The sequence below is a fragment of the Bubalus bubalis genome, chromosome X (genome assembly GCF_019923935.1).
Source record: "Bubalus bubalis isolate 160015118507 breed Murrah chromosome X, NDDB_SH_1, whole genome shotgun sequence".
Classification (NCBI taxonomy): Eukaryota; Metazoa; Chordata; class Mammalia; order Artiodactyla; family Bovidae; genus Bubalus; species Bubalus bubalis.
This window is the reverse complement of record NC_059181.1, coordinates 56189722-56250669: the sequence shown is the minus strand read 5'-3', so window position 1 is coordinate 56250669 and position 60948 is coordinate 56189722. Positions and strand designations below refer to the sequence as shown.

The 60948-nt window shown below is 43.4% G+C and overlaps 2 protein-coding genes and 1 pseudogene across 2 annotated transcripts; 2 read left to right on the top strand and 1 right to left on the bottom strand.

Moving 5' to 3' along the window:
- The first annotated feature begins 4793 nt into the window (after nucleotides 1-4793).
- Nucleotides 4794-21039, top strand: LOC112582328. The gene is made up of 6 exons (XM_025277185.3): nucleotides 4794-5223; nucleotides 14484-14598; nucleotides 16523-16572; nucleotides 18825-18963; nucleotides 19842-20399; nucleotides 20859-21039. Exons 2-5 carry the CDS (start codon nucleotides 14514-14516, stop codon nucleotides 20393-20395), a joined length of 828 nt encoding a protein of 275 aa, XP_025132970.1. The 5' UTR covers nucleotides 4794-5223; nucleotides 14484-14513; the 3' UTR covers nucleotides 20396-20399; nucleotides 20859-21039.
- Nucleotides 21040-29145: 8106 nt separating this feature from the next.
- LOC102400673 lies at nucleotides 29146-31866 on the bottom strand (annotated as a pseudogene).
- A 15399-nt stretch (nucleotides 31867-47265) lies between these two features.
- Nucleotides 47266-57289, top strand: LOC102408220 (protein SSX1-like). Its single transcript, XM_025276637.3, has 8 exons — nucleotides 47266-47706; nucleotides 51010-51131; nucleotides 51581-51695; nucleotides 52048-52143; nucleotides 53610-53659; nucleotides 55345-55483; nucleotides 56362-56649; nucleotides 57109-57289. Exons 2-7 carry the CDS (start codon nucleotides 51066-51068, stop codon nucleotides 56643-56645), a joined length of 750 nt encoding a protein of 249 aa, XP_025132422.1. The 5' UTR covers nucleotides 47266-47706; nucleotides 51010-51065; the 3' UTR covers nucleotides 56646-56649; nucleotides 57109-57289.
- The last annotated feature ends 3659 nt before the right edge of the window (nucleotides 57290-60948 follow it).

Below are 60948 nucleotides of genomic sequence, written 5' to 3'. Positions count from 1 at the left end.
AAAGCCTTTGACTGTGTGGATCACAATAAACTGTGGGAAATTCTTAAAGAGATACCAGACCAGCTTACCTGTCTCCAGAGAAATCTGTATGCAGGTCAAGAAGCAACAGTTAGAACTGGACATGGACAACAGAGTGGTTCCAAACTGGGAAAGGAGTACGTCAAGGTTGTATATTGTCACCCTGCTTATTTAACTTATATGCAGAGTACATTATGCAAAATGCCGGGCTAGATGAAGCACAAGCTAGAATCAAGATTGCTGGGAGAAATACCAATAACCTCATATATGCAGATGACACCACCCTCATGGTAGAAAGTGAAGAGGAACTAAAGATCCTCTTGATGAGGGTGAAAGAGGAGAGTGAAAAAGCTGGCTGAAAACTCAACATTCAAAAAACTAAGATCATGGCATCCAGTCCCATCACTTCACAGCAAACAATTTGGGGGGAAAATGGAAACAGTGACAGACTATGTTTTCTTGGGGTCCAAAATCACTGTGGACCGTGACTGTAGCCATGAAACTAAAAGACACTTAACTCCTTGGAAGAAAAGCTATGACAAACCTAGATAACATTTTAAGAAGCAGAGACATCACTTTGCCAACAACGGTCCATCTAGTCAAAGCTATTGTTTTCCCAGTAGTCATATGTGGATGTGAGATTTGGACCATAAAGAAAGCTGAATGCCAAAGCATTGATGCTTTTAAACTGTGGTGTGGGAGAAGACTCTTAGAGTCCCTTGGACAGCAAGGAGATCAAACCAGTCAATCCTAAAGGAAATCAACTCTGAATATTCACTGGAAAGAATACTTTGGCCACCTGATACGAAGAGTTGACTCTCTGGAAAAGATCCTGATGCTGGGAAAGATTGAAGACAGGAGGAGAAGGGGAAGACAGAGGATGAGATGGTTGGATGGCGTCACAGACTCAAACATTAGTTTGAGTGCACTCAGGGAGATGGTGAGGGACAGGGAAGCCTGGCTCGCTGCAGTCCATGGGGTCACAAAGAGTCGGACACTGTTGATTGAGGGACTGAACAACAGAACAGTAAGTAAAAGCACAGGCTTTGGGCTCAATTCAACTTGGGGTGAACTCCAGCCCTGCTACCTACTGATTATGTAACCAAGTTGCTTAACTCTCTGCATCTCAGTCTTAGCATCTGCACAAAAGGAATGATAACAGTAATCAACTCAAGGGGATGAAAATTAAATGGGATGATGCACATAAATGGCTTTGTGCTTAGCACATGGGTTACTGCCCTGTTCTCCTTGCCCTAAGAAGGAGGAGGCACTTAGATCAGAGATGTAATGGAAAGCCCAAGGGGTATTGGTGACCTATGGGGGGGAGGGGTGTGTAGGAAAGACTTTCTAGAAAAAGTGACTTCTGAGCCCCCTGAGGGACACAGCGAGCCCTAATTACATGGATATTCTTTTTAACACTACTGTTGCAAATATTAGTATTCTGAAAGACATGGGAATACCAGACCACCTGATTTGCCTCTTGAGAAATTTGTATGCAGGTCAGGAAGCAACAGTTAGAACTGGACATGGAACAACAGAATGGTTCCAAATAGGAAAGGGAGTTCGTCAAGGCTGTATATTGTCACCCTGTTTATTTAACTTATATGCAGAGTACATCATGAGAAACGCTGGACTGGAAGAAACACAAACTGGAATCAAGATTGCAGGGAGAAATATCAATAACCTCAGATATGCAGATGACACCACCCTTATGGCAGAAAGTGAAGAGGAACTAAAAAGCCTCTTGATGAAAGTGAAAGAGGAGAGTGAAAAAGTTGGCTTAAAGCTCAACATTCAGAAAACGAAGATCATGGCATCTGGTCCCATCACTTCATGGGAAATAGATGGGGAAACAGTGGAAACAGTGTCAGACTTTATTTTTTTGGGCTCCAAAATCACTGCAGATGGTGACTGCAGCCATGAAATTAAAAGATGCTTACTCCTTGGAAGGAAAGTTATGACCAACCTAGATAGCATATTTGAAAGCAGAGGCATTACTTTGCCAACAAAGGTCCATCTAGTCAAGGCTATGGTTTTTCCTGTGGTCATGTATGGATGTGAGAGTAGGACTGTGAAGAAGGCTGAGCGCCAAAGAATTGATGCTTTTGAACTGTGGTGTTGGAGAAGACTCTTGAGAGTCCCTTGGACTGCAAGGAGATCCAACCAGTCCATTCTTTTTTTTTTTTTTTTTTTTTTGCATTTGAATTTTATTTTATTTTTAAACTTTACATAACTGTATTAGTTTTGCCAAATATCAAAATGAATCCGCCACAGGTCCATTCTGAAGGAGATCAGCCCTGGGATTTCTTTGGAAGGAATGATGCTGAAGCTGAGACTCCAGTACTTTGGCCACCTCATGCGAAGAGTTGACTCATTGGAAAAGACTCTGATGCTGGGAGGGATTGGGGGCAGGAGGAGAAGGGGACTACAGAGGATGAAATGGCTGGATGGCATCACTGACTTGATGGACGTGAGTCTGAGTGAACTCCGGGAGTTGGTGATGGACAGGGAGGCATGGCGTGCTGCGATTCATGGGGTCACAAAGAGTTGGACACGACTGAGCGACTCAGCTGAATTGAAAGCATGTTTCTGGTTATTGGATCTTCCAGAAAAAGCACATATTTAAAAGTTTTTTTTTTTTTTTTAAGTTTAAAATTCTTGAGTTATTAGAAAGGCCATATGATGCCCTAAGAAAGACCCCATATCTGAGGAAGTTGGAGACTGATGGGAAGGATTTGAGATGGCAGCCTGCCTCGGATATACCATTTGAAAATGAAAGTGTTAGTCACTCAGTCGTGTCTGACTCTTTGTGACCCCATGGTCGGTCCATGGGATTCTCTAGGCAAGAATACTGGAGTGGGTTGCCATTCCCTTCTGCAGGGGAGCTTCCCGACCCAGGGATCAAACCCAGGTCTCCTGCGTTGCAGCCAGATTCTTTACCATATGAGCTACCAGAGAAGCTAGATGTACCATTTATTAAAACCAAACAAACACACAGCAGAGTGTAGAAAGAGGTAAGCTGAATGGAAAGGTAACATCTGAGCATGCGTGCTAATGGACCTATGGAAGCTGCAGTGGCCAACATCTGAGCATGCGTGCTAATGGACCTACGTAACTGGGAGTGGCCAGTTTTGGCGGGAGGCAATCCTGCTTGAAGCAGGAAACTTCAAGTTTCCACCCACTTTGAAAAGGCACTCCTGTCCCTGGAGAGTGGACTGTTTCTGCTGCTTCTACTGCTGCTAAGTCGCTTCAGTTGTGTCCGACTCTATGCGACCCCATAGACGGCAGCCCACCAGGCTCCCCTGTCCCTGGGATTCTCCAGGCAAGAACACTGGAGTGGGTTGCCATTTCCTTCTCCAATGCATGCAAGTGAAAAGTGAAAGTGAAGTCACTTAGTCGTGTCCAACTCTTCGCAACCCCATGGACTGCAGCCCACCAGGCTCCTCCGCCCATGGGATTTTCCAGGCAAGAGTACCGGAGTGGGGTGCCATTGTTAGGTGACCCCATTCCTGCCTCTCTTGCCCCGCCTACTCTCCTGATCTCCGATTGGCCAGATCAAGTTTGCTAACTGTTCTGATTTGTTGATTGTCCTTGGTCGGTTGAACTGTGGGATTTCGTCCCGACGTCTCATGGGATTTCGTCCCAATGTCGCATGGGATATCATCCCGACATCTTGTGGGATTTCATCCTGACGTTGAGCGGCAATTCGGCACCGCTTCACGTCTGAGGTAAGCTCTCTCCTGAGGGTCTCTCTAGACAGGTTAAGGGGAGCAAGTAAAAAAACTGGGACCTACTGTTGATAATTCAAACAACTGAATATTTTCTGGACCTCCTAACATCCTCAAAATCGTTACGACTGAGAGACGACTTAAAGCCTTTTGGGGTGATACCCCATCAGGCAGACATAAAACTAAAGTTATCTTCGGTCTGTGAGACTCCCTAATTTCTCTCCCTGAGGGAAGTAAAACTCCCCTCAGTCCGAGAAACCCACAAATGAGCCAGAAGCCCCTATATTTCCTCAACCAGAGAGGTTGCCTAAGGGACTCTTTTATTGCCTCCTCTGGTATAAAGACAGAGAAGGCAATGGCACCCCACTCCAGCACTCTTGCCTGGAAAAATCCCATGGACGGAGGAGCCTGGTGGGCTGCAGTCCATGGGGTCGCTAAGAGTCGGACACGACTGAGCGACTTCACTTTCACTTTCACTTTTCACGAATTGGAGAAGGAAATGGCAACCCACTCCAGTGTTCTTGCCTGGAGAATCCCAGGGACGGGGGAGCCAGGTGGGCTGCCGTCTATGGGGTCGCACAGAGTCGGACACGACTGAAGCGACTTAGCAGCAGCAGCAGCAACAGCTGGTATAAAGAATCAATGTTCTTGGCCTCAAACTCTCCCTTCCCTGAGAGAAACTCCCAAAGCTCTCCCCTCCTGAGAGAAACTCCCAATGCCGTATTCTCAGCCTGAGTGATGGGTGATCCTGTAGTGTCAGAGATTCCAGCTCTCTTCACTTTAATAATTTTCAAAAAGGTAGTAATAGCCTTTTTAAAATCAAGATATAGTTGATTTACAATACATTAATTTCACACATACAACAAATTGATTCCATGTATTTATAGATTAAGTGAGTGAAGTTGCTCAGTCGTGTCCGACTCTTTGCGACCCCATGGTCAGTCCATGGGATTCTCCAGGCAAGAATACTGGAGTGGGTTGCCATTCCCTTCTGCAGGGGAGCTTCCCGACCCAGGGATCAAACCCAGGTCTCCTGCGTTGCAGCCAGATTCTTTACCATATGAGCTACCAGAGAAGCTAGATGTACCATTTATTAAAACCAAACAAACACACAGCAGAGGGTAGAAAGAGGTAAGCTGAATGGAAAGGTAACATCTGAGCATGCGTGCTAATGGACCTACGTAACTGGGCGTGGCCAGTTTTGGCGGGAGGCAATCCTGCTTCAAGCAGGAAACTTCAAGTTTCCACCCACTTTGAAAAGGCACTCCTGTCCCCGGAGAGTGAACCGTTAGGTGACCCCATTCCTGCCTCTCTTGCCCCGCCTACTCTCCTGATCTCCGATTGGCCAGATCAAGTTGGCTAACTGTTCTGATTGGTTGATTGTCCTTGGTCGGTTGAACTGTGGGATTTCGTCCCGACATCTCGTGGGATTTCGTCCTGACGTCCAGCGGCACTTCGGCACCGCTTCACGTCTGAGGTAAGCTCTCTTTGAGGGTCTCTCTAGACAGGTTAAGGGGAGCAAGTAAAAAAACTGGGACCTACTGTTGTTGATAATTCAAGCAACTGAATATTTTCTGGACCTCCTAACATCCTCAGACGGAGAAGGGAATGGCACCCCACTCCAGTACTCTTGCCTGGAAAATCCCATGGACGGAGGAGCCTGGTAGGCCGCGGACCATGGGGTCGCGAAGAGTCAGACATGACTGGGCGACTTCACTTTAACTTTTCACTTTCATACATTGGAGAAGGAAATGGCAACTCACTTCAGTGTTCTTGCCTTGAGAATCCCAGGGACGGGGGAGCCTCGTGGGCTACCGCCTCTGGGGTCACACAGAGTCAGACACGACTGAAGCGACTTAGCAGCAGCAGCAGCAGCAGCTGGTATAAAGAATCAATGTTCTTGGCCTCAGACTCTCCCTTCCCTGAGAGAAACTCCCAAAGCTCTCCCCTCCTGAGAGAAACTCCCAATGCCGTCTTCTCAGCCTGAGTGATGGGTGATCCTATAGTGTCAGAGGTGCTAGCTCTCTTCGCTTTAATAATTTTCAAAAAGATAGTAATAGCCTTTTTAAAATCAAGATATATTGATTTACAATACATTAATTTCACACATACAACAAATTGATTCCATGTATTTATAGATTAAGTGAGTGAAGTCGCTCAGTCGTGTCCGACTCTCTGCGACCCCATGGACTGTAGCCCACCAGGCTTTTCTGTCCATGGGATTCTCCAGGCACGAATCCTGGAGTGGGTTGCCATTTCCTTCTCCAGGGGTTCTTCCCGACCCAGGGATCGAACGCGGGTCTCCTGTATTGCAGGCAGACACTTTAACCTCTGAGCCACCAGGGAAGCCCATTTATAGACTATACTTCCTTTAATGTTATTACAAAATAATGACTATGTTTTTTGTATTGTACAATATGTCCTTATTGCTTATTTATTTTATACATAGCAGTTTGTATCTCTTAATCTCCTATCCCTATCTTTCCCCTCCTGTCTTCTCTCCTCACTGATAAGCACTAATTTGTTCTGTTTATCTGTGAATCTGTTTTTTTTGTTGTTATGCTCATTTCTTTGTTGTTTTCTTTAAGATTCTGTGAATAAGTGATAACATATGGTATGTGTCTTCTTCTGTCTGATTTATTTCACTAACATAATACACTCCAAGCCCATTCATGTTGCAAATGACAAGATTTTATTCTTTTTATGACTGAGTAGTATTCCCTTGTGTGTCACTCACACACATGCACATATATATATATACCACAGCTTCATCCATTATCTGTTTATAGATACTTAAGTTGCTGTTTCTATCTTGGCTAGTATAAATAATGGTGCCATGCATATTAGGCTGTGTGTATCTTTTCAAATTAATGCTTTTGTTTTGTTTTGGATATATACCCAGGAATGGAATTTCTGGGTCTATTGTCGTTCTGTTTTTACTTTTTTGATGTACCTTCACACTGTTTTCCACAGTGACTATACCAATTTACATTCCCACCAACAGAATACAAAAGGACCCTTTTTTCCACATCCTCCCCCAATGTTTATGGTTTGTGGTCTTTTTGATGATAGCCATTCTGGGAGGTGTGAGGTGATATCTCATAGTGTTGGGTTTTTTAAATATTTATTTATTTGGCTGCACTGGATCTTAGTTGTGGTACCTGGGATCTTCAGTCTTCATTGCTACATGCAGAATCTTTCGTTAAGGCATGCAAAATCTTTTAGTTGCCGTATGTGTACTCTTAGTTGTGGCATGTGAACTCTTAATTGAGGCACGTGAACTCTTAGTTGCAGCATGTGGGATCTAGTTCCCTGACTAGGAACTGAACCCAGGCCCCCTGCATTGGGCGCATGGAGTCTTAGCTGCTGGACCACCAGGGAAGTCCCTCTCATTGTGGTTTTGATTTGCATTTCTATGATGATTAGCAATATTGGGCATCTTTTCATTGACTTGGCTGTTTGCATGTCTTCTTCAGAAAAATGCCTTTTCAGTTATTCTGCCCATTTTTAAATCGGGTTGTTTGGATTTTTAATATTTTTATAAGCTATTTGTATAATTTAGAAATTAACCCTTTATCACTCATATCATTTGCGAATATTTCTCTCTTTCAGTAGGTTGTCTTTTTGTTTTGTCAGTGGTTTCCTTTGCTGTGCAAAAGCTTTTAAGTTTAATGAGGTACCATTTTTTGTTTTTGTTTAGTTTGCTGTAAGAGACAGGTCCAAAACACATTGCTACAATATATGTCAAAGAGTGTTCTGTCTGTGTTTTCTTCTAGGAGTTTTATGGTCTTATATTTAGGTCTTTAATCCATTTTGAGTTTATTTTTTATATGGTGTAAGAAAATGTTCTAATTTCATTATTTACATGCAGCTGTCCAATATTCCTAGCACCACTTATTGAAGGGAATTGTCTTTTCTCCCTTGTATATTTTTGTCTCCTTTGTCACAGGTTAATTGACCATATGTGCATGGGTTTGTTTCTGGACTTTATAATCCGTTCCATCTATCTATGTGTCTGGTTTTGTGCCAGTACCATATTGTTTGGATTACTGTAGCTTTGTAGTATAGTCTGAAGACACCTTCAGCTACTAGTTTGTGAGTGTGATACCCCCAGCTCTGTTCTTGTTTCTCAAGATTATTTTGGCTCTTTGGGGTCTTTTGGGTTTCCACAGAAAATTTAAAATTATTCTAGTTCTGTGAAAAATGCCGTCTCTAGGTAATCTCTTATGATCTTTTGTATTTATGTGGTGTTGGTTGTAACTTCTCCTTCTTCATTTCTGATTTTATTGATTTGGGCCTAGTAATACACTTTATTTTTTTATTTAAATTTATTTATTTTAATTGGAGGCTAATTACTTTACAATATTCTATTGGTTTTCCCATACATCAACATAAATCCACCACAGGTGTACACGTGTTCCCAATCCTGAACCCCCCTCCCACCTCCCTCCCCGTAGCATCCCTCTGGGTCATCGCGGTGCACCAGCCCCAAGCATCCTGTATCCTGCATCAAACCTGGACTGGTAATTCGTTTCTTATATGATATTATACATGTTTCAATGCCATTCTCCCAAATCATCCCACCCTCCCCCTCTCCCACAGAGTCCAAAAGACTGTTTTATACATCTGTGTCTCATTTGCTGTCTCGCATACAGGGTTATTGTTACCATCTTTCTAAATTCCATATATATGCATTAGTATACTGTATTGGTGTTTTTCTTTCTGGCTTACTTCACTCTGTATAATAGGCTCCAGTTTCATCCACCTTATTAGAACTGATTCAAATGTATTCTTTTTAATGGCTGAGTAATACTCCATTGTGTATATGTACCACAGCTTTCTTATCCATTCATCTGCTGATGGACATCTAGGTTGCTTCCATGTCCTGGCTATTATAAACAGTGCTGCGATGAACATTGGGGTACACGTGTCTCTTTCATTTCTGGTTTCCTTGGTGTATATGCCCAGCAGTGGGATTGCTGGGTCATAAGGCAGTTCTAGTTCCAGTTTTTTAAGGAATCTACACACTGTTCTCCATAGTGGCTGTACTAGTTTGCACTCCCACCAACAGTGTAAGAGCGTTCCCTTTTCTCCACATCCTCTCCAGCATTTATTGCTTGTAGACTTTTGGATTGCAGCCATTCTGACTGGCATGAAATGGTACCTCATAGTGGTTTTGATTTGCATTTCTCTGATAATGAGTGATGTTGAGCATCTTTTCATGTGTTTGTTAGCCATCTGTATGTCTTCTTTGGAGAAATGTCTATTTAGTTCTTTGGCCCATTTTTTGATTGGGTTGTTTATTTTTCTGAAAGTGAGCTGCAGAAGTTGCTTATATATTTTTGAGATAAGTTGTTTGTCAGTTACTTCATTTGCTATTATTTCTCCCATTCTGAAGGCTGTCTTTTCACCTTGCTTATAGTTTTCTTTGTTGTGCAGAAGCTTTTAAGTTTAATTAGGTCCCATTTGTTTATTTTTGCTTTTATTTCCAATATTCTGGGAAGTGGGTCATAGAGGATCCTGCTGTGATTTATGTCGGAGAGTGTTTTGCCTATGTTCTCCTCTAGGAGTTTTATAGTTTCTGGTCTTACATTTAGATCTTTAATCCATTTTGAGTTTATTTTTGTGTATGGTGTTAGAAAGTGCTCTAGTTTCATTCTTTTACAAGTGGTTGACCAGTTTTCCCAGCACCACTCATTAAAGAGATTGTCTTTTCTCCATCATATATTCTTGTCTCCTTTGTCAAAGATAAGGTGTCCATAGGTGCGTGGGTTTATCTCTGGGCTTTCTATTTTGTTCCATTGATCTATATTTCTGTCTTTGTGCCAGTACCATACTGTCTTGATGACTGTGGCTTTGTAGTAGAGCCTGAAGTCAGGCAGGTTGATTCCTCCAGTTCCATTCTTCTTTCTCAAGATTGCTTTGGCTATTCAAGGTTTTTTGTATTTCCATACAAATTGTGAAATTATTTGTTCTACTTCTCTGAAAAATACCGTTGGTAGGTTGATAGGGATTACACTGAATCTATAGATTGCTTTGGGTAGTATACTCGTTTTCACTATATTGATTCTTCCGATCCATGAACATGGTATATTTCTCCATCTGTTAGTGTCCTCTTTGATTTCTTTCACCAGTGTTTTATAGTTTTCTATATATAGGTCTTTAGTTTCTTCAGGTAGATATATTCCTAAGTATTTTATTCTTTTCGTTGCAATGGTGAATGGAATTGTTTCCTTAATTTCTCTTTCTGTTTTCTCATGATTAGTGTATAGGAATGCAAGGGATTTCTGTGTGTTGATTTTATATCCTGCAACTTTACTATATTCATTGATTAGCTCTAGTAATTTTCTGGTGGAGTCTTTAGGGTTTTCTATGTAGAGGATCATGTCATCTGTAAACAGTGAGAGTTTTACTTCTTCTTTTCCAATTTGGATTCCTTTTATTTATTTTTCTTCTTTGATTGCTGTGGCCAAAACATCCAAAACTATGTTGAATAGTAGTGGTGAAAGTGGGCACCCTTGTCTTGTTCCTGACTTTAGGGGAAATGCTTTCAATTTTTCACCATTGAGGATAATGTTTGCTCAGGGTTTGTCATATATAGCTTTTATTATGTTGAGGTATGTTCCTTCTATTCCTGCTTTCTGGAGAGTTTTTTATCATAAATGGATGTTGAATTTTGTCAAAGGCTTTCTCTGCATCTATTGAGATAATCATATGGCTTTTATTTTTCAATTTGTTAATGTGGTGTATTACATTGATTGATTTGTGGATATTGAAGAATCCTTGCATCCCTGGGATAAAGCCCACTTGGTCATGGTGTATGATCTTTTTAATGTGTTGTTGGATTCTGATTGCTAGAATTTTGTTAAGGATTTTTGCATCTATGTTCATCAGTGATATTGGCCTGTAGTTTTCTTTTTTTGTGGCGTCTTTGTCAGGTTTTGGTATTAGGGTGATGGTGGCCTCCTAGAATGAGTTTGGAAGTTTACCTTCCTCTGCAATTTTCTGGAAGAGTTTGAGTAGGATAAGCATTAGCTCTTCTCTAAATTTTTGGTAGAATTCAGCTGTGAAGCTGTCTGGACCTGGGCTTTTGTTTGCTGAAAGATTTCTGATTACAATTTCAATTTCCGTGCTTGTGATGGGTCTGTTAAGATTTTCTATTTCGTCCTGGTTCAGTTTTGAAAAGCACTTTTCTAAGCATTTGTCCATTTCTTCCATGTTGTCCATTTTATTGGCATATAATTGCCGATAGTAGTCTCTTATGATCCTTTGTATTTCTGTGTTGTCTGCTGTGATCTCTCCAGTTTCATTTCTAATTTTCTTGATTTGATTTTTCTCCCTTTGTTTCTTGATGAGTCTGGCTAATGGTTTGTCAATTTTATTTATCCTTTCAAAGAACCAGCTTTTGGCTTTGTTGATGTTTGCTATGGTCTCTTTTGTTTCTTTTGCATTTATTTCTGCCCTAATTTTTAAGATCTTTCCTTCTACTAACCCTGGGGTTCCTCATTTCTTCCTTTTCTAGTTGCTTTAGGTGTAGAATTAGGTTATTTGACTTTTTTCTTGTTTTCTTGAGGTATGCCTGTATTGCTATGAACTTTCCCCTTAGCACTGCTTTTACAGTATCCCACAGGCTTTGGGTTGTTGTGTTTTCATTTTCATTCATTTCTATGCAAATTTTGATTTCTTTTTGATTTCTTCTGTGATTTGTTGGTTATTCAGCAGCGTGTTGTTCAGCCTCCATATGTTGGAATTTTTAATAGTTTTTCTCCTGTAATTGAGATCTAATCTTACTGCATTGTAGTCAGAAAAGATGCTTGGAATGATTTCAGTTTTTTTCGAACTTACCAAGGCTAGATTTATGGCCCAGGATGTGATCTATCGTGGAGAAGGTTCCATGTGTGCTTGAGAAAAAGGTGAAATTCATTGTTTTGGGATGAAATGTCCTATAGATATCAATTAGGTCTAACTGGTCTATTGTTTCATTTAAAGTTTGTGTTTCCTTGTTAATTTTCTGTTTAGTTGATCTATCCATAGGTGTGAGTGGAGTATTAAAGTCTCCCACTATTATTGTGTTATTGTTAATTTCCCCTTTCATACTTGTTAGCATTTGTCTTACATATTGTGGTGCTCCTATGTTAGGTGCATATATATTTATAATTGTTATATCTTCTTCGTGGATTGATCCTTTGATCATTATGTAGTGTCCTTCTTTGTCTCTTTTCACAGCCTTTGCTTCAAAGCCTATTTTATCTGATATGAGTATTGCTACTCCTGCTTTCTTTTGGTCTCTATTTGCGAGAATATCTTTTTCCAGCCCTTCACTTTCAGTCTGTATGTGTCCCCTGTTTTGCGGTGGGTCTCTTGTAGACAACATATGTAGGGGTCTTGTTTTTGTATCCATTCAGCCAGTCTTTGTCTTTTGGTTGGGGCATTCAACCCATTTACATTTAATTATTGACAAGTATGATCCCGTTGCCATTTACTTTATTGTTTTGGGTTCGAGTTTATACACCCTTTCTGTGTTTCCTGTCTAGAGAATATCCATTAGCATTTGTTGGAGACCTGGTTTGGTGGTGCTGAATTCTCTCAGCTTTTGCTTGTCTGTAAAGCTTTTGATTTCTCCTTCATATTTGAATGAGATCCTTGCTGGGTACAGTAATCTGGGCTGTAGGTTATTTTCTTTCATCACTTTCAGTATATCTTGCCATTCCCTCCTGGCCTGAAGAGTTTCTATTGAAAGATCAGCTGTTATCCTTATGGGAATCCCCTTGTGTGTTATTTGTTGTTTTTCCCTTGCTGCTTTTAATATTTGTTCTTTGTGTTTGATCTGTGTTAATTTGATTAATATGTGTCTTGGGGTGTTTTGCCTTGGGTTTATCCTGTTTGGGACTCTCTGCGTTTCTTGGACTTGGGTGATTATTTCCTTCCCCATTTTAGGGAAGTTTTCAACTATTATCTCCACAAGTATTTTCTCATGGTCTTTCTTTTTGTCTTCTTCTTCTGGGACTCCTATGATTCAAATGTTGGGGCGTTTAATATTGTCCTGGAGGCCTCTGAGATTGTCCTCATTTCTTTTAATTCATTTTTCTTTTTTCCTCTCTGATTCATTTATTTCTACCATTCTATCTTCTACTTCACAAATACTATCTTTTGCCTCTGTTATTCTACTATGTGTTGCCTCCAGAGTGTTTTTGATCTCATTTATTGCATTATTCATTATATATTGACTCTTTTTTATTTCTTCTAGGTCCTTGTTAAACCTTTCTTGCATCTTCTCAATCCTTGTCTCCAGGCTATTTATCTCTGATTCCATTTTGATTTCAAGATTTTGGATCATTTTCACTATCATTATTTGGAATTCTTTATCAGGTAGATTCCCTATCTCTTCCTCTTTTGTTTGGTTTGGTTGGCATTTATCCTGTTCATTTACCTGCTGTGTATTCCTCTGTCTCTTCATCTTGTTTATATTGCTGAGTTTCAGGTGGCCTTTCTGTATTCTGGCAGTTTGTGGAGTTCTCTTTATTGTGGAGTTTTCTCGCTGTGGGTGGGGTTGTAATTCACTCATATTAGTGATCTTCATTTTTTTTCAACAGAGCAAAATCCCACATCCCTCTGCCTGAAAACTGAAACCTTTCAATCAGAGACACCATATGACCTCTGGGACTTACCCCCCCTCCCCTCCTTTGCCTCAAAACAGCCCCCCTCAATAATACTATGCATTCACTTCACTACTTCCCCAACAAGTGTCTGATATCTTTCCTTCAAAATAAGCCAAACCAGGCAAGCTACTAACAACAGTAACCAACCTCTCTCAAAGACTCAATGCTACTTTGATCATGACAGAAAACATGTCATCCCTAATCACTACTTCTCTCAGAGACCTCCAGCTTCCTGTTCTCATCTGATTTCCCCACCCTCATGTCCTTGCTCAAGGACAGATAAGCCAAGGATGGAGAAAGTGAAGTGAAGTGAAGTGGCTCAGTCGTGTCCAACTCTTTGTGACCCCGTGGACTGTAGCCCACCAGGCTCCTCCGTCCGTGGGATTCTCCAGGCAAGAATACTGGAGTGGGTTGCCATTTCCTTCCCCAGGGAGAAAAGTAGAACCTTAATACAGGTGACTGAGTGTGGACTTCCTTCAACACTTTATCCCCTGACAGAACCTTTGGCCTTGTGACTGGAGAGACCCAGGCTGTGTTCCTTCTAGATAAGCGCCATGAACAAAGGCAGCTTCTGGGAAAACCCCAGGGAAGATAGGAAGAAATTAGAGAAGAAATCCAAGTTGGGATTTCTGAGTTGATCTGGAGAGGGCAGAGGGGTGGCCCAGGGGACAATGTATGGTGACTAGATTTATGGGCATTGGGGGTTGGGGGAGGGTCAGAGGCACTGGGGACAAGGAGCAGCATGTCAAGGGGAGATCCAGAGCTTATGGCCCTCATTCTGTGCTTGCCGGGTATCCTTGGGTAAAAGATCTGTGATCTTGCACTGGATTGGATGGTTCTCAGTCTATTCTGGAAGGTGAGAGAAGAGCATGCCATCAGCATTAAACACCTACTACATGCCAGACAAGAGCCTAGACGATGTTACCCATTTTCTCTGTTAGCCATGACTAGAGAGGGATTATTAGCTCTACTTTATGGATCTAACATGGAGGCCCTGCAGCCAAGGAAGAGTTCCTGGCTGAAAGTCAGACATGTTTAGCTGAGTCATTGCTGGGATTTATTTTTCTTTCTTTTTTAGACTTTCAAGAATATTTCCAAATACTTCTCTATGAAAGAGGGGGCACGTCTGGGATACTCGGAGAAAACCACCTATGTGAATATGAAGAGCAACTATGAAACCATGACTAGACTAGGTAATAGGAAGTTCTGGGTTCAGACAAGGCTGGGAATAAATGATGATTCCTCTTTACAAGCCATGGTTTATTCTTCTTAGGCTATGCCAAGTGTCCCACATTTGTCCTTTTCTGTGCGAAGAAATCCCAGGGCAGTCTTCAACCCTTCTGCTCTTTTAAATCCTGTGCAGGGCTGTGGGCTGAGAGTGGCCACAGAGATGCTCAGACCTGGATTCTATGCATTTCTCTCTCACTGGCTGTGGTTCAGATTCCCCCTGCCCAGCTGATGAGCTTTACTGTTGGTGCTGTGTCCCAGCATTTCCCCCTCCTCTCAGGTTGTCTGTTAAGAAACAAATATTTTGCATCTTCCTGGGTCTCAAGGGTACCCCACCAGCTTTCACATGTCCTAACAATGGAGCCACATGATCCAAACGTTGTGATTCTAAAACTGAGAACCCCAGGAAAAAGGGTAAGTGACAGGAAATGAGTCTCCTGAAGCCCATTTATGCTGGGTTCCAGATGGGGAAAGATTCTCAGGACTTTGTTCCCTCAAAAGCATCATGGTTAAATGAAAAAAAATTGAATGCAGAGGGTTAAGCACAGTCAGAGGCCATTCATATATAATCCTAAAACATGCAAAACGAGAATATATATATTTTTATGGATAGAAAGTATTTGGTAAATGTATAAAAACGTGAATGAGAATAAAACCCATCAAACTCTGGAGTGAAGAAGCGGAAAAGGAAGGAGGGTAGGGATCAGTGAGGGCCACACAGATGGCTTCAGCTGTGACTTGTTCATAGTGTTTTGTTATATTTTGAATAAAGAGCTCAGAGCGATCTGAAGTAGTTGTGAGATAATGTTGAAATCCAACTAGACCCAATGGTAGATGCACGTTTCAAATATTATTGTCCATCATTTTATGCATGTTTGAAACATTTCTTTTTTAAAGGAGTTAGTTCTTGCTAAGCACCATTATGAATCACAGGATGATTAAGAAAAATTTAAAGTGTAAATCCACCCAAAACTTGCAAAATAATAGTGCATAGGTATTGGATAACTATCTTAAGAAAGTGATTAACGTATTATGTAATGACATATGGCTGTTTGCTTGTGTTTTATCAAAACCAAATAGTTGTCTCACTCCTAATCGAACCTGGTTCTGTGTGTTGAGTTTGGAAGAGAGTTTAAGAGAGTAATCTTCCACACATTGACCTTTCCTACTGGTCAATGAGCAGAGGCAATGTAAGGTTTTAAAAAAGTGACAGATTCTAGAAATCTTTTGCATCTGAGCAGTGTATGTACTCACTTAAAAAGGGAATGGGATGTGTTCATTTGCTCTTTTGCTCTGACAGCACAGTTGTGAGAAGACAGGGTGAGAATGTTCAAAATGTCTCCAGTAGCCCTTTGACTCTCTAGTTTAACAGGCCAGATTCCACAAGCTCCAAAATTACTGTAAGAGGGCTAAAAAGCCCGTGCTTGAGTATCTACAAGATCTTTGATATTAAAGAAGTATCTTTATACTGGAAACATTCCATAACCACTGGAGTAAATCATCCATGGTTCATTTCACACTTAAAAGTTTCAGTAAGGTGTAATTGACATATTATGAAATTCACCATTTTAAGTATAGAGTGATTTTTGTCTAAAGACCAATCAATTTACTTCTTTGGGGAAAAACGTAAGAAATACATAATAGGATAGAATAAGGCAGTGATGGGGTTTAGTTTACATTTTATAAACCATAGAAGAAAAATTCTGAATTGATGCTGCAAATAAATACCAAAATCATTGTTATTCAGAGGCTGGTCTCAGAGTAACTCTTTGATAATAAGTGGACTCGTCACCCTCTGCTGCAGAAATCCCTGATACTACAGGAGTCTCTGCAGTTTGAGAATATTTACCAACAACAAAAACAAATTTCTGACTTGTCACCTCCTTTTAGATGAACCTCCTCAAGGGACTTCCAACATGCAAGGGAGAAAACTCCAGAAGGTGAGTGCCTCCCAAATCCAAAGGACCAGAGACTGTTTATCTCTCTGTAGATGTGAATATTGGGATAAAAGTGGGAAAATAGCCTGGCCCTCACTGCCTCCCTTTCCTAATGTCTTTATCACAGTTCCTGATGTAGTTCAGTTCAGTCACTCAGTTGTGTCCGACTCTTTGCGACCCCATGAATCGCAGCACGCCAGGCCTCCCTGTCCATCACCGTCTCCTGGAGTTCACTCAAACATCCATCGAGTCGGTTATGCCATCCAGCCATCTCATCCTCTGTCGTCCCCTTTTCTTCCTGCCCCGGATCCCTCCCAGCATCAGAGTCTTTTCCAATGAGTCAACTCTTCGCATGAGGTGGCCAAAGTACTGGAGTTTCAGCTTTAGCATCTTTCCTTCCAAATAACACCCCAGGGCTGATCTCCTTTAGAATGGACTGGTTGGATCTCCTTGCAGTCCAAGGGATTCTCAAGACTCATCTCCAACACCACAGTTCAAAAGCATCAATTCCTCAGCACTCAGCTTTCTTCACAGTCCAACTCTCGCATCCATACATGACCACTGGAAAAACCATAGCCTTGACTAGACGGACTTTGTTGGCAAAGTAATGTCTCTGATTTTCGATATGCTATCTAGGTTGGTCATAACTTTTCTTCCAAGGAGTAAGCGTGTTTAAATTTCATGGCTGCAGTCCTGATGTAGTACCAAGAGCTAAATAATAATTAACAAGAATTGTAATAGCTGTTACTTCTTTTGATTTCATAGTGATGACAGATACTATTTTAGGCAATTCACATGGATTAGTGTATTTAGCCCTTAAAACCTCTATGATGTTACTGCCATTATTATCCCCAAATAATAATGAAGTTATTATTAGTATTATTAAATACTACTACTCATAATAATGCAGATACTGTCGTACAGCGATGTTAAATAATCTGCTTGAGACCACAATGGCTGTTCTCTTCTCCAGAGGATCTTACTGACCCAGGGATCAAACCTGGATCTCTTGCATTGCAGGAAGATTCTTCACATCTGAGCCACCAGGGAAGCCCAACAGTGGCAGTGGTAGTAGTCTAATCCAAAGCCCCAAGCCATTTCCAAACCTATAAGCTTTTCCACATGTTTCTGAAGCTCAGGCGTTTCCCCTAAACTTTGCAGATGCTGCTGACACTTCTGTTTAGACACCACTCTCACAACAGGGCCCCTTTCGTGTTGCTTGGGAATCACTTGAACTGTCAGCCTCTCTCTTCTGTGAGCTCCTTAGGGACCTTGTCTGCCCCTGAGGCATCTCTGAAGCCCCAGTTCCAGCCCAGGAAGACCCTTAGGGGTTTATTGAATGAGTTCTTCTGCAATTGCAGATTAAACTATAGTTTAGAGGGTAAAGGGATCTGGTGGTTGGGTTACCAGTAGCAGTGTGGACACGGTTGAAGAGAGAATTCAAAGAGGGATCATAAAAGTGTTTGTTTTTATTATTATCACATTTAAACAGCATTTATAGCCTTAGAAAGTTCTTTCACTTAGCTTGTTTTACAGTTATTGTTCACTGATGCATAAATAAGGGAGCTGATTATATAGTTATCGTTCACAGTTTTTTAAACAAGAGCTGAATGAAGGTTAGCTTTAAGATCGTTGGTCAGTGACACACCCTGACACAAGTAGAATTGGTACAGGAACCACCTCACCTAATTCCACATGAAATGTTCTTGCCGAGGTAGGACAGGATGCCACATCTGACACCACTTTCTTGGCTGTCTGCGTGAATTTATGTGAACCATTCTCTCTTCCCTTTCCCTATATTCATCTCTCCCACACCATTTGCCAGCAGCGTTTTGTCCCCTCTGCACATTGTTCCATTTGCTCTCCCCGCAGCTGTCAACTATCTTATCTTCAATCCCTTAGATTTTATAGAAGCCCCTCCTCATTTTCACAGACCTCATGGATCGTTAGAATGCTCTACTTTCCCAAATCTTCCGTGTACCACGCTCCTGCTCACTTGGAGATGTCTCTTGGTGAGGGTGTTCGGTGTGGAAAAAGCATGAAAACAAGTGTTCTAATCCTGGAAACGGCCTTCATTGAGACCATTCCATTTCCCTCTAACTTCCTAGATTCTTCGTAATTTAGGTACAGGTAATATAATGATCCCCCAGACTTGTTGAGGACATTAATTAAAGTACTGCACAAGAAAACACTTTGTAAGCTCTAAAGCACTTGAGAAATGGATACTGATTGTCTGTGACTTTCATGTTAAAAAGGTGACGCCCAAGAAGCCTGTAAAGGGAAAAAAACGTTCGAAGATAGTACCAGGAACATCAGGCCCAGAGCAGGCTCAGAGACAGCTGGGCTCCCGGGCAAAAGCAAGTATCTCTGCTCAGCAGAGTAAGAAAACATCAGGTAAGAGAAACAACTTTTCTTACTTGTTTGGGAACAACTCCTCTGTCTTCCCTGGCCATGTTCAAGTGAATGGGTTAGCCATGGGAGATGGATCCTGGACAGGCCTAGGGCCAGGCTGGGCTGAGAGCTTGCTCAGCTCCAGCTGAAACATTTGAGCTGACTTCCAGGGTCCTCATTGCTGGGGCCTGGGTTTGATCCCTGATCAAGGAACTAAGATCCCACAAACCACTTGGCATGGCCAAATTTTTTTTAAAAAACGTGTAACTTACAGAATCACAGATCTGAGTTGTCATCCATATGAAAGCCACGTAACTGGGGGCAAGCCTTTCAAATTCTCTGAGCTCCAGATTCCTAGTCCATAAAATGGAAATAAAGAATCCAAGTTCACAGGCTGTTCAAAGGTGTTCAATTCAAGGGACTTGCCTGGCAGTCCAGTGGTTAAGACTGCACCTACTCTGCAGGGAGCATGGGTTCAATCCCTGGTGGGGGAACTCAGGTCATTCCATCTGTGATAACTTGGGAACACATCTTACTCAGAGTTTTATCCCCACCCTCAGCTCAGTGCCTGACACACGATATGCCCTTAATATATCTGCTGAGTGAAAGAAGGTCGGAATAAATGTGGTAAGTAATCTGAATTACTTACTGGGAATCTAAACCTGACGATGAAAGGAGCCAGAAGCTAAAACTCTAACTGCTGTTTGGTGTGTGTTGGTGTGGGTTTAACCTCTCAGCCTCTTTGAGCCAGAAAGTGTGCAAAACAGACTGTGTAGAAGTCCTGTGGACACCTGGGGAGGGAGGAGGCATCTCCTTATCTCACAAAACAGGACCCGACACTCCCTAACCCACCCAACCCCCATGTACCAACTCTTCTCCAGGATCCAAGAGAAAGAAGGTTTGGGCTAACAGACTGCGCAAAAGAAAACCGGTTGCCTGTGAAGAAATCAGTGATTCTGAGGAAGAATCCAATGGAAACACGGTTGATGTTTGGGCCAACCGACTGCGAAAAAGAGAACCGGTTGCCCAAGAAGAGATCAGTGATTCTGAGGAAGAATCCAATGGAAACACGGTTGATGTTTGGGCCAACCGACTGCGAGAAAGAAAACCAGTGGTCTATGAAGAGATCAGGGAGCCCGAGGAAGAATCCAATGGAAACACGGTTGATGTTTGGGCCAACCGACTGCGAGAAAGAGAACCGGTTGCCCAAGAAGAGATCAGTGATTCTGAGGAAGAATCCAATGGAAACACGGTTGATGTTTGGGCCAACCGACTGCGAGAAAGAGAACCGGTTGCCCAAGAAGAGATCAGTGATTCTGAGGAAGAATCCAATGGAAACACGGTTAATGTTTGGGCCAACCGACTGCGAAAAAGAAAACCAGTGGCCTATGAAGAGATCAGGGATCCCGAGGAAGAGGAAGATGAAGATGACTAACTCTGTAAGTAACCTTTCTCTCCATCCCCACATCCCCGCAAAAGGCACTGTTCTCTTATGTTAGTTGTATCCCGTCTTGTCACTTGTTCCTTTCTCCCAGTCCCTTGGGGGTGCAGCTCTGAGGCTAAATGAGAAGGATTCCCATGCTTTTTCTACTTCCTGCTCTGTATATCCAGAGATCTTCCCTCCCCAGGATGCTGTGGGCTCCCAAACCCCAGGTCAGCTTCTAGCATGTAGGCGACACGTTCCTCTAGCCGAAAACCTCACTGGACAGTTGACAGAGTCGCTGCAGCCTGAACACAAGGTTGGTCTTCAGGAGCAGTGAGAGGTGCACATAGACCACAAGGCAGGATGGAATGGGAGTGCACAGGGGCCATGCAGTTCAAAATGAGGAGCTGAATAGTAATTTATCAGTCAGTGGGAGCTCGTTGTCACTTATTTTCCTTCTCTTTCCTTGCCTCAGCCTCACGGATGTGACAAGTGCCCAAGATAAGAAGCAGAACTTGGTGGCTGTTCATGAACATGGCACGGCTATGAATTCCTAGCACATGAGATAAACAGTTCACAACAGTTAAACATGATTTTCCTTACTGTGTGCCAAGCATTATTAGTTATTAAAGTTGTGTTAATGAGCAAGACATATACCTGCCGTGTGTTTCTGTCTGTGTATCCATGCCTCTAGGGCTTCCCAGGTGGTGCTAGTGGTAAAGAACCTGCCTGCCAATGCAGGAGGCAAGAGACACAGGTTTGATCCCTGGGTCAGGGCAATCCCCTGGAGGAGGGCATTGGCAACCCACTCCAGTATTCTTGCCTAGAAAATCTTAGGGACAGAGGAGTCTGGCAGGCTACAGTTCATAGGATCGCACAAAGTTGGACACGACTGAAGTGACTTAGCATGCACACACATCCATGCCGCTGCCTTAAAAATAAACAAATATTGTCAGATATTCTTTGTACAGAACAGCACTAACCTCCCCCTCTCCAGATGTAACTACTGAGGGCAGTTCTGTGTGTTTTATTGTGAACGTTTTTCTCTGTATTTACACACATCCACAGGGTACCAATATGAGCATCTCTCACCTGCTTTTCCTCATTAGCAGCATGTCCTGAACAAGTCTGTCTCACTCTGTTTCCTGTTCCGCACATGCTCCAAACCTCCATTATTCATTCACTCAGCGTCGGTCACTGACAATAAACATTTACAAGTTTTTCCCAGTTGTTTGCTCTTCCCACTCTTGTGCACACAGCCCTGTGCACCTGTATCAGTGTTTCTTTAGCACATGTTCCTAGAAATGGAATTGTTGTGTCAAAGTGTTCATTCATCCAACACCTAATGGGTCTGTACTGCGTACTGAGCGCCATTCTAGGTCGTGGAGAGACATCAGGGACAAGATAAACAACAGTCCCTGCCCACGTGGAGGTGCCAGTCTAGTGGGGGCTGTTGCTAGTTTTTATTTTGATGGATGTTGTACCTGCCCTGTACCGGAGTGGGATTCTGCAGGTGGTTGGACACCTTGGCTGTTGCTCTCTCTAAGATCTTCGGGGTCATGGGGCTGGGACAGTCCATTTGAAAGTGTGTGGGAGGAGACAGAGATGAAACCGTCAATTGGGGAACATGGAAGAATAGGGAAGAAGAGGTCCAGTGTAGGGCCCATCGTGAACAGGAAGGGAAGAGTTCACTTAGTCATGATTCAAGGGAGCAAAAGATGGAAAAGTCCACTGGACAGAGGCAGGAAATTGCCCATGTCAGGTCCAACGGCTTGGGAGCCAGGATGGGGGTCAAGTGTTAAGAATGGGACAGTCCTCCCCCAGATGGACCATGGCAGCCCACAGAGCTGGAACAGTCAGTTCTGGGGAAGGGAAGAGAAGAGTCTATTTTAGAGCAAATCATTGTGTGTGTTGGGGGACATTAAAGCTACCAACAGAAATCCAAGGTGACTTGCATGGGACATCAAACACCAGCCCCAGATGGCGGCAGTGTTGCACCATTTTGACCATCCACTGTCCATCGCCTTGGCCTCCTGGCTCTTATCCAGCCTTGGAAGGTCTCCACTCTCCTGCTGAAGCTGCCATCTCCCCTACCCCTGCCTTCATCCCACCTCTGGGCTCGTCCCCTCACCCCAACAGATTTGGATCAAAGATGGGAGAAACCATAAATCAGCAGAGGATGGGCTCCTGGACTCTGACTGGTCCCTGTAACTCCAGGTTGGAGCCATGGTTGCTGGGCCAGAATTGGGTCTACCCTCTCCTACAAACACTCTATGACAGCTTCAGGGTCACAGGATTGCTGTCCACACAGCAGCCCTGGGGCTAGGCCTGGGTCTGGTCTCCTAAAGACCTTGGGGGTGGGGGACCCTGCGTAAAAGGAGCTTGTCCTAGGAGACTGAGGATCTCTAGACCTGAGAGGTGGCGTAGACCATGACAGACAGGTGGGAAAGGAAGCATGGCTGGGGTATGGACAGATGTGGACACCCACATAAACCCTCTCTGACCAGCATGTTCTGAGAGACACTCTTCCTCACAGGGATGACCCTCCCAGCAGTGGCTGCATGGCGAGGGCCTCCCAGTTTACCTGAGTCCGCACCTACTCCTCCAAGAATAACAATGTCTTGTCGTTCAAGGTCATACCTTTGTGTGAGACAAGTCCCAGGCCCAGGAGTCTGCATCCCAGGCCAGGAACAATGTCTGCAAGAAGGAAAGAGGTGTGGTCCCTTGGGGTCTCCCCCTCTCAGCCCACCTTCCATAATACCCATAGGAAGTACAATTAACATTCATCTTATGCTTGCAAAGTGCCTGGGGTGATACTAAGCATCTTGTATGGATTTCCCCACTTACCTCCACAATCAACCTCTGTGCACAGACAGACACTATCATATAGCTAGAGAGAGGTAATGAGAGACAGAGACACCAACAGACCTGCAGCTTCATGCCAGAGTTCCTCCAGCTGGCACATGCAGGGAGAGCTGAGCGTGGAGCTCACTGTGACTTCAGAGACACTAAGGAAGATAGCTACAAATTTGGGGGGGTGGAGAGACTTGAATGAGCTCTGAGTTCTGCCTCAAATCTCGGGAAGAGGATGTGGACAAGGAACCCTAGAGACAGAGTATGCCCAGAGGGAGAGGCAGATCTGGTCCTATTGGGGGCAAGGAAGGACAGAGATACACAGGGTGGGTGGAAGTGGGTCTGGCAGGGAGGCAAGGGAGACCCAGGGCCAAGTGGGGGTTATCACAGCCTTGAGGGGTCAGGTGGTTAGGGGCAGAGGTCCCCTAGAACTGTCAGCACACCCTTCCTGATGCTGCAGGGAGACGTGGGTGCTGCCCAGGTCAGTGAGGTCACTCTACCTGTGCCTCAGGCCAACTTGCTAGCTTTTCTTTTGACAAATGCTGTACCCCAGCCCCCAGTCCTGGAGCAGGATTCTGCAGGTGGTTGGATACCTTGGCCTTTGCTGTAAGAAGAAATAAATTCTATTTTACCCCAGTTTCATTCTTCATTACTCAGATTTAATAATCTGCTAATGAACATCGTGTACCTTATTGTCCATGCAAATACAGAAGAGGACGTCCAAAAGAGATACAGAAAGATTTGATTTTCCTTTCTCCTGAAGAAGATTGGATGAACCAGCTGAATTTCCCAGCAGAGGAGACAGGTGCAGGGAAGGGTGGCTTGAAAGCACTCTGGGGTCATGACGAGCATTTTCCCTTAGGTTCCCTGGGTAGATACAGCTCCTTCCCTCCCTCCTTTTCCTCCTTCTCTTCCTCCTCCCCCCTCCTCCTCCTATGACAAATCCAGTTTTTGAGATGCAGGGAGACTATGGCTTTGCCTGATGCCAGAAGTCAGCCTGTATGTGGCCCCAGGTGCGCCCCGAATCAAGCCTGGGGTCCAATGTGGATGCATGTGCTCTCCTGATGAGCGTCCAAAATGACTTTCTTTCTTTCTTTCTGTTTTTACTTCCTGGCTTTCTTGTTTCTCTTTCAGTAATTTTTAGGATTCGTTATAAAGCAAAATTCTGGGAATTCCGTGGCAGTCCAGTGGTTAGGACTCTGTGCTTTCACTGCCAGGGTCCTGAGTTCAATCCCTGGTCAGGGAACTAAGATCCCACAAGTCACAGAGTAGGCAAAAACAATGAATCCTATTCCTAGTAAAGACTTGGGAAAATGCAAGGACGTGTGAAAGAGCAGTACATCCATCACAAGAAAACACTTCTGAGCTTTATTCACCAAGACCCACAGTAAAGAACACATTTTACAAGTGATTCTAAAGCAAATGCTTCACAGAACAATACTGACCCTTATATATGTGATATTCACCAATATTGTCTATTCTGTTTGTGATGTGCTATGTTATTTCATTCTAATTCATTTAAAATGCACAATTCTTTTCAGAATCCTTAAAATATTCTATTGGCCATGAATCACAACCTGCAGTTTGGAAAGTCCTTCTCCAGGGTCCCAGTGTGTGTCCAACAGGTGACTTGCTGCTTTGAGTCCTGCAGGGAAGGTTCAAGGAAACCTCATGATGCCCCTCTGAGCCAGGGTCCCCTGGAAGGTGTAACCTAGAGGCTTCCTGCTCCCAGGCTTGGCCCAGGCTTGACCTGGGTAGGGGTGGGCCATCCCAGATGTCTGGGGAAAACACTCTCATGTCTCTCTTTCACTCTCATGCTACTACCACACTCACAGCGCTTCTGGGATGTGTGGGTTTTTTACTCACACCAAAGAAATTCTCGGCGTCATCAGTTGGGTGTCCTACAGTTCCATTCAGTCTTGACACTAACAGGAGTTTGTGCAGACAAGTTAAGAGCTCAGTCCCACAAGACTGTCCCTTCCACCTCAGATGCCAGTTCATAGCCCCAGGTTGTCACCTGTACTTCTGACCAACCAGCTGTAAATCAGAGGTTCCCATGACCCCCTTCTCATATTCAGTCCTTTGCTATAATAGGTCACAGATCTCAGGGAAGCACTTACCTACATTGACTGGTTTATTATATAATAAAAGAACATGATAAAGGATACAGATGAACAGCCAGATGTAGAGAAACCTGGGGTAAGTTCTGGAAGGATTCAGGGCACAACAGCTTGTGTCTCTGTGGCATTGGGGTGCCCACTCTCTCAGCATGGATGTGTTCACCCACACGGAAGCTCCTGGAACTCCACGCTAATGGGATTTTATGGAGGCTTCCTCATGTAGGCATGATCAAATATTAACTCGTTTTCCAGCCCTCTCCCTTCTCTGGAGGATGGGGGTTGGGGCTGAAAATTCCAAGCTTGTAATCATAACTTGGTCTTTCTGGTGACAAGGACCCTACTCAGAGTTGCCTCATTAGAACAAAAGATGCTGTTAGTGCTCTTACCACGTAGGAAATTACACTGGTTTTGGAGCTCTGTTCCAGGAACCAAGGGCAGAGGCCAATATACATTTTTTCTATTTCACAACAGGTGGAGAGACATGCCAGCTCAGGCTCTCTCCTTGGTGGAGAGAGATGCCAGCTCAGGGTAGATTGGGTTATAAACAAATGACAGACAACCAGAGTTTATTTCTCACTGATGCTGCACGCCCACTGCAGGTAGACTGGGGCTCTTCTGCACATTATCAACACACTCATGGCAGATCTCAAGGACACAGAGTAGCCCCATGGGTGGCCCAGCAGAGAGAAAAGAGAGTAACTAAGCATGAACCGGCTCGTCAAATGGCCAATGGCCAACTCTGACCCTCAAAGGGGTGAAAGTGTGCAGTCCTATGGAAGCATAGGATATTTGTGAACATTCTAAAGTCAACTACAAGGAGGGTATGACATCACAAAAGAGAGTATGGTGAGGGAGAACTGCCTAATCCAGTGGTTCTCAATGGGAGAGGGCAGGTGTGGATCTTGTCCCCCTAGGGGACACTCAACAATGTCTGGAAACATTTTTGGCTGTCATGACTTGATAGGGGGATAGGCTACTGGCATCTAGTGGATAGAGATCAAGGATGCTGCTAAACAACTTACAATGCAGAGAACAGTGCCCCCCCCCAAGAAAAATAATCCAACCCCCTCTCAAATGTCAATGGTGCCAAGGTTGAAACCCCTAGCTAAAGGAATGTTGTTTAAATGGAGAGATTTCAGGCATTAGACAGAGGCCATCTCTCAGCGAGGGTAGGCAAATAGTACAATTTTTCTCACTCAATTTATCATCAGGCTCCTATTAAGCCTTGACTGTGTACAAAGCTCCATGAGAAAGGCTGACAAGGTGAGAGATGGGTTCCTGTCATCCTCTTAAGGGAGAAAGTTGATGATGAATGAGTCTTCTTGTTCCCACTGCTCTGAGGGCCACCTCAGCTTAATGTCAAGGGTATTCGTGTGTGGTTCTGTTTCTCAGCTTTCTTTTCTGTCCCAGGATCAATCTGCCAATCCCTGTGCCAGCACCATCCCATGTCAGAGACAATAGCTCCACAATAGGATTGACTGTTCAGAAGGCAAGTGCTTCCTCTTTGTACTTCTTTAGGTCCTTTGAACTCCTGGGTACATTTTAGAATCTACTGGTCAAGTTCCATGATTGGAAAAAAAAAAAGGGGGTCCCTGTTGGGATTCTGACTGGAATTTCAGTTAATTCATAGATCAATTTGGGGGTTAATGACATCTTTATGTAGTTGAGCCTTCCTATCCGAGAACCTGAGCTTTGTCTCCATTTTTAAGGTCTTTCTTAAGTCTTCTATAAAGTTTTATAATTTATTGTATCCACATCTTGTCCATTTTTGTTAGCTTTATTTTCTATTATAGTCTCTCTCAAAAGAGCCTACATGGTTGGTAGGGGGCCTGAGACTCAGGGGAGTGGCCAGACCCTGCTATCCAGTTCACATCTGAAGGAACTGCTAAAGGGGACAGATTTACCCTTCCATTAGAGACAGAGGGCTTGGGGTGCACTGCTAGGGGCAGACACCTTTTGCATTGAAAATCAGCCAACCAACTACACTGTAGAAGAAATTATATGGGAACCATGGTAAACATATTTCTCCTTTCGATGAAACACTAGACTTTAGAAATCAGGAAGGTATTGGATGGGGGACAAAGGCAGAAAGGAGACTGGGAGACAATGAGAAAACTATACTGTCTTCATAATATTGCTGTGGATTGAGTCCAGTTCACTTTATTCTCTTGGTTTAGTAAATTGATTTATTCTCCTTTAGGGAGACACATGTTCTTGTAGGGACAGTTTTTCAATGCTTGGCATAGGATAATGTTGCTTTGAACAACGTTTCATGTGTTTTACAGTTTTATCTGCATGTGGTATTCACAAAATGCATGGATTGAGGTATCACCCATTCAGACTCTCCTTAAGTGGGTAGGACACCTGAGGATCCTGTTTGCTTTGGGGTGATTGGCCATGGAGCACACAGACTGGAAGTGATCCCCTCTCTACAAATGTGTTTCTGTCTTTCATTATTACTGTGGAGGCTGAAGGTGCCTCAGGCTCTAATTTGCTTCCTTCTCAGAATTCCCCACACCTAACCTCAGGCCCTTCCCAGGTAGCAAGTAGGGAGTTCACCATTATTAGAAGTCAGTAGAGTGCTGTCTACCCATGTAAGGGTGTTGATGACCCAACTAGCCCTGTAGTTCTGGGGGCAGTTCTTGCTCTTTCTATGTATTTACCCTCCACCTGGGGTTTCTCTGGACATACTCTTCCTTTCTTAGTTGCTTCCACCTGCTCCTCTGGGCTTCTGGTTCTCTTCACCCTTGTAAACCTTATCTGCACTGCTTTCTTTTTTTAGAAATCCTTCACAATTCCTGGTTCCTGGATGGCACCCTTTTTTCTTTTCCAGGAATTAATGAAACCTTTCCATCATTTCAGTGGTGCAGTGGGGAGGTAGACAAGTTTGTTCAAACAGCCATCTTCAGACAGTCTTTAAGGGTGTTTTTTAAAGTTCCTAGAGAAAAAGTTGTTTTCATTTTATTATATTGTGTTCAGAGAATGTCCCTTGGATTCTACATTTTGCCAGGGGTGATGGCAGTGGAGGTAGACTGTATCAAGATTGTATCTGTGGCCTGTTGTGAGTATTATGGGCTTCCCAAGTGGCACTCGTGGTAAAGAACCTGCCTGCCAATGCAGGAGACATAAGAGACTCGGGTTCGATCCCTGAGTCGGGAAGATCCCCTGGAGGAGGGCATGGCAACCCACTCCAGTATTCTTGCCTGGAGAATCCCATGGACAGAGGAGCCTGGTGGGCTACAGTCCATGGGGTCACAAAGAGTCGGACATGACTGAAGCGACTTAGCACGCATGGATGCATGGGTATTATAAGAAAGTTGGGCAGATTTTTCACTTTCTTTAATAAGCAATTCTTAGAGTTTCACCTGATCGGCAAAAGTGATTGATACCAGTCAATCTGTGAGGTGTTGGAGCGGAGTGTACAGTTCAGTTCAGTCGCTCAGTCATGTCCGACTCTTTGTGACCCCATGGACTGCAGCACACCAGGCCTCCCTGCCCGTCACCAGCTCCCAGAACTTGCTCAAACTCATATCCGTTGAGTCAGTGATGCCATCCAACCATCTCATCCTCTGGCGTCCTCTTCTCTTCCTGCCTTCAATCTTTCCCAGCATCATGGTCTTTTCCAAGGAGTTAGTTCTTCGAATCAGGTGGCCAAAGTATTGGAGTTTCAGCTTCAGCATCAGTCCTTCCAATGAACATTTGGACTGATTTCCTTTAGCTTGATCTCCTTGCAGTCCAAGGGGCTCTCAGGAGTCTTCTCCAACACCACAGTTCAAAAGCATCAATTCTTCAGAGCTCAGCTTTGTTGATACTCCAACTCTTACATCCATACATGACTACTGAAAAAACCATAGCCTTGACTAGATGGACCTTTGTTGGCAAAGTAATGTCTCTGCTTTCTAATATGTTGTCTAGGTTGGTCATAGCTTTCCTTCCAAGGAGTAAGCGTCTTTTAATTTCATGGCTGAAGTCACCATCTGCAGTGGTTTTGGAGCCCCCCCAAAAATAAAGTCAGCCACTGTTTCCACTGTTTCCCCATCTATTTGCCATGAAGTGATGGGACCAGATGCCATGATCTTCGTTTTCTGAATGTTGAGCTTTAAGCCAACATTTTCACTCTTCTCTTTCACTTTGGTCAAAAGGCTCTTTAGTTCTTCTTCACTTTCTGCCATAAGGGTGATGTCATCTGCATATCTGAGGTTATTGATATTTCTCCCGGCAATCTTGATTCCAGCTTGTGCTTCATCCAGCCCAGCGTTTCTCATGATGTACTCTGCATATAAGTTAAATAAGCAGGGTGACAATATACAGCCTTGACGTACTCCTTTTCCTATTTGGAACCAGCCTGTTGTTCCACGTCCAGTTCTAACTGTTGCTTCCTGACCTGCATACAGACTTCTCAAGAGGAAGGTCATGCGGTCTGGTATTCCCACCTGTTAAGAATTTTCCACAGTTTATTGTGATCCGCACAGTCAAAGGCTTTGGCATAGTAAAAAAAAAGCAGAAGTAGATGTTTTTCTGGCATTCTCTTGCTTTTTCAATGATCCAGCGGATGTTGGCAATTTGATCTCTGGTTCCTCTGCCTTTTCTAAAACCAGCTTGAACATCTGGAAGTTCACAGTTCACGTATTGCTGAAGCCTGGCTTGGAGAGTTTTGAGCATTACTTTTACATTACCACATTACCATCACCTTATGCATGTACAGAATGTGGAAAAGCCTTCTCTCAGAAGTCACCTCTTATCATACACCAGAGTGTGAGATAAGTGCAATTGTGCAGTAGGCGGAGCATTCCTTGGCATTGCCTTTCTTTGGGATTGGAATGAAAACTGACTTTTCCTGTCCCGTGGCCACTGCTGAGTTTTCCAAATTTGCTGGCATATTGAGTGCAGCACTTTCATAGCATCATCTTTTAGGATTTGAAATAGCTCAACTGGAATTCCATCACCTCCACTAGCTTACCACACTCACTGAATCCAAAGGGCTTCTCTCTGGTATGAACTCTCTGATGTGTAATGAGATGTGTCTTCTGGGAGAAGGCCTTTTGACACTCCAAACATTCATAAGGTTACTCTCCAGTGTGGACTCTCTGATGAACAATGAAGAGAGACTTCTGGGAGAAGGCCCTCCCACACTCAGAACATTCATAGGATTTCTCCCCAGTGTGAATCCTCTGATGCGCAGTGAGGTGTGATTTCTCATTGAAGGCTCTTCCACAATCTCCACATACATACAGTTTCTCTCTAGTATGAACTCTCTGACGTATAACAAGCTGTGACTTCTTAATAAAGCCCTTCCCCCACACACTACAAACATTTTGTTTCTCCCCAACTTGAACTTTCTTATACCGAATATAGGCTTGCTTATGATTTATAACTTTTTCACATTGACTGTGTGCATGGGATTTCATTCCAATGTGAATTTTCTCAGGCACTGAACAAAATGAACTATAGCTAAGTGGTTTCCCACATCCAAATCTCTCAATGGGGTTCTTTCTTATATAGCTCCTATTACAAGTCAGTGAGTCTAAATTAGATTGCAAGCTCTTTTAACATGAATCAAAGTGATGGGGTGTTTTACTTGAAGGATCAAGGTCTATGCATCCACTGAATATTTTTCCAAATACATTACATTTAGGGCCTCTCTTCTTGGTCATTGTTTCATGGCTGAAGACGGTGATCTGCCTCAAAACGCTGCCTTGGTTTGCTCGATATCTGACCATCAATATACCAGACTTTAAAGACAGAGCACAATGAATTATCCTTTGGGGCTCTTTCCAGTATCTCCATTTGAAATGAAAGTTCCTCAGAAATGATCTGCTGACAAGAGTCAGAGCTTTTCTCTCTACCTGAAAGAAGAGAAAGGTAAAATAGACACCAAAAAGAAAACAGGAATGAACAGACATCCTAAGAAGGAGGCTGATGGATATTAAAAAGGAGGACTAACAAATTTTAAGGAAGAGAGGAAGCCACTCATGTCAGGGAAGAAGAAAATGTTCTATAAGCCATTTCCCCAATTCTCACTTACCTGAATAGGTCCACCTTGACAACTCACTCTCTATAATCCATGGGTCCTTTCCATGTTTCAACTTGGAGATTATGTCTAGTTTTAAATATGAACACCCTGTTAAGGAAAAATTACAATCACCTTGGTCTTGGCAGCTCAGAAACTCATGAGGAGAAAAAAGGGAACTCCCAGCAAAGATAGATCTTTAACTCTCAAAAATCAATTCCAAATATAGCAAAAATATAAACATAAAAAACTGAAATGATAAAACATCCTGTTTGTAAAAAATCATAAAGGTCATGGTCTTGACATTTCTGAAAGATGAAGAGGATTTGACTCATTGTTATACAGAGAATTTTCCCCTTACCCACAGAGACCAGGTGGCTATAGATCTCCAGCATTACATCCCTGTGTAGGGTCTTCTGAGCAGGGGCCAGCTGCTGCCACTCCTCCTGGGTGAAGTCCACAGCCACATCCTCAAATGTCACTGGCTCCTGTAACAGCATATTCCTGTACAATCTGCTCATTCTGATCATTTTTCCCACAGCAATACCTGTAGGATGCCTACTTTGTACTTTGTGTAGCATAGTTAATGAGAAAAAGAATGTGAAACCCTGCCATTAGCAAGAATAGTTAGCAGGACAGAGTAGAGAGCCTAAGCTGCCGCCACTGCTGCTGCTGCTAAGTCACTTCAGTCATGTCCGACTTTGTGCGACCCCATAGATGGCAGCCCACCAGGCTCCTCTGTCCCTGGGATTCTCCAGGCAAGAACACTGGAGTGGGTTGCCATTTCCTTCTCCAATGCATGCATGCATGCTAAGTCGCTTCAGTCGCGTCCAACTCTGTGGACCCTATGGACAGCAGCCCATCAGGCTCCTCTGTCCACAGGATTCTCTAGGCAAGAATACTGGAGTGGATTGCCATTTCCTTCTCCAAGAGAGCCTAAAAATAGATGCAAATAAAAGTGGAAAATTTAATACATAATCAAGGTAGCACTTCAAATAAGTATAGAAAAAATAAATTACTCAAAACTGGGTAGTTATCAGAAAGAAATGTAAAGTTGAATTCTCTATTTAATTCTGTACCCATAAAAAAAAATTTAGATCTAACAAAAATTTAAACAAAGAAAGAGGGAAGCCATAAAATAAAGACAGGAGAGATGGATTTGCTTTAAAATATATATATATATAATAATTTTAAAGTGGAGAAGACTCTTCTAACAAAGCATGCTACAAAACACAGGTGCCACAAAGGAAAACTGATAAATTTGACTACTTTCTATACTGCATGACAAAATATATCATAGCTCAAAGAACAAGCAATGAACTGGAGAGAAGATATAGGCACAGCACATAGGATGGACAAAAAGTTAATGTCCTCAGTAGAGTGAGAGAGCTCCTACAAAGCAAGAATAAAAAGACCAACAACTTAACTTAAAAAAATAGTCAAAGGACATGACTACCAATTCACAAAAAAGCGAATGCAAATTGATTCTAAGCATGTAAAATGATGCTTGGCTTCATTTGCATGAAGAGAAATGCAAATTAAAAGAAGACATCACATTTCCTTTATATTTTATTGAAGATTGAAGTTTGATAAGTCACTGAGTTGGTGAAAATGTCAAGCACACTCAAATTGTGGGTATATGCTAGTACCATATATTTTAAGGGCAATTAATTTCACAATATTCATCATAATTCTACATGTACATATCCTCCGACTAGCCATTCCATTTCTAGAAATTATTTTATATAAATACTCATATACATGAGCAAAATAGCACATGTGAAGATATTGCACTATAGTACTGTTTATAGTAGCAAAAGTATGTAAACAGCCTCATGGGGGATTGGATGAATCAATTATGCTTCAATCCCCACGAGGAAATACCATATGGAGTCATAAAAAGCAGTAAGGAAACTACATAGATTCACATGCAACAATCTCTAAAATATATTGTTAAGTGAAAAACGCATTCATCCACTCAACAAGCAGTTATTGAGCACCTGCTGAATACCAGGCAATGTCTAAGGACGGGGGATACAATAGGAAAGAAACCTGGTTAAAATACCTTCCCTCAAGGAGCTTGCATTCTAGTGAGAACCGACAAAAAGGTTGAGAGATAAATCCCCACCTAGCCAGAAAAAAGTTTTAATGTGTACTTCAAAATTCATATTCAGATCAGATCAGTCGCTCAGTCGTGTCCGACTCTTTGCGACCCCATGAATGGCAGCACACCAGGCCTCCCTGTCCATCACCAACTCCCAGAGTTCACTCAGACTCACGTCCATCGAGTCAGTGATGCCATCCAGCCATCTCATCCTCTGTCGTCCCCTTCTCCTCCTGCCCCCAATCCCTCCCAGCATCAGAGTCTTTTCCAATGAGTCAACTCTTCGCATGAGGTGGCCAAAGTACTAGAGTTTCACCTTTAGCATCATTCCTTCCAAAGAAATCCCAGGGCTGATCTCCTTCAGAACGGACTGGTTGGATCTCCTTGCAGTCCAAGGGACTCTCAAGACTCTTCTCCAACACCACAGTTCAAAGGCATCAATTCTTCGGCGCTCAGCCTTCTTCACAGTCCAACTCTCACATCCATACATGACCACAGGAAAAACCATAGCCTTGACTACACAGACCTTTGTTGGCAAAGTAATGTCTCTGCTTTTGGATATGCTATCTAGGTTGGTCATAACTTTCCTTCCAAGGAGTAAGCGTCTTTTAATTTCATGGCTGCAGTCACCATCTGCAGTGATTTTGGAGCCCAGAAAAATAAAGTCTGACACTGTTTCCACTGTTTCCCCATCTATTTCCCATGAAGTGGTGGGACCGGATGCCATGATCTTCGTTTTCTGAGTGTTGAGCTTTAAGCCAACTTTTTCACTCTCCACTTTCACTTCCTTCAAGAGGCTTTTGAGTTCCTCTTCACTTTCTGCCATAAGGGTGGTGTCATCTACATATCTGAGGTTATTGATATTTCTCCTAGCAATCTTTATTCCAGCTTGTGTTTCTAGCTGTTAGAAAGCAATAAGCAAAAGACAAAGAAGGAAATGGAAGATTTACAGAGAAACACAAAATGGCGAATACAAATGTGAAAAGATGCCGATGCTCATTTAATCATTAAAGAAAAGCAGATGAAAAGAAGATATAACGTTCAACCTTAAAAACAACAAGCATGAAAAACACTGATGCTATCTGGTAGTGGATAAAATATTGGGAAGTGGTCCTCCTTGTAAACGATTTTTAACTACATGTAGAAGCTGATTATACAATATCAAAATAGAATTTAAGAAATACTCTTTACATTTTAAATATGCTTGCTCTCTAACCTAGCACACTTATGTCTAAGGATTTGACCTATACAAAAAAATTTTTATAAGGTTGTTCCCTTATTTATGACTTCGCTGCTTTAGAGTTCTGTCTAGACCATGTACTAGCTGTGCCTCAGTCTATTCATCTGAAAAATGGGGACAATAATAGTACCTAGCACAAAGCATTTCTGGGTATATTAGATGAGTTAATTCCATTAGAATTTATAATAATGGTGCCTGGCACAGAGTAGCTGTGAATATTCTTATTATAATTCTTACTATTATATATCAGAGAATTTTGAAATAAGGAGTTCACGATCTGAGCCAAAGTCAGCTCCTGGTCTTGTTATTGCAGACTGTATAGAACTTCTCCATCTTTAAAAAAAATCAATCTGATTTTGGTATTGGCCATCTGGTGATGTGCATGTGTAGAGTCTTCTCTTGTGTTGTTGAAAGAGGGTGTTTGCTATGATCAGTGCATTCTCTTGGCAAAACTCTGTTAGCTTTTCCCCTGCTTCATTCTGTACTCCAAGGCCAAGTTTGCCTGTTACTCCAGGTATCTCTTGACTTCCTACTTTTGCATTCAAGTCGCCTATGATGAAAAGACATCTTTTTTTTTTTTTTTTTGGTGTTATTTCTAGAAGGTCTTGTTAAGTCTTCACAGAACCGTTCAACCTCAGCTTCATCAGCATCAGTGGTTGGAGCATAGACTTGGATTACTGTGATATTGAATAGTTTGCCTTGGAAACGAACAGAGATCATTCTGTCATTTTTGAGATTGCACCCAAGTACTGCATTTCAGACTCTTTTGTTGACTATGAGGGTTACTCCATTTCTTCTTCTCTGGTGGCTCAGACGGTAAAGCATCTGCCTACAATGAGGGAGACCCAGGTTCAATCCCTGGGTCAGGAAGATCTCCTGGAGAAGGAAATGGCAATCCACTCCAGTATTCTTGCCTGGAAAATCCCATGGATGGAGAAGGCTACAGTCCATGGGGTCGCAAAGGGTCGGACACAACTGAGCGACTTCACTTTCACTTTTTTCCATTTCTTCTAAGGAATTCTTGCCCATGGTAGTAGATATCATGGTCATCTGAACTAAATTCTCCCATTCCAGTCCATTTTAGTTCACTAATTCCTAAAATGTCGATGTTCACTCCTGCCATCTCCTGTTGGACCACTTCCAATTTATTTTGATCCATGGACCTAACATTCCAGGTTCCTATGCAATATTGTTCTTTCCAGCATCGAAATTTACTTCCATCACCAGTCACATCCACTACTGGGTATTGTTTTTGTTTTGGCTCCGTCTCTTCATTCTTTCTGGAGTTATTTCTCCACTGGCCTCCAGTAGCATATTGGGCACCTACTGACCTGGGGAGTTCATCTTTCAGGGTCCTATCTTTTTGCCTTTTCATACTATTCATGGGGTTCTCGAGGCATGAATACTGAAGTGGTTTGCCGGTCCCTTCTCCAGTGCACCACGTTTTGTCAGAACTCTCCACCATGACCCGTCCATCCTGGGTAGCCCTACATGGCATGGCTCATTGCTTCATTGGGTTAAACAAGGCTGCAATTCATGTGACCAGTTTGGTTAGTTTTCTGTGATTGTGGTTTTCATTCTGTCTGCCCTCTGATGGATAAGGATAAGAGGCTTGTGGAAGCTTCCTGATGGGAGAGACTGACTGTGGAGGAGTCTGGGTCTTGTTCTGATGGGCAGGGCCATGCTCAGTAAATCTTAAATCCAGTTTTCTGTTGATGGGTGGAGCTGTGTTCCCTCCATGTTGTTTGGCTTGAGGCCAAACTATGGTAATGGTAACCTCCTTCAAAAGAACTTATGTACCCACTGTTTTATTCAGTTCCCCTGACCCCACAGCAGGCCACTGTTGATCCATGCCTCTGCTGGAGACTCCTGGACACTCACAGGCAAGTCTGGCTCAGTCTCTTGTGGGGACACTGCTCCTGGTGTGCACAAGGTTTTCTTTGTGCCCTCCAAGAGTCTGTTTCCCCAGTCCTGGGGAAGTTCTGTAATCAAATCACACTGGCCTCCAGAGTCAAATTCCCTGGGGGTTCTAAGTCCCTTTGTCAGATCTCCAGGTTGGGAACTCTGTTCCAGGTCCTAGAACATCCTTAACAGTGTGAGAATTTCTTTGGTATTCAAAGCCACATAAGGAAAAGAGAAACCAAAAATTAAGGAGATAGTTGCAAAACACATATCACAAGTAAAAGAGTGGTATCCAAATATATGAAACCAACTCCTACAAACCAATAAGGAAAAAGCAAGTGATGCAAAATAAAAATGAGCTAAAGATCTGACTAGGCACCTCACAAAATAGGATCTCCAAGTGATCAATGCATATATGAAAAGGTAGTCATCAGGGAAAATAAATCAAAACTTCAGTGACTGACTCTTCCACTGGAATGCTGAAACCACAAGGGCGGGGATTTTTGTTTATTAATGGATGTATTTATTATTGGTCTAAAAGAGCCACCTGGTCCCAAAGAATCGCAACATGACATCCCTACACATTCCCATTCCTGTCCCCATAGAACCTCACCACTCATCTTATAGACCTCCTATTGCTCACCTCACAGATCCCCCATCACTTTCCCGAAACAGACCCTCCATCACTCATCCCAGGTCCCTTTCACTCACCCTATAGACCTCCTTTGCTCACCCCTTGAAATCCCACCATTCACCCTGCTACTGCTGCTGCTGCTAAGTCGTTTCAGTCGTGTCCGACTCTGTGCGACCCCATAGATGGCAGCCCACCAGGCTCCCCCGTCCCTGGCATTCTCCAGGCAAGAACACTGAAGTGGGTTGCCATTTCCTTCTCCAATGCATGCAAGTGAAAAGTGAAAGTGAAGTCGCTCAGTCGTGTCCGATTCTTAGCAACCCCATGGACTGCAGCCTACCAGGCTCCTCCATCCATGGGATTTTCCAGGCAAGAGTACTGGAGTGGGGTGCCATCGCCTTCTCCGATCATTCACCCTACAGACAGCAATTCTCACCTAACAAATCCCCCATCACTTATCCCCATTAAATTCCCTATCACATATCCCACGCATCGTTATGCCTGATCCTCCAGACTCCCCTATCACTGTTGTTCACATCATTCAGTCCAAAGGACCCCTCATTAGTCCTTCCACATGCCCCATCGCTGTCCACACAGATGCCCATCACTCAGCTGGGCCCCTCACTTTGGCTCTGCAATCAGGACCCAAAATCTTCTCAATCCAGGCTTGGCTCCCCGTTTGCACAAAAGGGCACAGCATCCCTTGAAACTCCCTTGTCTGGATGGCGTATCATCTTATCTTCCGCCCACTCAGAACCAGCTGCGGAGCCCAGCTCTGCCAGTAACAAAAATAGCATCACTCGCTCTGTGACAGCAACTTGCTTGTGAACCGGGAAATGTATAGTGCCCCCCACGACTTCTGGGGACTGCCATTCCAGCCAGAGGATATATGTGTTTTTGAGTCCGGGCAGTCCTCGTGGAATTTCAGAGGCAAGATAATTGCACTTGGTGCTCTGAAAGCAGTGTGAGGCTCCGAACGGCCGCGACTGTCCTGGGAGGAAGAATGGGTGTTCCCGGCCCTGAGCTGAGTCACCGCCAGAGCAAAGGCGTGGAGATACTGCCGATTAGGCTGTTCTGTGGGAACCGGCGGCGAGGCGGGTAATGCTAACGAGGGATAGTGGAATCAAGGCCCGAGAGACTGCTCTGCAGAAGCCTCCTTTCTAGAGCGTCTGGAGAAAGTGAAGAGTACTTTGACACAATGTTTGTATTCATTTAGGTGCTTAGACTACACTCCCCGCGCACCACTCCTTGCCCAGCGTCATTGCCCTCCTGCGTCCTATTGCTCCTTGGGCAGGTCAGGGTCCGCCCGCTCCTGTCACTCACAGTCTGCCATTGGCTCCTTCGAACACAGAGAGGCCCGCCCAATCCCGTCACTCACAGCCTGGACTTACTGCACGCGTCACTTAAAAGTGGGCAGAAGCAGCATTTTGCAGTTCGTATCAAAGTCAAAAGAATTTAATAGAGGTTCAAGGTAAACCCTAAGGGGCATTGATTTTAGAAGATGTAACAAAGGGCTAGATTGAGGTTGGCCAAGAGCGGGACTGTATAGTTAAGAAAAGCATAGGTTCTATATTGAGGATCGCTTAAGGAAGCAAGCAAGCCACCAAGGGGTGACTCAGATGGTAAAGAATCTGCCCGCAGTGCAGGAGACCTGGATTCAATCCCTGGGTGGGAAAGATTTCCTGATGAAGGGAATGGCCACTCACTCCAGTATTCTTGCCTGGAGAATCGTTTGGACATAGGAGCCTAGTGGGCTACAGTCCATGGAGTCGCAAAGAGTCAGACACAACTGAGTGACTAACACTGGTGGTATAGTATTTAAGAATGTCCTAGGATTCAAGACCTCTAACAGGGTGTATGGGTGAAGGAAACAACAAACACCTCGCTTTCAAAGTCAAACCAGAAGGGCCCTGATAGTGGAATGTTGGCCCAGTTCCAAAGTCCTTCCAGAGAGGCTTTGGAAATGGAAATGTTACCTTAGACCCAAATTTGAGATATATCAGAGAAACATTAATAGTGGTATAATTAACAATGACCCACAATTCACAACCTATACCAAAGGGGCAATGATGGTGAAAGAGTCAACCAAGAACTGACTTTAAGCTTACAAGTAATGAGCACTTATGACAGAAGCATTAAGTGAGGGCTGGGGTTAATGCACATAGGAGGAGAGGCACTAACAATGGAAGAGTTAGCAGATGTTTGCTTTTCCGTACACGTCAAAGGAGCACAGATGGGGAGGATTTAACTGAGGCCTGTAGTCATTGTACAGACCCCAGGGAGCAACAATAGGGAAAGAGTTAACAGGCTTGAGAAAAGATTCATGCATAAATTGCCCTGATAGTGAAAAAGTGAACAGACCTCCAAGAACAGACCTCTATATATTACCTCCTTGGGTAATATGTAGACACAAGGGGACTGTTAACTACCCTCAACATCCTAGATCCTACATCTAGATCAGAACCCATTAATGGTGGAATAGATAACAGATTCCTGAGTTCAAGGTAAAATCAGAAATTCATTCAGGTTGGAAAAAATTAAAAGAGGCCCAGGTTGGAGGACATATAAAGGGATTGTGATGGTGGAATAGCTAACGGTGACTGGGATTTGAGGTCACACAAACGGTCATGGATGACGGAAGAGTTAGCAAGGACCTGGTTTGAGTGTTGACCAGATGGGCATCAATGGTGAAACATTTCAAAGATGCCTATATTATTTTCCTATTGGTGCTGTAACAAATTACTACAAACTTATGTTGGCTTAACGCCACAGCTTTGACTACGTGGCTTAAACCAACACAAGTTTATTATGTTACACTTCTGTAGGTCAGAACTGTAGTTCTGTAGGTCAGAAGTCCAAAATGGGTTTTACTGAGCTGAAATCAAGGTGTCAGCAGGGCTATACTCCCTCTGGAGGCTCTAGGGCGAATCCATTTTCTTGCCTTTTCCAGCTTCCTTAGCTCAAGACCCCTTCTCCCATCTTCAAAGCCAGCAGTATAGCATCTTTAAATCTTTCTTTGACTGTGACCTTCTGTTTCTATCATCTCACCTCTTTTTCTGACTCTGCCACTCCTCCCTCTCTGTTATTAGGGGCCTTGTGACCCATCTGGATAATCCACAATAATCTTCCCATCTCAAGATTCTTAATCACATCTGCATGCGTGTTCTGTCACTTCAGTCATGTCCAACCCTATGGACTGTAGCCCGCCAGGCTTCTCTGTCCATAGTATTCTCCAGGCCAGAATACTGGAGTGGGTTGCCATTTCCTCCTCCAGGGGATCTTTCCAACTCAGGGATCGAACCCACATCTCCTATGTCTCCTGCATTTGCAGGCAGATTCTTTACCACTAGCTCCACCCATGTAAGAAAGCAAAGCCAAGGATTAGGACATGGACATCTTTGGGAGACCATTATCCTGTCTACCATAATGCCTAATTTTGAGGTCAAACCCAAGGGTGGTGGTGGTGGAAAATTTGATTGAGACACAGGGTATTACTAGGGGGAGACAACTGGTAGTAGATCAGGTTTGAATTCAAACCAGATGGGCATCAATGAAGGGCTCAGGCTGTTATGTCAGAATCGTTTCAAAGGCTTAGGTTCAAGACCAGACAAAGAAAATTGGTGGAAACCTCAGTAGAGACTCTAGACCAAGATCACAGGAGTATTGATTGTGGATAGGTTAACACAGACCCAGGTTTAAGGTCTAGAGTATAGGTACACTGGTGGTAGAATCCCCTGAAGAAGGAAATGGCAGCTCACTCCAGTATTCTTGCCTGGAGAATCCCATGGACAGAGGAGCCTAGCAGGCTAACGTCCATGGGGTCGCAAAGAGTCAGACATGACTGAAGCAACCTAGCATGCGTGCACAGTGGTGGAATACTTAACAGAGCCCTGGGTTTGAGATTAAACCTGAGGGTCACTGATGATTAAAGATTTAACAGATAGTCAGATAGAAAAGAGGGCCATTGGTGGTAAAATCTACAACTGTTATCTGGGTTTAATATACAGATCAGAGAGGGGAACTAATGGTGTTAAGAGACTTGGATTTGATTCACAGATGAGAAGAGGCATTGATGAAGGAAGAAATAAAAAGAGAACTTGGGTGTGGGTTTCATGCCAGACTGAACTGATGATGAAATAGTTACTTAACAGAAACATAAGTTAGATGCCCCCAAAAGTGGCTCATTGATGGCAGAAGTATTAACAGAAGCTTGTGTACAGAGAAAATTGAACAGAGAACCAGGTGCAAGTCAGACCTGAGTGGCAGTAAAACTGGAAGAGTTAACAGAGGACCAGGATCAAGGTTCAGACCTGAGGGACATAGATGGTAGAAGTATGACCCAAGACCCAGATTCAATGTGGACAACAGAGGACACAAAACCTTATGTGTGGTCTTAATTAAAGCTACAATGATATCTTGACTTCAGTAGTGTTATACAGTGGTAGTTGTGGACTGAATTGAGTCCCTCTCCACTGCCAATTCATATGTTGGAGGTCTAAACCCTGGGTAACTGTACTGGAGATAGGGCCCTTAAGGAGGTAGTCATGTATGGATGTGAGAGTTGGACCATAAAGAAGGCTGAACGCCAAAGAATTGATGCTTTCGAACTGTGGTGTTAGAGAGAGTCCCTTGGACTGCAAGGAGATCAAACCAGTCCATCCTAGAGGAAATCAACCCTGAATATTCATTGGAAGGACTGATGCTGAAGCTGAATCTCCAAAGCTTTGGCCACCTGATGCAAAGAGCTGACTCATTGGAAAAGACCTTGATGCTGGGAAAGATAGAAGGCAGAAGGAGAAGGGGAAGACAGAGGACGAGATGGTTGGATGGCATCACTGACTCAATGGACATGAGTTTGGGCAAGCTCTGGGAGATGGTGAAGGACAGGGAAGCCTGGCGTGCGGCAGTCCCTGGAGTCACAGAGTCAGAACACGACTGAGCGACTGAACGACAACAGGCTAAATGAGGCTCTAAGGGTAGAGCCCTGATCTGATAGAACTGGTGTCCTTAGAAAAGAGCCAGGATCACCAGAGATCTCTATGAGACACCATGTGAGGACAAAGAGAGGAACCATCTGCAAGCCAGGAGGAGAGCTCTCAGCAGAAGCCAAATCCTGCCAGAACCTTGATCGTGGACTTTCTGGCCCCCAGAATTGTGAGAAAATAAATTTCTGTTGTTTGAGCCACCCGTTCTATGGTATTTTGTTATGGCAGCCCAAGCATACTAATACAAAGCTTTGTGCATCTTTAAGAGTTGTCTTAAAAATGTGAGAAACAAGGTATGACAGAACCCCTGGAAATTAAGAACTTTTATGAAATTAAGATCAAAGCCCTATCCTTCATTGCATATTCCTGAGCCCTAGACCCAGATTTTCTGATCCAGTGGGTCAAAGGTGAGGTCCAATAGTCTACATTTATTTTAACTTTTTATTTGGAAATAATTTCAAACTTACAGAAAAAGTTGTAAGAATAGTAATTATATTTACTTCTGAAATATTTGTAAATAAATGCCCCTCAATAGGGCTTCATCGGTGGCACTAGTGGTAAAGAACCTGCCTGCCAATGCAGGAGACATAAGAGATGCGACCCATCCATTAGATCCCTGGATCAGGAAGATCCCCTGGAGGAAGGCATGGCAGCCCATTCCAGTATTCTTGCCTGGAGAATCCCATGGACAGAGGAGCCTGACAGGCTACAGTCCATAGGGTCACAAAGAGTCGGACACGACTGAAGCAACTTAGCATGCACACCCCTAAATACTAGTGTATTTTCCCTTAAAAGCCAGGCATTATTTTCTGTATAACCACACTATAAAAATCAAGACCAGGAAATTAACACCAATTCGGAAATATTATCTAATCTGTAAATCTTTTTCAAAATGTGCCAATAGTTCTAATAATGCCCTCATTAGCAAAAAGAAAAAAAAATTTTTTTTCTGTTCCCAGATGCAGTCCAGGATCGTGTGTTGCATTTAACTTGTTACATCTTTCGGTCTTTTTTAAACCTAGCCTTTCTTCATCTTTTATGACATTGACATTTTTTTCAAACTTGGGCAGGTTGTTTTGTAGACCGTCCCTTGGATTCATACTGATATCTCTGACTCCAATCCAAGACCACAGTGTTTATTGTAGCTTTATCTCTCTTTCCCACATTTGAAATGCCTTTCTCTGACAATGAGAAACATGACCCGTGTTATCTACGATCTATTTGTTTGCTCAAATCTTTACGTAAAGTATTTTCAGAATTCCTAAGATTCCTAAGCTATGTAAAAACAAATTTACTAACTAAACTACATTTGTGTACATTTCTTTTTGCTTTGAGCCTTATAGTATCTGGTCAAAATAAATATTGTTTCTCAAGTCTACTTAGGTTAGTTATTTTCTTCCCCATGCCCTTCAGTGTGGTATTATTATTCATTTGTAGGTGGCGCTAGTGGTAAAGAACCCACTTGCCAATGCAGGAGACACAATAGATGTGGTTCGATCCCTGGCTTGTATGATCCCCTGGAGAAGAGCATGGCAACCTGCTCCAGTATTCTTGCTTGGAGAATCCCCACAGACAGAGGAGCTTGATGGGCTACAGTCCATAGGGTCACACAGAGTTGGACTCGATTGAAGCAACTTAACACAGCACAATACAGTTAGGTTCCATTATTTCTGTTTATATCCCATTTGGGGTTCCCCTGTCATCCTAGGAGTTTGTTTTTTGTTTTTCTTTTGGCCCCACAGCGTGTAGGATCTTAATTCCCTGACCAGGGGTCGGACCCACACCTCCTACATTGGGAGCATGGAGTCTTAACCACCAGACTGTCAGGGAAGTCCTCTAGTTTATTTCAATGTATTTAGTTTGCAACCACTTTCTTACTTTCCTTATTTTCCCCCTAGAGTCTGTGAAACATGAGTACGGTTCTAAGAGTCAAAGCTCCACAAAAAGCTATACTCAAAGAAATATTCCTTCCTGCTCATTCCTAGTTCCCACCCCCACTCCCTTTGGATTACAAATCTCATTCATTATCTCATGTGCAAGCTCAGAGTGAAAGTGCTGGACCCGGGAGAGGGGTTCTCTGTGATTCTACACTCCAGTTCCCTTCTGCAGTAAATGTCTCAAAAGTCCTGATTGTAAATATCCCTGACTACTGGATTCCCTTGTTGTGCTGAAGGATGGGAGGGTTCACCTGAGCTCTTGGTTGTGAGCTTATTCAGTCTAAGGATTGAGGAGTTTCATTATTTTATTTAATTTCAGTTTAATAGAAGGTAAAATTTGTCCTGGATGCTAGTGTGGCCAATATTTAGTTATTATCTCTAGAGTACTTGCTAAAATAGTAGGAAATAAAAGGCTACAGAAAAAATTTTTTCTAACTAAGAAACATGAATTACAATTATCCTCTAAATAAGATCTAGTTAATTATACAAGAGGAACTTAAAATTTTTTGTTTTGCAAAAGCAGAAAAGTTACTGTAATCAAGAAAGGAAAAATCTTCATTACAAAACCCTGCAGCATGAGGAGTGTGGAGGGCTGAGCAGATACTGAGAGTTCCTCATCCTTCGCTGCCTCCCAGGTGGTTGATGTCACATCTCTGGGGGTGGTATGCAGTGACTTGTTTTATTCAAGGCTGGAAGTAAATGATACACTGGTGACCTTAGCACCGTGTCTGGGTCCTGCTGGGGTCCCAAGATATGACAACAAGAGGTGCTTAAAGGCAATGTCACTGGCCCTGTTTGTGATTGTATTAGGGTTTAGACATGGGCTCCAGATGCTTTTAGACAAGACGTAGAAAGGAACTAGATATCAAATTATCAACACCCGTTGGATCATAGAGAAAACAAGGGAATTCCAGAAAAAGTTGAATACTTCATTGACTACACTAAAGTCTTTGACTGTGTGGATCACAACAAACTGTGGAAAATTCTTAAATTTTTGGAATACCAAGCCACCTTACCTACTTCCTGAGAAACCTGTATGCAGATCAAGAAGCAACAGTTAGAACCAGACATGAAAAAAACAGACTACTTCAAAATTGGGAGAAGAGTATGTCAAGGTTGTATATTGACACCTTGCTTATTTAACTTATATGCAGAATTCATCATGCAAAATGTTGGGCTGGATGAAGCTCAAGCTGGAGTCAAGACTGATGGGAGAAATATCAATAACCTCAGATATGAAGATGACATCACCCTCATGGCAGAAAGTGAATAGGAACTAAAGAGCCTCTTGATGAGGGTGAAAGAGGAGAGTGTAAAAGCTGGCTGAAAACTCAACATTCTAAAAACTAAGATCATGGCATCCAGTCCCATCACTTCACAGCAAACAGATGGGGGAGGAAATGGAAACAGTGACAGACTATGTTTTCTTGGGGTCCAAAATCACTGTGGACCGTGACTGTAGCCATGAAACTAAAAGACACTTACTCCTTGGAAGAAAAGCTGTGACAAACCTAGATAACATTTTAAGAAGCAGAGACATCACTTTGCCAACAACGGTCCATCTAGTCAAAGCTATTGTTTTCCCAGTAGTCATATGTGGATGTGAGATTTGGACCATAAAGAAAGCTGAATGCCAAAGCATTGATGCTTTTAAACTGTGGTGTGGGAGAAGACTCTTAGAGTCCCTTGGACAGCAAGGAGATCAAACCAGTCAATCCTAAAGGAAATCAACTCTGAATATTCACTGGAAAGAATACTTTGGCCACCTGATACGAAGAGTTGACTCTCTGGAAAAGATCCTGATGCTGGGAAAGATTGAAGACAGGAGGAGAAGGGGAAGACAGAGGATGAGATGGTTGGATGGCGTCACAGACTCAAACATTAGTTTGAGTGCACTCAGGGAGATGGTGAGGGACAGGGAAGCCTGGCTCGCTGCAGTCCATGGGGTCACAAAGAGTCGGACACTGTTGATTGAGGGACTGAACAACAGAATAGTAAGTAAAAGCACAGGCTTTGGGCTCAATTCAACTTGGGGTGAACTCCAGCCCTGCTACCTACTGATTATGTAACCAAGTTGCTTAACTCTCTGCATCTCAGTCTTAGCATCTGCACAAAAGGAATGATAACAGTAATCAACTCAAGGGGATGAAAATTAAATGGGATGATGCACATAAATGGCTTTGTGCTTAGCACATGGGTTACTGCCCTGTTCTCCTTGCCCTAAGAAGGAGGAGGCACTTAGATCAGAGATGTAATGGAAAGCCCAAGGGGTATTGGTGACCTATTCGGGGTGGGGGGGTGTAGAAAAGACTTTCTAGAAAAAGTGACTTCTGAGCCCCCTGAGGGACACAGCAAGCCCTACTTACAAGGATATTCTTTTTAATACTACTGTTGCAAATATTAGTATTGGGTAAAGCATGTTTCTGGTTATTGGATCTTCCAGAAAAGCACATATTTAAAAGTTTTTTTGTTTTTTTTTTTGGACTGGCGACTCGTTTAATATATGATATTATACATGTTTCAATGCCATTCTCCCAAATCATCCCACCCTCTCCCTCTCCCACAGAGTCCAAAAGACTGTTCTAGACATCAGTGTCTCTTTTGCTGTCTCGTATACAGGGTTATTGTTACCATCTTTCTAAATTCCATATATATGCGTTAGTATACTGTATTGGTGTTTTTCTTTCTGGCTTACTTCACTCTGTATAATAGGCTCCAGTTTCATCCACCTCATTAGAACTGATGCAAATGTATTCTTTTTAATGGCTGAGTAATACGCCATTGTATATATGTACCATAGCTTTCCTAAGTGTTTTTTTTTTTTTTAAGTTTAAAATTCTTGAATTATTAGAAAGGCCATATGATGTCCTAAGAAAGACCCCATATCTGAGGAAGTTGGAGACTGATGGGAAGGATTTGAGATGGCAGCCTGCCTCGGATATACCATTTGAAAATGAAAGTGTTAGTCGTTCAGTCGTGTCTGACTCTTTGCGACCCCATGGTCAGTCCATGGGATTCTCCAGGCAAGAATACTGGAGTGGGTTGCCATTCCCTTCTGCAGGGGAGCTTCCCGACCCAGGGATCAAACCCAGGTCTCCTGCGTTGCAGCCAGATTCTTTACCATATGAGCTACCAGAGAAGCTAGATGTACCATTTATTAAAACCAAACAAACACACAGCAGAGGGTAGAAAGAGGTAAGCTGAATGGAAAGGTAACATCTGAGCATGCGTGCTAATGGACCTACGTAACTGGGCGTGGCCAGTTTTGGCGGGAGGCAATCCTGCTTCAAGCAGGAAACTTCAAGTTTCCACCCACTTTGAAAAGGCACTCCTGTCCCCGGAGAGTGAACCGTTAGGTGACCCCATTCCTGCCTCTCTTGCCCCGCCTACTCTCCTGATCTCCGATTGGCCAGATCAAGTTGGCTAACTGTTCTGATTGGTTGATTGTCCTTGGTCGGTTGAACTGTGGGATTTCGTCCCGACATCTCGTGGGATTTCGTCCTGACGTCCAGCGGCACTTCGGCACCGCTTCACGTCTGAGGTAAGCTCTCTTTGAGGGTCTCTCTAGACAGGTTAAGGGGAGCAAGTAAAAAACTGGGACCTACTGTTGTTGATAATTCAAGCAACTGAATATTTTCTGGACCTCCTAACATCCTCAGACGGAGAAGGGAATGGCACCCCACTCCAGTACTCTTGCCTGGAAAATCCCATGGACGGAGGAGCCTGGTAGGCCGCGGACCATGGGGTCGCGAAGAGTCAGACATGACTGGGCGACTTCACTTTAACTTTTCACTTTCATACATTGGAGAAGGAAATGGCAACTCACTTCAGTGTTCTTGCCTTGAGAATCCCAGGGACGGGGGAGCCTCGTGGGCTACCGCCTCTGGGGTCACACAGAGTCAGACACGACTGAAGCGACTTAGCAGCAGCAGCAGCAGCAGCTGGTATAAAGAATCAATGTTCTTGGCCTCAGACTCTCCCTTCCCTGAGAGAAACTCCCAAAGCTCTCCCCTCCTGAGAGAAACTCCCAATGCCGTCTTCTCAGCCTGAGTGATGGGTGATCCTATAGTGTCAGAGGTGCTAGCTCTCTTCGCTTTAATAATTTTCAAAAAGATAGTAATAGCCTTTTTAAAATCAAGATATATTGATTTACAATACATTAATTTCACACATACAACAAATTGATTCCATGTATTTATAGATTAAGTGAGTGAAGTCGCTCAGTCGTGTCCGACTCTCTGCGACCCCATGGACTGTAGCCCACCAGGCTTTTCTGTCCATGGGATTCTCCAGGCACGAATCCTGGAGTGGGTTGCCATTTCCTTCTCCAGGGGTTCTTCCCGACCCAGGGATCGAACGCGGGTCTCCTGTATTGCAGGCAGACACTTTAACCTCTGAGCCACCAGGGAAGCCCATTTATAGACTATACTTCCTTTAATGTTATTACAAAATAATGACTATGTTTTTTGTATTGTACAATATGTCCTTATTGCTTATTTATTTTATACATAGCAGTTTGTATCTCTTAATCTCCTATCCCTATCTTTCCCCTCCTGTCTTCTCTCCTCACTGATAAGCACTAATTTGTTCTGTTTATCTGTGAATCTGTTTTTTTTGTTGTTATGCTCATTTCTTTGTTGTTTTCTTTAAGATTCTGTGAATAAGTGATAACATATGGTATGTGTCTTCTTCTGTCTGATTTATTTCACTAACATAATACACTCCAAGCCCATTCATGTTGCAAATGACAAGATTTTATTCTTTTTATGACTGAGTAGTATTCCCTTGTGTGTCACTCACACACATGCACATATATATATATACCACAGCTTCATCCATTATCTGTTTATAGATACTTAAGTTGCTGTTTCTATCTTGGCTAGTATAAATAATGGTGCCATGCATATTAGGCTGTGTGTATCTTTTCAAATTAATGCTTTTGTTTTGTTTTGGATATATACCCAGGAATGGAATTTCTGGGTCTATTGTCGTTCTGTTTTTACTTTTTTGATGTACCTTCACACTGTTTTCCACAGTGACTATACCAATTTACATTCCCACCAACAGAATACAAAAGGACCCTTTTTTCCACATCCTCCCCCAATGTTTATGGTTTGTGGTCTTTTTGATGATAGCCATTCTGGGAGGTGTGAGGTGATATCTCATAGTGTTGGGTTTTTTAAATATTTATTTATTTGGCTGCACTGGATCTTAGTTGTGGTACCTGGGATCTTCAGTCTTCATTGCTACATGCAGAATCTTTCGTTAAGGCATGCAAAATCTTTTTAGTTGCCGTATGTGTACTCTTAGTTGTGGCATGTGAACTCTTAATTGAGGCACGTGAACTCTTAGTTGCAGCATGTGGGATCTAGTTCCCTGACTAGGAACTGAACCCAGGCCCCCTGCATTGGGCGCATGGAGTCTTAGCTGCTGGACCACCAGGGAAGTCCCTCTCATTGTGGTTTTGATTTGCATTTCTATGATGATTAGCAATATTGGGCATCTTTTCATTGACTTGGCTGTTTGCATGTCTTCTTCAGAAAAATGCCTTTTCAGTTATTCTGCCCATTTTTAAATCGGGTTGTTTGGATTTTTAATATTTTTATAAGCTATTTGTATAATTTAGAAATTAACCCTTTATCACTCATATCATTTGCGAATATTTCTCTCTTTCAGTAGGTTGTCTTTTTGTTTTGTCAGTGGTTTCCTTTGCTGTGCAAAAGCTTTTAAGTTTAATGAGGTACCATTTTTTGTTTTTGTTTAGTTTGCTGTAAGAGACAGGTCCAAAACACATTGCTACAATATATGTCAAAGAGTGTTCTGTCTGTGTTTTCTTCTAGGAGTTTTATGGTCTTATATTTAGGTCTTTAATCCATTTTGAGTTTATTTTTTATATGGTGTAAGAAAATGTTCTAATTTCATTATTTACATGCAGCTGTCCAATATTCCTAGCACCACTTATTGAAGGGAATTGTCTTTTCTCCCTTGTATATTTTTGTCTCCTTTGTCACAGGTTAATTGACCATATGTGCATGGGTTTGTTTCTGGACTTTATAATCCGTTCCATCTATCTATGTGTCTGGTTTTGTGCCAGTACCATATTGTTTGGATTACTGTAGCTTTGTAGTATAGTCTGAAGACACCTTCAGCTACTAGTTTGTGAGTGTGATACCCCCAGCTCTGTTCTTGTTTCTCAAGATTATTTTGGCTCTTTGGGGTCTTTTGGGTTTCCACAGAAAATTTAAAATTATTCTAGTTCTGTGAAAAATGCCGTCTCTAGGTAATCTCTTATGATCCTTTATATTTATGTGGTGTTGGTTGTAACTTCTCCTTCATTTCTGATTTTATTGATTTGGGCCTAGTAATACACTTTAAATTCACTCATATTAGTGATCTTCATTTCTTTTCAACCGAGCAAAATCCCACATCCCTCTGCCTGAAAACTGAAACCTTTCAATCAGAGACACCATATGACCTCTGGGACTTACCTCCCCTCCCCTCCTTTGCCTCAAAACAGCCCCCCTCAATAATACTATGCATTCACTTCACTACTTCCCCAACAAGTGTCTGATATCTTTCCTTCAAAATAAGCCAAACCAGGCAAGCTACTAACAACAGTAACCAACCTCCCTCAAAGACTCAATGCTACTTTGATCATGACAGAAAACATGTCATCCCTAATCACTACTTCTCTCAGAGACCTCCAGCTTCCTGTTCTCATCTGATTTCCCCACCCTCATGTCCTTGCTCAAGGACAGATAAGCCAAGGATGGAGAAAAGTAGAACCTTAATTACAGGTGACTAACTGAATGTGGACTTCCTTCAACACTTTATCCCCCGACAGAACCTTTGGCCTTGTGACTGGAGAGACCCAGGCTGTGTTCCTTCTAGATAAGCGCCATGAACAGAGGCAGCTTCTGGGAAAACCCCAGGGAAGATAGGAAGAAATTAGAGAAGAAATCCAAGGTGAGTTGATCTGGAGAGGGCAGAGGAGTGGCCCAGGGGACATTGTATGGTGACTAGATTTCTGGGCATTGGGGGTTGGGGGAGGGTCAGAGGCACTGGGGACAAGGAGCAGCATGTCAAGGGGAGATCCAGAGCTTCTGGCCCTCATTCTGTCCTTGCCGGGTATCCTTGGGTAAAAGATCTGTGATCTTGCACTGGATTGGATGGTTCTCAGTCTATTCTGGAAGGTGAGAGAAGAGCATGCCACCAGCATTAAGCACCTACTACATGCCAGACGAGAGCCTAGGCGATGTTACCCATATTCTCTGTTAGCCATGACTAGAGAGGGTTTATTAGCTCTACTTTATAGATCTAACATGGAGGCCCTGCAGCCAAGGAAGAGTTCCTGGCTGAAAGTCAGACATGTTTAGCTGAGTCATTGCTGGAATTTATTTTTCTTTCTTCTTTAGGCTTTCAAGACTATTTCCCAATACTTCTCTAAGAAAGAGTGGGCACGTCTGGGATACTCGGAGAAAATCACCTATGTGAATATGAAGAGAAACTATGAAACCATGACTAGACTAGGTAATAGGAAGTTCTGGGTTCAGACAAGGCTGGGAATAAATGACGATTCCTCTTTACAAGCCATGGTTTATTCTTCTTAGGCTATGCCAAGTGTCCCACATTTGTCCTTTTCTGTGCGAAGAAATCCCAGGGCAGTCTTCAACCCTTCTGCTCTTTTAAATCCTGTGCAGGGCTGTGGGCTGAGAGTGGCCACAGAGATGCTCAGACCTGGATTCTATGCATTTCTCTCCCACTGGCTGTGGTTCAGATTCCCCCTGCCCAGCTGATGAGCTTTACTGTTGGTGCTGTGTCCCAGCATTTCCCCCTCCTCTCAGGTTGTTTTTTAAGAAACAAATATTTTGCATCATTCTAGGTCTCAAGTGTACCCCACCGGCTTTCATGTGTCCTAAAAATGGAGCCACAAAATCCAAGCATTGTGATTCTAAAACTGAGAACCCCAGGAAAAAGGGTAAGTGACAGGAAATGAGTCTCCTGAAGCCCATTTATGCTGGGTTCCAGATGGGGAAAGATTCTCAGGACTTTGTTCCCTCAAAAGCATCATGGTTAAGTGAAAAAAAATTGAATGCGGAGGGTTAAGCACAGTCAGAGGCCATTCATATATAATCCTAAAACATGCAAAACGAGAATATATATATTTTTATGGATAGAAAGTATTTGGTAAATGTATAAAAACGTGAATGAGAATAAAACCCATCAAACTCTGGAGTGAAGAAGCGGAAAAGGAAGGAGGGTAGGGATCAGTGAGGGCCACACAGATGGCTTCAGCTGTGACTTGTTCATAGTGTTTTGTTATATTTTGAATAAAGAGCTCAGAGCGATCTGAAGTAGTTGTGAGATAATGTTGAAATCCAACTAGACCCAATGGTAGATGCACGTTTCAAATATTATTGTCCATCATTTTATGCATGTTTGAAACATTTCTTTTTTAAAGGAGTTAGTTCTTGCTAAGCACCATTATGAATCACAGGATGATTAAGAAAAATTTAAAGTGTAAATCCACCCAAAACTTGCAAAATAATAGTGCATAGGTATTGGATAACTATCTTAAGAAAGTGATTAACGTATTATGTAATGACATATGGCTGTTTGCTTGTGTTTTATCAAAACCAAATAGTTGTCTCACTCCTAATCGAACCTGGTTCTGTGTGTTGAGTTTGGAAGAGAGTTTAAGAGAGTAATCTTCCACACATTGACCTTTCCTACTGGTCAATGAGCAGAGGCAATGTAAGGTTTAAAAAGTGACAGATTCTACAAATCTGAGCAGTGTATGTACTCACTTAAAAAGGGAATGGGATGTGTTCATTTGCTCTTTTGCTCTGACAGCACAGTTGTGAGAAGACAGGGTGAGAATGTTCAAAATGTCTCCAGTAGCCCTTTGACTCTCTAGTTTAACAGGCCAGATTCCACAAGCTCCCAAAATTACTGTAAGAGGGCTAAAAAGCCAGTGCTTGAGTATCTACAAGGTTTTTGATATTAAAGAGGTATCTTTATACTGGAAACATTCCATAACCACTGGAGTAAATCATCCATGGTTCATTTCACACTTAACAGTTTCATTAAGGTGTAATTGACATACTGTGAAATTCACCATTTTAAGTATAGAGTGATTTTTGGCTAAAGACCAATCAATTTACTTCTTTGGGGAAAAACATAAGAAATACATAATAGGATAGGATAAGGCAGTGATGGGGTTTAGTTTGCCTTTTATAAACCATAGAAGAAAAATTCTGAATTGATGCTGCAAATAAATACCAAAATCATTGTTATTCAGAGGCTGGTCTCAGAGTAACTCTTTGATAATAAGTGGACTCGTCACCCTCTGCTGCAGAAATCCCTGATACTACAGGAGTCTCTGCAGTTTGAGAATATTTACCAACAACAAAAACAAATTTATGACTTGTCACCTCCTTTTAGATGAACCTCCTCAAGGGACTTCCAACATGCAAGGGAGAAAACCCCAGAAGGTGAGTGCCTCCCAAATCCAAAGGACCAGAGACTGTTTATCTCTCTGTAGATGTGACTGTTGGGATAAAAGTGGGAAAATAGCCTGGCCCTCACTTCCTCCCTTTCCTGATCTCTTTATCACATTTCCTGATGTAGTACCAAGAGCTAAATAATAATTAACAAGAATTGTGATAGCTGTTCTTTTGATTTCATAGTGATGACAGATACTATTTTAGGCAATTCACATGGATTAGTGTATTTAGCCCTTAAAACCTCTATGATGTTACTGCCATTATTATCCCCAAATAATAATGAAGTTATTATTAGTATTATTAAATACTACTACTCATAATAATGCAGATACTGTCGTACAGCGATGTTAAATAATCTGCTTGAGACCACAATGGCTGTTCTCTTCTCCAGAGGATCTTACTGACCCAGGGATCAAACCTGGATCTCTTGCATTGCAGGAAGATTCTTCACATCTGAGCCACCAGGGAAGCCCAACAGTGGCAGTGGTAGTAGTCTAATCCAAAGCCCCAAGCCATTTCCAAACCTATAAGCTTTTCCACATGTTTCTGAAGCTCAGGCGTTTCCCCTAAACTTTGCAGATGCTGCTGACACTTCTGTTTAGACACCACTCTCACAACAGGGCCCCTTTCGTGTTGCTTGGGAATCACTTGAACTGTCAGCCTCTCTCTTCTGTGAGCTCCTTAGGGACCTTGTCTGCCCCTGAGGCATCTCTGAAGCCCCAGTTCCAGCCCAGGAAGACCCTTAGGGGTTTATTGAATGAGTTCTTCTGCAATTGCAGATTAAACTATAGTTTAGAGGGTAAAGGGATCTGGTGGTTGGGTTACCAGTAGCAGTGTGGACACGGTTGAAGAGAGAATTCAAAGAGGGATCATAAAAGTGTTTGTTTTTATTATTATCACATTTAAACAGCATTTATAGCCTTAGAAAGTTCTTTCACTTAGCTTGTTTTACAGTTATTGTTCACTGATGCATAAATAAGGGAGCTGATTATATAGTTATCGTTCACAGTTTTTTAAACAAGAGCTGAATGAAGGTTAGCTTTAAGATCGTTGGTCAGTGACACACCCTGACACAAGTAGAATTGGTACAGGAACCACCTCACCTAATTCCACATGAAATGTTCTTGCCGAGGTAGGACAGGATGCCACATCTGACACCACTTTCTTGGCTGTCTGCGTGAATTTATGTGAACCATTCTCTCTTCCCTTTCCCTATATTCATCTCTCCCACACCATTTGCCAGCAGCGTTTTGTCCCCTCTGCACATTGTTCCATTTGCTCTCCCCGCAGCTGTCAACTATCTTATCTTCAATCCCTTAGATTTTATAGAAGCCCCTCCTCATTTTCACAGACCTCATGGATCGTTAGAATGCTCTACTTTCCCAAATCTTCCGTGTACCACGCTCCTGCTCACTTGGAGATGTCTCTTGGTGAGGGTGTTCGGTGTGGAAAAAGCATGAAAACAAGTGTTCTAATCCTGGAAACGGCCTTCATTGAGACCATTCCATTTCCCTCTAACTTCCTAGATTCTTCGTAATTTAGGTACAGGTAATATAATGATCCCCCAGACTTGTTGAGGACATTAATTAAAGTACTGCACAAGAAAACACTTTGTAAGCTCTAAAGCACTTGAGAAATGGATACTGATTGTCTGTGACTTTCATGTTAAAAAGGTGACGCCCAAGAAGCCTGTAAAGGGAAAAAAACGTTCGAAGATAGTACCAGGAACATCAGGCCCAGAGCAGGCTCAGAGACAGCTGGGCTCCCGGGCAAAAGCAAGTATCTCTGCTCAGCAGAGTAAGAAAACATCAGGTAAGAGAAACAACTTTTCTTACTTGTTTGGGAACAACTCCTCTGTCTTCCCTGGCCATGTTCAAGTGAATGGGTTAGCCATGGGAGATGGATCCTGGACAGGCCTAGGGCCAGGCTGGGCTGAGAGCTTGCTCAGCTCCAGCTGAAACATTTGAGCTGACTTCCAGGGTCCTCATTGCTGGGGCCTGGGTTTGATCCCTGATCAAGGAACTAAGATCCCACAAACCACTTGGCATGGCCAAATTTTTTTTAAAAAACGTGTAACTTACAGAATCACAGATCTGAGTTGTCATCCATATGAAAGCCACGTAACTGGGGGCAAGCCTTTCAAATTCTCTGAGCTCCAGATTCCTAGTCCATAAAATGGAAATAAAGAATCCAAGTTCACAGGCTGTTCAAAGGTGTTCAAGTCAAGGGACTTGCCTGGCAGTCCAGTGGTTAAGACTGCACCTACTCTGCAGGGAGCATGGGTTCAATCCCTGGTGGGGGAACTCAGGTCATTCCATCTGTGATAACTTGGGAACACATCTTACTCAGAGTTTTATCCCCACCCTCAGCTCAGTGCCTGACACACGATATGCCCTTAATATATCTGCTGAGTGAAAGAAGGTCGGAATAAATGTGGTAAGTAATCTGAATTACTTACTGGGAATCTAAACCTGACGATGAAAGGAGCCAGAAGCTAAAACTCTAACTGCTGTTTGGTGTGTGTTGGTGTGGGTTTAACCTCTCAGCCTCTTTGAGCCAGAAAGTGTGCAAAACAGACTGTGTAGAAGTCCTGTGGACACCTGGGGAGGGAGGAGGCATCTCCTTATCTCACAAAACAGGACCCGACACTCCCTAACCCACCCAACCCCCATGTACCAACTCTTCTCTAGGATCCAAGAGAAAGAAGGTTTGGGCTAACAGACTGCGCAAAAGAAAACCGGTTGCCTATGAAGAAATCAGTGATTTTGAGGAAGAATCCAATGGAAACACGGTTGATGTTTGGGCCAACCGACTGCAAGAAAGAGAACCGGTTGCCCAAGAAGAGATCAGTGATCGTGAGGAAGAATCCAATGGAAACACGGTTAATGTTTGGGCCAACCGACTGCGAAAAAGAAAACCAGTGGCCTATGAAGAGATCATAGATCCCGAGGAAGAGGAAGATGAAGATGACTAACTCTGTAAGTAACCTTTCTCTGCATCCCCACATCCCCGCAAAAGGCACTGTTCTCTTATGTTAGTTGTATCCCGTCTTGTCACTTGTTCCTTTCTCCCAGTCCCTTGGGGGTGCAGCTCTGAGGCTAAATGAGAAGGATTCCCATGCTTTTTCTACTTCCTGCTCTGTATATCCAGAGACCTTCCCTCCCCAGGATGCTGTGGGCTCCCAAACCCCAGGTCAGCTTCTAGCATGTAGGCGACACGTTCCTCTAGCCGAAAACCTCACTGGACAGTTGACAGAGTCGCTGCAGCCTGAACACAAGGTTGGTCTTCAGGAGCAGTGAGAGGTGCACATAGACCACAAGGCAGGATGGAATGGGAGTGCACAGGGGCCATGCAGTTCAAAATGAGGAGCTGAATAGTAATTTATCAGTCAGTGGGAGCTCGTTGTCACTTATTTTCCTTCTCTTTCCTTGCCTCAGCCTCACGGATGTGACAAGTGCCCAAGATAAGAAGCAGAACTTGGTGGCTGTTCATGAACATGGCACGGCTATGAATTCCTAGCACATGAGATAAACAGTTCACAACAGTTAAACATGATTTTCCTTACTGTGTGCCAAGCATTATTAGTTATTAAAGTTGTGTTAATGAGCAAGACATATACCTGCCGTGTGTTTCTGTCTGTGTATCCATGCCTCTAGGGCTTCCCAGGTGGTGCTAGTGGTAAAGAACCTGCCTGCCAATGCAGGAGGCAAGAGACACAGGTTTGATCCCTGGGTCAGGGCAATCCCCTGGAGGAGGGCATTGGCAACCCACTCCAGTATTCTTGCCTAGAAAATCTTAGGGACAGAGGAGTCTGGCAGGCTACAGTTCATAGGATCGCACAAAGTTGGACACGACTGAAGTGACTTAGCATGCACACACATCCATGCCGCTGCCTTAAAAATAAACAAATATTGTCAGATATTCTTTGTACAGAACAGCACTAACCTCCCCCTCTCCAGATGTAACTACTGAGGGCAGTTCTGTGTGTTTTATTGTGAACGTTTTTCTCTGTATTTACACACATCCACAGGGTACCAATATGAGCATCTCTCACCTGCTTTTCCTCATTAGCAGCATGTCCTGAACAAGTCTGTCTCACTCTGTTTCCTGTTCCGCACATGCTCCAAACCTCCATTATTCATTCACTCAGCGTCGGTCACTGACAATAAACATTTACAAGTTTTTCCCAGTTGTTTGCTCTTCCCACTCTTGTGCACACAGCCCTGTGCACCTGTATCAGTGTTTCTTTAGCACATGTTCCTAGAAATGGAATTGTTGTGTCAAAGTGTTCATTCATCCAACACCTAATGGGTCTGTACTGCGTACTGAGCGCCATTCTAGGTCGTGGAGAGACATCAGGGACAAGATAAACAACAGTCCCTGCCCACGTGGAGGTGCCAGTCTAGTGGGGGCTGTTGCTAGTTTTTATTTTGATGGATGTTGTACCTGCCCTGTACCGGAGTGGGATTCTGCAGGTGGTTGGACACCTTGGCTGTTGCTCTCTCTAAGATCTTCGGGGTCATGGGGCTGGGACAGTCCATTTGAAAGTGTGTGGGAGGAGACAGAGATGAAACCGTCAATTGGGGAACATGGAAGAATAGGGAAGAAGAGGTCCAGTGTAGGGCCCATCGTGAACAGGAAGGGAAGAGTTCACTTAGTCATGATTCAAGGGAGCAAAAGATGGAAAAGTCCACTGGACAGAGGCAGGAAATTGCCCATGTCAGGTCCAACGGCTTGGGAGCCAGGATGGGGGTCAAGTGTTAAGAATGGGACAGTCCTCCCCCAGATGGACCATGGCAGCCCACAGAGCTGGAACAGTCAGTTCTGGGGAAGGGAAGAGAAGAGTCTATTTTAGAGCAAATCATTGTGTGTGTTGGGGGACATTAAAGCTACCAACAGAAATCCAAGGTGACTTGCATGGGACATCAAACACCAGCCCCAGATGGCGGCAGTGTTGCACCATTTTGACCATCCACTGCCCATCGCCTTGGCCTCCTGGCTCTCATCCAGCCTTGGAAGGTCTCCACTCTCCTGCTGAAGCTGCCATCTCCCCTACCCCTGCCTTCATCCCACCTCTGGGCTCGTCCCCTCACCCCAACAGATTTGGATCAAAGATGGGAGAAACCATAAATCAGCAGAGGATGGGCTCCTGGACTCTGACTGGTCCCTGTAACTCCAGGTTGGAGCCATGGTTGCTGGGCCAGAATTGGGTCTACCCTCTCCTACAAACACTCTATGACAGCTTCAGGGTCACAGGATTGCTGTCCACACAGCAGCCCTGGGGCTAGGCCTGGGTCTGGTCTCCTAAAGACCTTGGGGGTGGGGGACCCTGCGTAAAAGGAGCTTGTCCTAGGAGACTGAGGATCTCTAGACCTGAGAGGTGGCGTAGACCATGACAGACAGGTGGGAAAGGAAGCATGGCTGGGGTATGGACAGATGTGAACACCCACATAAACCCTCTCTGACCAGCATGTTCTGAGAGACACTCTTCCTCACAGGGATGACCCTCCCAGCAGTGGCTGCATGGCGAGGGCCTCCCAGTTTACCTGAGTCCGCACCTACTCCTCCAAGAATAACAATGTCTTGTCGTTCAAGGTCATACCTTTGTGTGAGACAAGTCCCAGGCCCAGGAGTCTGCATCCCAGGCCAGGAACAATGTCTGCAAGAAGGAAAGAGGTGTGGTCCCTTGGGGTCTCCCCCTCTCAGCCCACCTTCCATAATACCCATAGGAAGTACAATTAACATTCATCTTATGCTTGCAAAGTGCCTGGGGTGATACTAAGCATCTTGTATGGATTTCCCCACTTACCTCCACAATCAACCTCTGTGCACAGACAGACACTATCATATAGCTAGAGAGAGGTAATGAGAGACAGAGACACCAACAGACCTGCAGCTTCATGCCAGAGTTCCTCCAGCTGGCACATGCAGGGAGAGCTGAGCGTGGAGCTCACTGTGACTTCAGAGACACTAAGGAAGATAGCTACAAATTTGGGGGGGTGGAGAGACTTGAATGAGCTCTGAGTTCTGCCTCAAATCTCGGGAAGAGGATGTGGACAAGGAACCCTAGAGACAGAGTATGCCCAGAGGGAGAGGCAGATCTGGTCCTATTGGGGGCAAGGAAGGACAGAGATACACAGGGTGGGTGGAAGTGGGTCTGGCAGGGAGGCAAGGGAGACCCAGGGCCAAGTGGGGGTTATCACAGCCTTGAGGGGTCAGGTGGTTAGGGGCAGAGGTCCCCTAGAACTGTCAGCACACCCTTCCTGATGCTGCAGGGAGACGTGGGTGCTGCCCAGGTCAGTGAGGTCACTCTACCTGTGCCTCAGGCCAACTTGCTAGCTTTTCTTTTGACAAATGCTGTACCCCAGCCCCCAGTCCTGGAGCAGGATTCTGCAGGTGGTTGGATACCTTGGCCTTTGCTGTAAGAAGAAATAAATTCTATTTTACCCCAGTTTCATTCTTCATTACTCAGATTTAATAATCTGCTAATGAACATCGTGTACCTTATTGTCCATGCAAATACAGAAGAGGACGTCCAAAAGAGATACAGAAAGATTTGATTTTCCTTTCTCCTGAAGAAGATTGGATGAACCAGCTGAATTTCCCAGCAGAGGAGACAGGTGCAGGGAAGGGTGGCTTGAAAGCACTCTGGGGTCATGACGAGCATTTTCCCTTAGGTTCCCTGGGTAGATACAGCTCCTTCCCTCCCTCCTTTTCCTCCTTCTCTTCCTCCTCCCCCCTCCTCCTCCTATGACAAATCCAGTTTTTGAGATGCAGGGAGACTATGGCTTTGCCTGATGCCAGAAGTCAGCCTGTATGTGGCCCCAGGTGCGCCCCGAATCAAGCCTGGGGTCCAATGTGGATGCATGTGCTCTCCTGATGAGCGTCCAAAATGACTTTCTTTCTTTCTTTCTGTTTTTACTTCCTGGCTTTCTTGTTTCTCTTTCAGTAATTTTTAGGATTCGTTATAAAGCAAAATTCTGGGAATTCCGTGGCAGTCCAGTGGTTAGGACTCTGTGCTTTCACTGCCAGGGTCCTGAGTTCAATCCCTGGTCAGGGAACTAAGATCCCACAAGTCACAGAGTAGGCAAAAACAATGAATCCTATTCCTAGTAAAGACTTGGGAAAATGCAAGGACGTGTGAAAGAGCAGTACATCCATCACAAGAAAACACTTCTGAGCTTTATTCACCAAGACCCACAGTAAAGAACACATTTTACAAGTGATTCTAAAGCAAATGCTTCACAGAACAATACTGACCCTTATATATGTGATAT

Bases quoted from the DNA above. Each gene is read 5' to 3' on its own strand.
- LOC112582328 (XM_025277185.3), top strand. From the start codon at position 14,514: ATGAAAGAGGGGGCACGTCTGGGATACTCGGAGAAAACCACCTATGTG. The intron at 16,573-18,824 runs GTGAGTGCCTCC...CATGTTAAAAAG, and splicing joins AAGGGAGAAAACTCCAGAAG to GTGACGCCCAAGAAGCCTGT. The intron at 18,964-19,841 runs GTAAGAGAAACA...ACTCTTCTCCAG, and splicing joins GCAGAGTAAGAAAACATCAG to GATCCAAGAGAAAGAAGGTT.
- LOC102408220 (XM_025276637.3), top strand. From the start codon at position 51,066: ATGAACAGAGGCAGCTTCTGGGAAAACCCCAGGGAAGATAGGAAGAAA. The intron at 53,660-55,344 runs GTGAGTGCCTCC...CATGTTAAAAAG, and splicing joins AAGGGAGAAAACCCCAGAAG to GTGACGCCCAAGAAGCCTGT. The intron at 55,484-56,361 runs GTAAGAGAAACA...ACTCTTCTCTAG, and splicing joins GCAGAGTAAGAAAACATCAG to GATCCAAGAGAAAGAAGGTT.